Source organism: Perca fluviatilis, chromosome 11 (genome assembly GCF_010015445.1).
Source record: "Perca fluviatilis chromosome 11, GENO_Pfluv_1.0, whole genome shotgun sequence".
Taxonomy (NCBI): domain Eukaryota; kingdom Metazoa; phylum Chordata; class Actinopteri; order Perciformes; family Percidae; genus Perca; species Perca fluviatilis.
The window spans coordinates 26,772,670-26,833,617 of record NC_053122.1 but is presented as its reverse complement, the minus strand read 5'-3'; the positions used below and the strand labels follow the sequence as shown (position 1 = coordinate 26,833,617).

The following is a 60,948-nucleotide window of genomic DNA, read 5'->3' as shown; positions in this document are numbered from 1 at the left end:
AGTAGTCGTGCTGCGTCTGTTAAAGCCAGAGAGAGGAAGCGTTACGCTCGGTTGTGGTTAAACTGTTCTGTAATGTTATTTTTTTTTTTTTTCGTTCGAAGTTGCTTCACGCTGTCCACTGAGGAATGAGGAGCAAGACTAAAGAGGAAACATCTCGCCTTAATTCAGTCGAGCGATCGGAATCTGGTATACATTTGGACCTCCTACAGTAGCTAGCCTATTATAGATCAGCTGAATGGAGCAGCAGCGGGGCTTCTGTAGCTTCACCCCGGGCGAGTCTGCACGTTGCGGGGCTGGGGTCTCCACCATGCGTTTGTCCATCACCTCGACCACCGGCAGTCCGGTGGAGCTCACTGTCCCCCGAGGAGAGACTGTGGAGGGACTGAGGACACATATCTCCCACAAACTCCGGCTGCAAAAAAACAGAATCGCCCTCCTGTACAGAGACAAGTGAGTTGTGCTTCATGTAGAGTCAAACCTATTTCTTCATCACCACTCTTTGGTATTATTTAGTCAATTTATACTGATTAGGCTGTATCATGTGGCAGGCAGCTGACTGCAGGCAAACTGTTGGACCTGGGTGTAGCAGATGGAAGCAAACTGACCCTGGTCCCTGCCATTGAAGCTGGTTTAGTGGTGAGTAGTAAGCCGATGTACACCTTTCACTGAGGGGAAACCCATTTCCACTCCCTTCCATGCACACATTTAATCACATTATGTTGATGTCATGTTCTGTTTTACTGCCACAGTGCCCCACTGCCAGAGCTGAGAGAACTATGATGGACGTCTTGGAAAGTTTAACAGAAGACCAGGTAGGTTTAATGTCTTTCTAACTCTATGCTGCAAATATATGGACACTTGTTGAATGTATGAATGAGGACAGGGGGGAAAAAAACGTTTGTCTGTGAAGAATTTAAACTATGCAATGATGTGGATTTTCCACTTAGGCCCTATTTTGTGAAGTAGGATGTAACACACCATCTCACTTCTGTCCTGTGAAAACTACGAATTGCCAAAACCTCTTTTTGTTTTCAGATTTGTGACAATGCATTTTTTTTCAGATAATCTGGGCTTTAAATGTTAACTCAAGCTCAAGAAGTATAAGCATTTTCTAAACCCACAAAGCAACACTTGATCAGTTTTTCTGAAAAATGTGTATGTATAATTAGGTATGATTCAGCTGTCATGGGAAAATAAAACTCAAATTCTTGTGTTGATGCTTTAGGGAAACATGCATACACATGCAAACGTTATTGCATCGTGTTCTTCACAAAGGCAATGCACACATCATTTGTTTACTGACAGTCATACGACACACACACACACACACACACACACACACACACACACTAGGCCTACATACAGCTGCATGCTTCACTTGAAGAGGGAGGTTAAGCAGAGAGATGTGGCCTAAAGTTTATTTAAAGTTATAACCCTTTATTTATATTAATAAATGACTGTATCCTAGAGGTGTGAATCTTCACTGATCTCCCGATTCGATTATGATTATCATGTCAGCGATTCAATATGACTCAATATTTCGATGCATCACGATGCGTCAAATAAATTTTTCTATTAAAGCCATGTAGGATATTTAATTCATAGCTTTTCAAGCTTCAAAAACAAAACATTCTGCAGTGCTCTAATACTAAATACATTGGATACATAAAACTACAGCACTGAGCACATGGCACTTCCTGAATGTGCAAAACATAACAGAATATGTAAACAGAAATGTTGTTAGGCCTACATTAAATTGTAAACAGAAATAATCGATTGTTGAGGGTAGATGCGGAGAGTAGCCTTGAGCAGGTATTAACACTCAGGGTGAGGCAAAGGTGATGTGAAAGATGATGGGCTTTTATTATCAATGACCCAATTAAGGCCCATAGGCAAAAATGATAATAGAAAAAAATTAACATAATTAAGGAAAGCAACAACAAAAAAAAACACTTGCAAAAAGATAAATTAAAATTGACTTGAGAGTCAAAACAATCGGAAGTATAAGTACACAACTAATCACTAATAGACCTTAAATCAGGTTTGACGTTGCGATCCTCCAGCAGACTTACGTCTTAATACCTCCACGTACACTCCAGCTCTGTCCCCTGAGCGAATACTACAGCGACTCTATATAGGCTGACGCCGCCCCTCAAATTGGAACTTACCAACATGTAAAACTCAGGGGTGGCTCAGGTAAGTAGGCCGTAATGGCTTCCTACAGCAAACATAAATATACAACAATCTAGTTAGATACAACATATCATTTATACCATTGGTATTACCATTAACCACAGCCACAAGGTATCTTGTTGGCTGTAAAATATAATACACCCCAAGTCATGTTTGTGACAATCTATAGCTTTTAAACAATAAATGATAGATGCATATATGAATATACCTAGACATATAACAAATCTCCGCAGTGTTAGATGTTAAAAATGTGCACACAAAACTACGGGATTAATCTAGGGAATTTGATGAATGACAGACAATATAAAACCAGTCTAAATAACCGGACATATAGACAGTCAAACAAACATACAAGCAACTTCTTCACTCAGTCTTTCAGATTAAAACAGGTAGCGCATGGCTACCGTGACGGCAGCCATGCGCTCCGTCACATCGATTATGAGCCTGCCGATTATCAATGCAGCATCGTCCATGTCCACGATTCGATGCACCGATCATTTGAATAATTTTAACACCTCTACATGTAGTAGTTTTCATGGTTACTGGCTGTGTATGCTGCAGGAAAAACATTGCATGTATCCAATGCATCCATGATGACTTTCTTAAAACGTGAGTTTATGTGGCTGTGCTGTAAACGGATAAGCCAGTTGCTCTTCTCTTGTATTTCTAACATAGTAGCTGCTCAATGAATGTTTCCTAAAGTATTAAACCACACTTGCTTTTACCACGGTAACCATGCTTATGGATTGTAAATTTAACTCTGAAGTGTGTCTTTTCTGACTATCCTGCAGATCAGTGACTTCCTGTCTGGGCGCTTGCCTCTGACCATTAAACTGGGAATTGGCGCCCACGTGATGTATGTGCAGCTCCAACTGACTGCACAGAACGTGGCGGAGCTACAGCAGCACCGGGACATAAGAGCTGGGAGCAGCAGCGAGCTTCAAACCGGCCTGCCCGCTGCCGCCAGGATGAGCCATCCTGACTCCTCCACCAACGCCACAGGGTCCACCACCTTACCTGCTTCTCAAAGTTCTGCTGTAGCCCAGGACTCTCCTGACTCTACACCCTCGATCCAAATGAGCACTCAGAGACCCAGAACTTCGCACTCACTCACCACTGCCCCTCCACGTCAGTCCTGTCCTCCACGCTCTACGCTCACATCTTCTCCTCTTCTTTCAACCCCTTCTTTGCCTTCTGGTTGTCCGCATCCCAGCTGTCCACTACCAGCAGCCACACCAATCTGTTCACCTGCTCCCTCCAGCTCCATTCCAGGACCCCAGAGCCCAGCGCTAGCCTCAACCTTCAAAGAGGTTAGCCAGACATATTCTACAGCAAAAGTCAATCTAAATCACGATGCATTGTCATGGTTTCACCACTATGTATTATTGGCATGTATTAGTAACGTAACCTGCATAATAAGCCAGTTAAGAGTTCAAAATCTCCAGTTTTCAGCAGTTCTGCTCATTTTTGCTCCTCATAACGGATGGTAAAAAGATATGTTCCTTCTCATTTTGCAGAGTAATGCTCATGCATCATCCACTGCAGAGCCATGCAAGCCGCCAGGAGCAGTCATAGAAAGTTTAGTGAGCCACTCTCCAGGCGTCTTCTCAGGGACCTTTTCTGGTAAGTGTGTGAGCAGCAGCCGAGGCCTGAAGACGACATAACAACACAATGAGAATTCAATAGTTTTTGATTAGTTTAATTAGCAGCAGTAGTCCTGTCACAGAAGTCCTGAAAATACATAAATGAGGTAGGCAAAACATATACATTTATAATTAAAACTCCCACTGAATAGAATAAGGTAAAAAACAAAAAACAAATAGAGACTAAAGAGAGACCCTAATCTTGATTATAAAATATAGGCTATTGAATATACACTGTACAATGATAGTGCCATATTGTCATTAGTACAGCAAGTCTAGTAGATAAAGTGACATGCTGTGCTGGATTGTCCTTGGATATTAAACGATATAATAATAAAACTGCACAGATGGCTTGTTCTTTAAGTGTTAGCTTTCAACAGTTCATTTATGGTTTTTTGGGCTTATTGATTCATCTGCCAATCATTTTCTTGATTAGCTAATGAATCATTTAGTTTATAAGATGTAAGAAAATAGTAAAATGTCCATTATAATTTGGCATAGCCAAGGAGATGTATTTTTTTTGTATTAGTTTTATTCAACCACCAGTCCATCACCCACAGATATTCAGTTTATGATAAAGAAAAGCATTACATCATTACATCATTACATTTGAGCAGCTGGAAGCAGTGAACCGATGGGATTTTTGCTTGAAAAATGACTAAATGAAAGTAGTTGCTTTTAAAATAGATCTGATATGTTATCGCTGCAGCTCTACTGTCGACTGGGTTCATCTTTATCATCCACTGTTATCCTTCTCTCCCTCTCTCATTTCCCACACACTCTTCTTATCCCATCAGGCACTCTGGCCCCTTGCAGTCCGAGCAACGTCAGCCATCCTCCACGTGGCATCGCCATCATTCTCCAGATCCTCAACGACCTCCTCAGGGCTGCCTTCCACCACCAGGGGGCTCAACCTGCCCCTCCTCATCTCCCCTGTCCTGATGCGAACACCCCAGCCAGCCCCCCCCTCACAGCCGAGGAGCAAAGCAAAGCAAAAAGCAAAACACTGGCGACCCAGAAGACCGAGCACCTTAGCAAAACTCCAGGTGAACATATAATATTACACACTTGAACACTGGAGGAGTTACTGAAGATTGCATTGGTTATACAGTACGTTCCTTATGCAAACATGTATTTCTAGCTCACCCAGTAAGAGCGTGCACCCCATGTAGGCTGAGGCCATTGCAGCGGCCTGGGTTCGAATCCGGCCCTTTGCTGCGTGTCATCCCCCATCTCTCTCCCACCTTTCCTGTCTATCCACTGTCCCTCTGAAATAAAGGGAAAAAAGCCCCAAAAAATAATCTTAAAAGAAAACATGTATTTCAGGAAGGACAGGAAAAAGGGAATGTATATTTACAAAAAATTTAAAAAAAGACCATGGATGCCTTGACTAACAATAGAGGTACAGTTGGCTTAAATGACAGTGCTGTAATAAAAGGCCGTATTTATTTACATACACCACTGGTTGAGGAGTAGAGACTGTTACTATGCCTAAACTCATAAGTGTGCAACTATTTATTTAATTTGAAACATGTAAGAATTCAAAAACAAAACAATATAATGAACAGTAAACATATAACAAACTCTTAATATATAAATTAACAACATAAATAAATATCACATAGGAGTAGAAAGATGTTTTTACTTGGGCTATATGGTCCTACCACTTCTGCATGACTCAACAATTGGACATATTAAAACATATTTATGATATATACAACTCAAACAACTATACCAACTTATCAACAATCCTCTTATGCACAAACCAAATATCCACCCAGTGTCCGTAATAACAACAAAATAGTAATAATAACTTAAACAATAAACTCATGTTCATCCTACCAACCCCTTCCTCATCTCATATACCTCTTAAAAATGTTTTTTTTTTCTTTTCTTTTTTTCTTTTCTTTTCTCTCTTTTCTTCAAATCGAAATACACATACTTTTATCAATTTAGGAACATGTACAGAAAGAAAAAAAAAAAAACCATTTTTAAGAGGTATATGAGATGAGGAATGATTACCCCCCCCCCCTTCCTCAATCTGAGAACATTTATTCTATGTTACACAGGTGTAATTGATTCCTTGCTTTCTACATTATTTGTGCAGTCTTAAATTCTACCAGATCTGTGAACTTCACAGCCTGTGACTTTAAAAACAGTTTAGTGTGTTCTTGATATTCAACATTGTTTACTATCCTCATGGCTCTTTTTTTGTAGTATGCAAAATAATTGTAGGGTGCTTTTAGTAGTAGTAGTTAGCCCATACCTCCACATACTCTTTATATCTTTTTATATTTACATTATCAATCACAACTTGTAGGTTTGTTTTGCCATTTCCAATCCGCATAATCTTTTGTAATTCAAATTTTAATATTATATAGATAGATAGTTTTCTAATGTCAAAACACGTTTTAATTTATTTTTTTCCATTGTGATCTCTTCCAAAAAAATATTAGTGCCGTCCACATATAAAACAAATGTCAGTATTTTGATACTCTGCATATACAGTATCATTTATGTACAAAATTTTAGTTCAGTTTCCGGCCTAATACTGACCCCTGTGGGACTCCACAAGGTATTTCCAAACATCACCTATCCTTACAAATTGTTGCCGGTCTCTCGGATAGCTTCTCAACCAATTCAGCCCAATCTCTCAGATACCATAACTTTCCAATTTATTGAGTAATATATTGTGATCAATGGTATCAAAAGCTTTTTTTAGATCTATAAATACTCTCACTGCATACTTTTTTGTCTATACAATTAGTAATTTCTTGTATTAATTCAATTAGCGGCAAAGATGTGTATCTGTTTGTTCTAAACCATATTAACTATCAGACAGCAAATTGTGCCTCTTAATGAAATCATCTAACCTTTTAATAAAGGGCATTTCCAATATCTTATAGAATTGGGAAAGTAAAGGTACAGGCCTGTAATTTGTGAAGTGATGTCTATCCCCAGCTTTATACAAAGGGATAGGTTTTGCAATTTTTATTTTGTTTGAAAATTTACCAGTTTGGAAGTACGAGTTGCAAATCTGAGTGAGTGGTTTTGCAATACCATCAATGACGTGCTTGACTATTGTCATGACAATTTCATTCCAGTCGGTAGATGTTTTAATCTTACACCTTACTAATAATAATAACGATAATTTCCTTTTCTTTTACTGCTATAAGGAAAATAAAACTTGGATTTCTCTCTCCATAGTCATCAACAATTCCCTTTTCCCTTTACTCTTCTACCGCGCCCCAAAAAAATTCATGAATATATTGTGTATGATAAAGTAAATTATTCATGGCAGAACATATCAAACAATAACTTCATCATTGTGTAGCATGTCTAACAAGTTGTTATTCCTCCCATCTTCTAGGTGAGGAGAGTCATCCCATCTGCTCATCCACACAGGAAATTCAAACACTGCACTGTAAGCTGGAGCGCCTGCAGTTTTTGATGCATCAGAGGCGTCTTCGCAGGCGGACTCGCAGGATCTCACAAACGTCTCACCCATATCAGCATCGTCCCTAGTCTCTTGGACAGAAAAGATCCACTCACTGTGATAGCAATGGCAGCTTGGAAGCCACCATGGAAACCAAAGCTGACCTCTGAACTTGTGGAACAGGTGAAAGAGCATCAGGGTTTGTTGCTATGGTATATAGTTTTAGTATAGTATATAGTTTTGTTGCTTTGTTGCTATTTTTAAACTATGAGCGTTTTTGAAGAATGTAAGCCCAAAAAGTCCATGGAGTCTTATTCCTGTGGCTGTCACTGTGCTGAGCATGTTATTTCATCAGAGTCTGTCCTTTAGTGACAATGGCTCTCATTGTTATGTAGCATATGCCACAAAAGGTACACTATACATTTTCATCTTGGTGTTTTGTACAAAGACCTCTAACTGTATGTTTGTTTATGTATTCCAATGCCTTAAATGTACATGTCTTGAATGTAAACTGTATGTTTTGTTCTGTGCAGGGGATGTTCCTCTAAAATGTTTTACTTATGCAATATTAAAATGTAAACACAAGGAAGGAAAGAAAAAAAGAATAAATGAAAAAATGTAAAACCTGGAGATATTTTTGTCATGCTTTTTTTCCAGACACCGAACACCTGACATTGCTGCTTTCATGGGCGTCTTATATTTGAAATTCCTTACATACAGGCATGATGGGAAGCCAACCATTTACGGAAAGAGCCACAATGCTTATGTGATATTTGACTGTGAGGTGATGGACCAACAAGGAAAAGTTAAAGGCACAGGCCCGCTTTGAATGCACTAACTGGATTGTTTTTTAGGCTGCAGCTTGAACTCACAGGGCTGTCCCCGATAAAGAAATTCTTAGTCCACTAACACTCATACGATTTTGTAAACTAATCTATTAGTTGATCTAATCGACAGATCTTTAAAACTGAGTTTCTCGACAAAGAATCGTAGAAAAGCACCACTTTAAACCTTGTTTACCAGAGATGTGCCTTAACAAAATCGACTAAAGAAATCTAAGTAAACTAAGACCAAAATGACAGATTAGTCAACAAATAGACTATGAGGGGGAGCCCTAGTATCTTATCACAGCTTTTGTAAAAATGTTTGTCCCGACTACAAGCTTTTTGCAAATAAAACAACAACAAACCTTGGTTTACAGAAAATCTCAGGCAGCTTCATCAGGCTGAGTAGGACGCCTACAGAAGTGGGAAATCCTGTTCGACCAGACCAGAAACACACTGTGAAAGGAGATCTGTATAACAAAGAGAAGCTACACTTAAAAGCCTCAGCCAACGACCCTGAATGTATCTGATAAGCCTACTTCAGACCCCTCACCTGCTTACATTCAGACATCACACAACCAATTGCACCCCTGCCAAGGCCCTGCTTAAAGCACAAAACAACAGTTGACTGTTGCACATTGAAACCAATTGCAGACTGCAAAATGTCAGCTCACACCACAACACATTTTTTTCATCATTTTTTTTTTATTTATTATCATGTTGACATCAAGGTGCACCAACTACAGACTGGTTGCAAAGATTATTCCACTCGGAGAAATCCAAGACTGAAGCAGATGGTTGTGATGTTCAACAAAAATATGCAATACATCACAAAATATTACAAGATAACCAACACCTCTAAAGTCAGCCTGATGAATATATGACACTGAAGGCCATACCATCCGTTACAGTAGGTGGCGTTATGGAATATATGCAGTCCATGGTGTATGGGCCACCAATGAAACAACAGAAGAAGACGTCATCGCGCAGAGTGCTTAAAAGCGGAAGGCTCCTCCTTCGCTCCCGCATTCGATCTGCAGCCCCAATATCAGCTCCTGGGTTCCTGCCAGTTAAAGGTAATTGCTATTTAATTACGTTTTTTTTTTAACCGGTTTTCACGGTGGAGTCCGTGTGAATAAGACATGTTCGCATACCACTGCATTTACAAGGCACGATTGACATGTTCGCTATTTGCCTGGCTTTATTTATTTAATACTAGCTACGTTTAATTAAACAACGCGAGCATTAGCTCATTGAACCGTTATCAATACATTGAAGCCCGTGACAATGTGTAATAAACCGCGTTTAATTTTTTAATCGGCACAATTCCCGTTATGTAACCAAGACAATATGGCATCCAGCCGCAAAGTGAAGCTAACGTTACTCGCGATTTCGGTCAGCGAAACACAGTGAGGCGCATAAGCTCGGTGCTACAAAATGGCGCCGAAAGGAAAAACGCCAGCTATTTAATCCGCTAGCTAACTAACGGGACCACGTTTATGGGCCCGAGGCCTAACGCTGGCTCCATTTTGCGTGTATCATAAATCCTAAAAAAAAAATTTAAAAAGAAAAATTCATAAATAATAGAAGTCGAATGCATTGTTTACCAAGGGCAAAAAGCGCTTCGGTAAAATATAGCTGATGGTCGGTGACCTACTTTTGTTCTGCATGAGCGGACGGCCTTTGTCGACCTTTTTAATAAAGGAGCCGGTTGTTTATTTACATATTTATCTTGACATGAGCTTTTGTTTTCTAACGTTAGCTACACTACATTGAAGATGTCGGACGAGGGGAAATTGTTTATCGGAGGACTGAGCTTTGAGACCAATGAGGAGTCTCTGGCCGCGGCCTTTGGGAAATATGGAAACATCGAAAAAGGTAAATCCTTATTTAATTATTATTATTATTTTTTTTTTATAAAGGATTGACGTGCTCGTATAAAGTGTTTTTTTCAAATTCAATTTTTAATCATTTGCTCGTTTTGCCTTTTTATTCTCCCATTAGTTGATGTGATCAGAGACAAAGAGTCGGGGAAATCTCGCGGTTTTGGCTTTGTGAAATATGACAACTGTGAAGATGCTAAAGATGCACTGGAAGGCATGAACGGAAAGGTAAAAGGTCACTATATACAGGTTTTCATAATTTATTCTGAAATTGTAAGTCTTAATAAACAGTCGTCCAAACATCTGTTATGTATATACCCTTACATATTTATCATTCTCATCTTTCTCTATTTTTGTGGGGGGAAAGGTTTTAAAGCCACCAAATTTTAAATTGACAGTGATTGCCTTGTGTTTCAGACCCTAGATGGCCGGTCTATTCGCGTGGATGAAGCAGGGAAGGGTGGCCGCTCCAGAGGAGGTTTCAGCTCAGGCCCAAGAGGAGGACGAGGTGGATTCGGCGGGCGTGGGAGAGGTGGACGAGGTTACTCCAGAGGTGGACACTAGCTGTCTGCGACTGCATTATTGTCAGTTCTATTTTCTGCGCCGCGCTGCTCGCCCTGTTGGTCAATAATACCGTTGTTTCCTTAGGAGGTGGCGGATACAATGGAGACCGGGGCTATGGGGACAGGAGTTACAGTGACCGAAGCTTCAATAACGAGGGCAGGTTTGGCGGCGGCGGTGGTGGCGGTGGCAGCCAGTACAGGAGTAGTGGAGGCGGATACTCGAGCTACAGGGACAACAGGTAAGAATGTGTATTAAACCACAAGTGAGACACTCTGGACAGTGTTGCTTGTGCAAAAGTTAATGTAATTCAATCCCATTGGTTCTTGTTTTCTTCCCAGGGGTCAGGGTGGATATGGTGACCGCTCTGGATCCTACCGCGATCACTACGACAGCTACAGTAAGCATTAATGAGATTAATTTGTGCTGTGTATGTACTTATGTTGGGGCTGTCAATTTCAAATTTAAATTACCTATTAACCCGCATTTAGACTTATTCAATTATTACTCTACTTGAAAACCAGTATTTCAAACACTAGTTGTACATATTAACTTATTTTGTGTGGTAGGCTGATTTTTAATACACAATCTGTCATTAAATTTAATTAAAACTACTTCACAGCCCCAACATATGAAGACCTGTATAATGGATGTCCCTCAGTTTTGTACCTGAGCCCAACTTGATGCCTCTCAATGCGGTTGCCAAATTTTGCTAGCACCTTCCCACAGTCCCCGCTCTGATAAAGAGGCTGGCAAACGTTTTTGAAACTCTTAGCAAATGTTACTTGTTCAGAAATTCTCAGCCGATGGAGCCCCTTAAGCAAAAACTGAGGGATGGTTTATGGACTGTCTGGTGGGTTGAGGGGGATGTTGTGAAACTCCAGTGTTGGAACTTTCCGTGTCTTTACCTGTGTGCCCACTTCTTATCCTCAGCTGCACAAGAGTAAACATCTCCCTGATTCAAGATCATCACTTGGCTGGCTGTATTTCAAAGATGCGCTCCTCAAGAAAAATGTCCACGTGTTATTGCTGACCTTAGTTTTGTAGTTCTGTTGTAGTAGCTCAAGCATCTTAAAAAAAAAAAAAAAATGTAGCCATGAGTTTTGGTCATTCCATAACAAACCATGTTACAAATTACAGTTCAAGACTCATACCCTGCTTGATTGGGCATCTTAATTCCTCAAAGGTCGTTGGCTAAAAGGCATCTGTGTAATCTAATTAGTACGGTCCCATTTTTTTGGGGACTGAACGGCTCATTACATGGCTTTTTGTTGAAACTACCATCGCTGTAGACTTTTTGTCCAGCACTAAAGTGTTTCCTGATTTGATTCCATTTAGCTTTTATTTTATATTGAAATAGCCAATGGGGTTTTTTTATTTATATTTTTATTTCCCCTCTCAATCTCTGTTGCTGACCTACCTCTTGCCAGGTTATAAACTGAGTGAGGAAAGAAATCAAATTTCTCAAAGACGGACTTTTGGGGGATTTTATGCTAAATTCCTTTTACTATTAAAAACTTAGTATAGCTGAGGTTCCTGTGTGTTCAATTTCCCAAAATAGTGAATTCCTTTCAGACAGGTGAACAACACATCCGAAGTGGCTGGCTGTTCATGAAGTTGCGAATTGCAGCATGCTACAGTCTGTCCAAGGTATCTTCTGTGCTCTGCATTTTAAATGTGCTGTAAAATGGACTAATCTTGTTTAAGTGATCGAAAAATGTAACTACGTTTCCCCAAAGTAATATCTTAACCGGGAACAGTTTTGTACTTTATGTTCTTTGTATGATCAACATTTTTTTTCTTTGTCAGTTGGCTTCATGGAGCCTATTAAACAGACTGTGGAAAATAATCTTGATTCTTTTGCCTTAAACTACCGCATGGGGGAAATTTAGTTGAGAGCTGTAGCTAATGTTACAATGATGCTGCGTGAAGAGTCAACTGCTCAGAGCACTGAAATGTACATAGATTTCTTGGAGGGCGGTTATAAATTGGTAGATATCCTAAACGTTGGAGGGATGCGTGTAATTTTATTATTTATTTTCTTTTAGTAAATAGTCCACAAGCGTCGGGGTCTCCTAGATTTCAAAATTTAAAGATGGTTTTTGGCCTAGTACATGTCTAAAACATTGATTTGCCAAATGTGATGGCACATGGTAATGCTGAGAAATCAGCTGGTGTCTGGTCATGTTAATGCTTTATTACATTCAAGAGGTCAGCTACTACAAAAACCTACAAGTCCTTGGAGTTGCGCCTTCGAACAAGTGCTCATCAGAGATGAAAGCTGCTCTCTTGCCTAGGTCATATGTGGAGAAAGTAGGCCAATGCACGTGAGGTAAAAATCTCCTTTTGCTTTGCTCACATCCTTCAAACTCAGTTCTCATTGTTTCCATGAATACCCTCAAGTTAGCAGTTTTTAGTCCTCTGCTTCAGATGTCGCCTACCACATGCCATGGCCTCTTCCCCGATTGAAAGTTCATTTGAGAAAATGTTTCTAAGAAGCTCCTCTGGATTGTGGTGCTCCACCTCCCGAGTCCACCAAAAAGCATTTGCCTAAGTCGTGGGTAGTATTGTGCTCAGTCCACGCTGTTCACTGCACTAGTCCTCAAATTTGCTCCAGTAATGTCCCACAACAGTCCTAATTGACGTCTAAGGTGTCTTGACTGTACTCAGTTTTCTTTGTCCCCTTACATTTGAATGAGTTTCAGACTCCATAGGATTGCATGCATTTTATCGTGATTTGACTTGTGGCAAGTGTTGACCAGGCTATCTTTTTCTTTAGATTGAACGGGCTGTCGGAGGCTTCAGTGGATCTCAGCAGCGGAGTAAAGTATCCGGCTTTAAATGGCAGTGATTGATGCAGATCTCTATCAGGTAAATTCTTGTAATTAAGTCATGTTTTGTTACTGGTGCAGTCAAAAATTTGCTTTGGTAACACAAACCCTTACTGGCATGTTTCAGATCTAACCTGCAGCAGCGCTGGCGCAGCTGTAAGCAGTGGCTACGTTGGAGGAACCTGCCAACTGAAAGTGCGAGGAATTTGTGAATATCGAAACATTGGCTTGTCTTACACATTTCACATGTAATGCCTGCTACTCAAAGGTCCTAGACTAGAGGGGTGGCAGACGAGGCAAGATGGCAGAGCTATTACACCCTAGTGCCTGAACACTTTCAACAATGACTTCAACAATGACTTCACCTATCTGAATGTACAGGAATCCTTTATTTTATTTTTTTTTTAAAGTAATTTGCCTAGATTGAAGATTTAACTGTTATGGTCATTTTGTGACTATTCATATCACTTTACTATTCTGCTTTTTGTATTGCAATTTCAAAAATAAAATTGGCAATCAAACTGCTCATTTTTGTACAGTAACTTTTTTGAACAGCTGACATTTTACTTACTAATACTTGGATTCCATAAGTCAATGAGTTGATGACCAAGCACTTGACAGCTTGTTGGAGAGAGCAATAGGCCTTTTAATTTTTTTTACCTGCCAGTAGGAAAAGTACAGGTGACTGGCTGAATTCCATTTAGCTGCTTTGATTGCAGGTCTCCGTATGTTTATGCTGTCATCACTGGAACACTTGTGAATATAATGAAGCCATTGTATGCACTATCTGCAACTTGTGCTTTTCTTACGGACCAGTTTGTCTGCTGTGAGGGGCAATGCACCCCAAAACACTTAATATGAAGTTAAATAAAGTTAAAACACATACTAATACAATGAAAGTACTTGTTTAGTATTTTAAAAGTATTTCCTGCAAAATACTTATCAACTATTAATTTCAAATGGCCCTTTTGAGTGATCATTGCATAATTATTCCCGATGCATGTTTAAATGTAGCTTATAGTTTTTATGTACTTCATACTTTTAGGTAGTGTCTCTCTCTCTCACTCACTCACTCTCACTCACTCACATGCTTAAGATTGCATACCTGTAAAGTAACTAGCGACCATAAATGTAAGAACAATATTTGCTTCATATATGAAGCAGGGATAGAAATGTAAAATAGTCATAGAAACTTAAGCTGTGAAATTCAATCCATACTGAAACCAGGATGAGGTACAGAAAAAAAGATACTTTAATATTGAACATTTACAAGCTGAGTTGAGCGAGGGCTCAGGTCCACATGGTGCTGGCTGTGGAAGGTGGTGGAGCTCAGGACGCTGTGCGTCTTTGGTGGTGCTTACACGTACCACAAGAAACCGAAACGCTTGTGCAGAAGCTGTTCGCGGGGCCGGAGGTTAAACAGCTCCTCTGACAGAGGGGGGACCCAGCGGTCTGTGTGGAAGACCTTCTCACCAACCTGCACAAGTGGAAACGGGACACCATTTTTTATCAATACAAAGACGTTAACCTGGATCTGATAATTATCACTCCCAATTAATAAAAGAAAAGTAGGTTGACCAAAAAAATGAATATTTCAAAATAAATTGTTACCAAAGAGATATCACTTTACAGACTTGCATGCATTCTTTTTGGTGTCTGTCTTGTTTTTAAAACAGCTAAATCAGTTATACAAAATATATATGTACAAATATTCACTAGTAAATGAATTGCTGGAATGTGCTATTCCGATAAAGCTTACTGTTATTGTTATGATCCATTGGTCATTTAATGAACTGGATTAGAATCAGTGCGTTTTGCTCATACATGTAATATGTATGCTATCTTTATAATTTTGTTTAAAATAATTTCAATTCCACACAAAAATAAAGTGTAAACACTTAAAAAAAAAAGGCAAAAAGGAAGAACAATTATGAAGAAAACAACATTTTCAGTGTGTGTCCCTCATTGCATGCAACTATCTTAGCTACTTCTTTGTTATGCCAACAGTATGTACACAACTACAGTAATATTATTAAGCTGTTAGGGACAATGACAGCTATAGACATAGAGACAGATGTAGAAATATTTGTCTGGCAGTGCTAGGCAGATGTTAAAAGCAACAAAGAGAAATCAAAGCTTTTATTTACCTTCCAACCAGGAACGTCCTTCATCAGAATCGCCTCCTCTTCTAGATTTTCCCTCAGCATCCGTAAAGACCTGGCCAGAGGGGAATGTATCGGTTACACTCAGGCTAGCATAAGTGAGTTACTACCATATTTAAAAACTAAACATGTTTGTCAGTTTTTGTTGTTGTGTGCGTGTGTCACCTTCGGTCTTGCTCTGCCTGCAGCAGGGGCATCAGAGCTATCCTCGCTTCCATCTCCTCAATCTGCAAGCGCCTGCAATGCACAAACACATTACCAGTAGTTTTAACCTGATTGTGAAATATCAAACAGATTTTGACTTTAAAATGTAAACCCAAAGCACAATTGCGAGAATGATCCTACCTCCTCTCTCTGTTCCAGCTAAAAAGCCTCCAGTAGCCAAAGACCATGATGCCAATGCCAATGCCAAACATGCTATATCCTGTTGATTAAAGACGTGATTAGGGACAGTGTAAGGCAACATTTTATTTTACCACAGATGATCAATGTTGTGATTATAAGTTGAATCCCAACCACAAAAGAATAAATTATCAAAAATTATGTTGGAAAGATGGAATAAATTAATCTCTTGTTACCTGTCTTTAAGCATATTAATGGCTGCACAACTGTGTCTTCAACAGGGTTCCCACATATGTTCATGGACAAAATTACAAAACTTTCCCATGATTTTTCAAAGACCCATAATAAAAATTTCCATTCACAATGTATAAACCAAACAGAACTGTAGAATATACTTTACTCCAAATGTTAATTAGTGTATAAAAATAAACACCTTTATCAATCTCAAACAGTTGCTTATGTTCATGTCTTTAATGCAGTTGATTATAAGTCTAAAAAAAACAATGCAACATGTATGTAGCCTACATACTATAACATTTCACGGCTCTCTAATGACAATGCAAATTATATCGTCATTAGAGAGCCATGAAATATTAAATGTACACTTACCCAGAGCCGACTCAAACTCTATTTAATGACTGTGGGGACCCTGCTTTAAGAACTGTGGCTTACACTATCAGCATGCAGATACTAGCTGACCAAACCGGTTTAACACGCCTGATGTCTGTCAAACGGCAGATCTAGACATTGTGACTGATAATTTGAAACAGCAAATTCTGAATGTTTAACCCTTGTGTGGTCCTTCGGCTCCCAGTGACCCGAAGGACAACACAAGGATTATGTACTTCCCTTTACTTTGTTGAGAATTGCTCTCTAAACCCTGTTTCTTGTAAAGTAAGTAAGTAAAGTTTATTTCTAGAACACATTTAAACACAGTTTAAGCTGACCAAAATGCTGTACAAACAAGAACTAAGGTGCTGTATTAACCCTTGTTTAGAGAGCAATTCTCAACAAAGTAAACGGAAGTACATAATCCTTGTGTTGTCCTTCGGGTCACTGGGACCCGAAGGACAACACAAGGGTTAATAAATTGGTCTCAAGATTTTCACACAGCAGCTAAGCTGTATCAGAACCAGCTTTAATGGCCAAGTAAGTGTGAACACCTACAAGGAAGTTGAGTCCGGCTTTCTGTTGCTCTCAAAGTACATACACAGAAATAGACATACGGCTAAAAACAAGGACAACAAAGCTGGACAAGGGTAACATTTGACTACTATGTACAGATATAAGTATGTATATAAAAAGTGTGTGTATATACATATTACATGCACATGCATTCAGACATATAGCTACATGCATTTACATGTAGAATAACAGCTCTGAAGACTGTAAATAGTAACTAATACAATAGTGCAATGCAAAAGTGCAAATGGTGCTGGACTAAATAAAGAATTATTAATATAACAGGCTGCATATATATCTGAGATATGTGGATATGACATGCTTTACTAAAGCTGTGGAAGGAACTGCATTTCATCAAATATAAAGCTAATGTCGCATTGAGAACAAAGTAACATCATTTGACCGAACCTGCACTCACTTCAGTTAGCACGTAGCTACCATCAGTCAATAACAATTAGCACTAAAATGACGTTTAGCCTCTTAAACATTTTTACAGACGTTCATATTATACAGGTGTGGTTCCTCCTTATAACAGGCAACAACTGACGAGCCTCCGACAACTTTAACATTTACATTTTAACGTTAGTAGATTAGCTTCTATGTCAAACTGACGCTGAGCCGTTAGCATTAGCAGCAGTTCCGTGAGTAGAACACGCCATATGACCTGTGCATATTCCAGAACTAGAGTGTGAACCTGTATATTAATTGTGTATGTAATGTAAGTACCAGAGAGTCCTCTTTTCGGCAGATTTCTCTTATAATCAAACGGAGCATAGCCTCCCGGAGGAGGCATGTCCTGCTTCACCTTGGACCCCGCCATCTTCCTCCAGCCTTCTCCCAAAACACGCTGCACACGTCACGCTTCTTCTTTGGTCCGGAAAAGCTTTGGTTGCGCTCTACCGCCCCAAACTGTCTGGAGGCCAACTTCTTATTTTGTATACATTTTATGGCACTTGACCATAGAGTCTCGAGAAATAAAATCAATTTATTTAGTTTCTATGGTCTACGTACTTGGCACAAACAACTTATTTTGAAGAATGATAACTATGGGGCCATTATTAATTTGGGGAAAAAAATGCAATATTGTAGATTGTCGAGGAACGGTTATTTCAAACTACCTCATATCTTGTTTATTTTGTAAGTTTAATTTGTAACAAAATAAATCACATTTCCTTAGTTGATAGGTTTTGGTATGTGTATAGAGTAATACGTACTAATATTGTATTTGAGTAGAAGTATAAAGTAGCAGAAGACAGAAATATTAAAGTTTGTTTCTCAAAATTGTTCTTAGTATTATTAAGTAAATGCACTTGGTTGCATTCCACCACTGCTTCTAAGTTGTACATAATACATTCATTTTCTTACCTGAAGGTCTAGAGCAGGGGTCTTCAACGTTTTTTAAACCAAGGACCCCTTAACTGAAAGAGAGATGGATCAGGGACCCCCTACTACATATGTTGTATAGAATTAAGTTGCATACTAAACTGGGCCTACAATAACTTATAGGGTGGCCTTAAGTCTTTATACATACCCTTTTGCATAGAATACTAAGCTATTCAAATAGCCTAATAATTGTGGGCTTGGTTTTATAAATCATGTTTTAAAGGTGCCATAGGTAGGATTGTGAAGATCCAGGATTTAGCCAAAAAAATTGAACATTGACAACTTCTCAGTCCCTCCCCCCTTTCTGCTAAAGCCCAAAACGGTCTCCTAAGCCCCTCCCCCCACAAGGGAGAATTAATGCATGTGCATGAGCAGTGATTGACATGCAGTTAGACATCTGCATTGAATCTGAGGACCCCCTAAGGGTCTCGGACCCCCTGCTGAAGATCCCTGGTATAGAGGACTCGACTGGATGCCTGTCACATGGCAGATTGCCTTCTGGCAGTCTTGTACGATCATTTATATAGTGTTCTTTTCTAATTATCTGTGTTCTCACCAACTTGTCTTTCCTGTTTCTGTTTTTCCCTCACTTCCCAACTGATATCTGATCTGCCTTTATGATCAATATTTGCTCACAGAAGTTTCCATTTTCCTTATTGCTTGCTTTTCAATTTCATTTTCGACTTTGGAGGAGTCACTGGCTTTGGACAAACACTGATATAACTTCTCTGACATATCACTTCTATCACCACTAGTTCAAATGTGTCACAATGCAATAGTTAATGATTCAACAACCCATGCCTTGATGATATGAGAAAAAGCACTGAAAATGTCATCCCATAAGGTTTTTTTTGTATGTGGAATGTCAAACTAGTGACACATCATCCACATACAGTAAATGAAAACAAGTGTTTAAAATGTATAATTTTATTATTTCTTCAGGAGCTAGGAAAAAAGTAAACCAAATAAGTTTTAACATAAGTTTGTACAATGAAGTTAAAGCCGGGAAGCAGAGAAATGACACAATATTAGTGGTACAAGATAAAGATACCTTGTGTGTTCCAGGCTGTCGGTAGCTGGGAGATCAGGGCTACATGTATGTCGCGTATTGTGTGAATTATAGTTGAATAAATCTGAGGCAAAAACTCAGGCTCCAGTGTGGCAAACTCAGCTCCTTCAGAGTTCGCATTTTCTCAGCAATGACGAAACACTCAAAATAATCTTACAATGTTGACATTAATATAAAATAAGCAAATTACGGATGGTAATTACAGATGAATTAAGCAACAACACCATGCTTCTTCAGCTATGGTGCAAAATGAACAGAGGGGTTAAGGGCAGGCATGCTGTTAAAATGGGGAGAAAAAAAAAGCTTGAACAAACTCTTCATTTGGGAAAACCACAATATACTGAACATAATAATAATAATAATTAAAAAAAAAAAAATAACTTACTGTAAATACAAAATAAATTCAAACTTTTCACTACAGGGGTGATGTACTGAACATTTTACAACTCCGTTAATTTGTTTTTGCTTAAAATAAAATGTGTATTTTGTTGAACGTGAACTCTTGGGTATGACCATTCAAGTTTCAAAAGGTTGGGTCAGTTTGACCTACATCATGGCAGAAAAGGGCTAGTAAACCCAGAACACAGTACTTGTGTTTTTAATCAAAGTACTCAACGCACACATGACCTCTTGTCAAACCAACGTTTAACCAGCCAGTCTGGAGGACAGAAGTACCCGGAAGCCTTCAAGTATTAGTTTTTTCTTTGCCCCAATCAAATCAAAATTGTTTCTGCGCAATTACCAAAGAACAGCGAATCTCAAAATAAACAACAGAAAATAAGAAAATTAAAACAACAATCAATCATACAGAAGGAACGTTTCTCCACTTTGACAGATTGGATTTGCTGAACAGTCGTCCGGGGGGGGGGGTTGCTGCTGACCATATTATTGGAGCTGAGGAACTTGGAGAAAAGCAAAAATAGCACAAGAGTATTACTTGAATTATTTCCATGTGTTTGCAGTCTGCGAGATCGACGAGCGAGAGGGGATCATGTCCAGCAGGTACTCCCTCTGACGAGCGTCGGCGCTGGCTGACGACTTGTGACCTGTCAGGCTGGGGTTCACGTAGGCCATAGTGACTCCTGTGAACAGGCAACAAAGCAGCAGGTCAAGGTGTGGAGCAAGCTGCACGCTGGCAGTTTAATGCCTTTTGAGTTACACTTAACGGTTATTTTCGATTGCTAAAACGACAGCGGTCACAACTGAAGCCACATGTGCAAAACTCTAACCACAGTCTGCACCACCAACAGTCACCTGAGCTAAACAGTTGACATCACCTGCAAAACTCATTCACAGCAACACAACTCTTCACACACACACACGTCTCAAAACAGGCTCAGTGCAGCCAAACACTCAGAACAATCCTCACTGAGATAACACACACACACTGTCACTCAAAACACACTCAGAGTAAAAACACTAGCATCAAACACCAATACAAAAATAAAACACTTGGAATCTTTACGGTTTGAATAATTTGAGTGATTTCATACAAATCTATATTTTCTTTAAAGAAAAGAGCAATTCTTTCACATGAATTTATTTTATAACATAACCAGTGAACTAAATGAAGGAATGAAAATCAGCAGTTTGCTTCATTACAAATATCTTTTGTCTGTAGTAATTTATGTAATTATTGGAGAAAAAAAAAAAGTTACAGACTAAAAAGGTATGTAATGGTAACAAAGAATAATGGGACTAATCCTGCCTCTCTCCAGCATCAGGCCACACGTTTTCATCAACATCACATGGGATGTCCTCTCTTGCCATGTGCCTGCATCAGCTCTACATACAAATGAATGTGGTGTTTCCATTGCTTCCACCTCCATTACTTCCTAAGAGGGCACAGTTTTACTGTAGTAATGCTAGTTTTTTTAATAGCTGTGTATGTAACCTCAGACATCTTACCTGGACGTAGTGGTATCTTTGCTCTTTTAGCCATTCACTGTTTCTCTCAAATGGTACAATGTACGCAAGTGTTTTATTCTTACTTGCTGTTTATGAATATATATATATATATATATATATATATATATATATATATATATATATATATATATATATATATATATATATATATATATATATATATATATAAGCTTTAAAATGGCTTGTGTTTAAAATTCATCTGTCTGAAATCTATTCTGTTTTGAATGTGTGGTTAACAGTTTTGACAGCAGTGCGTTAGCATTTGAACAAAGTGCTGTAAATCCACAGTGTTGTGCACGTTGTGGTTAAAGTCATGGGATAAGTGTGTAGAGTTTTGAAAACTGTGTTCAAGCGACCAACTAGAGTTTAGTTCCCATGAACTGCTGCTGTGCAGACTGTGGTTAGAGTTTTGCGCATGTGACTCCAGTTGTGAACACTGTCGTTTAGCAATGGAAAAAAACTGTAAGAAAAGAAAGCAGCAGTATGATTTGACAAAGCACCTGAATACATAGCCACCCGTGTCCCCACAACACACAGACGTCTAGACACAAGGAAAAATGACAGAATTTCTTCCCTAAGGTTTTGGTAGTGACAACCAGAGAAACTAAACCACCAAACTGGGGGACTGAAGTAGGAAGGTTGAGATCACTGGCAGGGGGAGGAGTGGAGAGTGGGATTGCCTTGTCCGAAAACATTTCCTCTTTAACTGTATTTTATTTTGTATCTAGTGTATGAGATCATACTGGAAGGTAACTTTTGTTTAAGAATCCTTAACGTGAATTTTTTTTTTGGACGTAAGATGTTCAAGGATTGCTTTTGGACCAGACAGGAATTTGAAAGAGAGCCGATGTCAGCCGGCAGGCTGGTATTAATGTGAGTCTACCTGTGTTGCTGTTGCTCTGCTTCTTCCATGCAGTGGATGAGGCACTACCTCCGCTGATATTCCTGCCGCCGGCGGTTCCACTGCTGCTCACCTTTGAACTCTGGACAGAGCGCAGGGAAACGTGGGCATTCTTACCTGGCCGGCTGACCAAAGCTGCAGCCGCCACTGCACTCTGCAGCTGGGAGGAGGAGGAGAAGGAGTGGGGGACGCCCCTCACCCCCAATGATGAGGCACCATGGGACAGCTGGCCCTGGGAGCTCTGAGGGGAGTTCAGAAACAGAGAGGGGTCTTGAGTTACAGTTGCATCAAGTGCACAAATGCTTTTCTTTAAAATAAAAAAAGAAATGGATAGATGGCTTGGGTGGCGGCTTTTGAAAAAATGTCATACAAAACGGTTTGCCAGATTGGATGTATTTACTAGAAAATGGGGAAAGCATCTGAACTTTCTAAGAAGCTTTGTGCTGGGAAGAGACGTGTATGATGGTCTTAAAGGTCCCATGACATGGTGCTCTTTGCTTTTATATAGACCTTAGTGGTCCCCTAATACTGTATCTGACGTCTCTTTTATATAGACCTTAGTGGTCCCCTAATACTGTATCTGAAGTCTCTTTTATATAGACCTTAGTGGTCCCCTAATACTGTATCTGAAGTCTCTTTTATATAGACCTTAGTGGTCCCCTAATACTGTATCTGAAGTCGCTCTTATATAGACCTTAGTGGTCCCCTAATACTGTATCTGAAGTCTCTTTTATATAGACCTTAGTGGTCCCCTAATACTGTATCTGAAGTCTCTCTTATATAGACCTTAGTGGTCCCCTAATACTGTATCTGAAGTCTCTTTTATATAGACCTTAGTGGTCCCCTAATACTGTATCTGACGTCTCTTTTATATTTTTTTTTTTTTTTTTTTTTTTTTTTTTTTTTTTTTTTTTTTTTTTTTTTTTTTTTTTTTTGTTTTTTTTTTTTTTTTTTTTTTTTTTTTTTTTTATATTTTTTTTTTTTTTTATTATTTTTTTTGAAGTTTCTTTTATATAGACCTTAGTGGTCCCCTAATACTGTATCTGAAGTCTCTTATTATATAAGACCTTAGTGGTCCCCTAATACTGTATCTGAAGTCTCTTTTATATAGACCTTTGTAGTTTTTTAATAATTTTATAAAATAATTAAATAAAAATAAATAATATAAAAAATAAAAAATATTAAAAAAATTAAAAAAAAAAATAAAAATAAAAATAAAAAATTATAAATTTTTTTTTTTTTATATTTTTATTAATTTTTTTTTTTTAAAAATTTTTTTTTTCCCTTTTATTTTTTTTTTTTTTTTTTTTTTTTTAAAAATTTTTTTTCTTTTATTTTTTATAAAATTTTTTTTTCCAAATTCAGCCTTACAGCCACTAGAGCCAGTCCCACAATGAGCTTTCCCTAGTATGTGCCATTTCTATGTCTGTTCATGTTGCAAATTGTATGTGTTGTATGTTGTTAAAAAAAATAAAAATTGTTATTAACAGAAAAAATGAAAAGGGATTCCCACCTGCTTGACGGAGTGATGGTGAACCATGTTGGCTCCTCGGCTGGCCTGGTGGAGGTGCTGGGAGGATGCTCTGGCGTGAGCCTGCTTCAGCTGCTGGGACACCAGCTGCTCGGCTTTCATCGACGAAGAGGACGAGGAGCTACTGTGGGAGACCGGTGAGGACGTCTGCTGAAAAATACGCTGCTCGATTTCCTGCTCTTGTTGCAGGGCTTTGACAAACGCAGCTTTCAGCCTCTTGGTATGCTCAGCTTTCAAAACCTTTTTTTGATTGGAAGACATGCAGTGTTCACAGAGGACTGTCCCGCCTTTTGTCTTGTCGTGCCTCCAGCGGCAGGTGAAGTCGGTTTTGCACTGGGTGCAGGTGAAGGGGTCTCTGGTAATGGTCTTGGACAGTGCTACACCTGTCTTTCCTGAAGGGACAGAGATGGGAAAACAGACAGAGGTGCTTGTATCTTGTATATAGGAAGAAACAGACACAGATAGATAGATAGATATTTAAATCCTGGGTGAAAGTGGGGATGTCCTGACTACATATGGACAATATTTCAATTCCAGCCCAAGGAGATATGAGAAAATTGCTTGTTTTGTGCAACCAGCAGTCCAAGCTTTTTCTGTTAATCAACAGATTGATTGCCTACAACATGTAAATAAAAGCCATCAAATGAAGAAAAGTAACACACCTCTGTGGATGGTATCCAGCAGATTCTGTACCACTTCTTCCAGTCCCACCAGGTAGATGAACTCATTATTGGCAGCAGATGGCAGAAAGTTAAACTCTGGGGCAGGGGGCTTGGGTGGGGGAATCTCCAGTAGGGTCTTCTCCAGTTGTTTCCGCAGGGCGAGTTTGGCTGCAGCTTGGCGGCTGGCTGGAGAGTCATTCACGCTAACCACAGACACGCCGCTGCTTCCTGAGGAAGAGCCCTTCAAACTGGATGCCGAGGCCTTCGAAGACAAGCAAATACAGGACGAAACAAGACAGGTTTTATCATCCAGTTGACTTGTCTAAGCAATACATAAGTTACCAAAGGACTGTTGGTGTTGTTTTATTGCAAAGTGTTTAATGATCAAAGAACACTGATCAGACAGTTGGGAGCCCTATTCAAAGCTTCTGTGACCATATTAAAAAAGAAAATCCAAATATTAAAGAAAGCCTGATGAAGACCTACGTCGATCGCAACGCGTTGATCATTTTAAATACATATTGCCATGTAAAATATAGACATTTTCATTTTGTCACAAACCCTACAGTGTGCCTTGGATTGCGTTTGAAGGAGACTTGCATTTAAGAGCAGATGCAATGAGCCCTCCACAAGATGGAATAAACCCAGTGCACCTGAAGTATCCAAAGATCACCTGTATGTGAAGACCCAGCAGCGCTTCCTCTCCATTGTCTTCACATTAAAGACTGCCACTTCTAGATCAGAATTAAACTGCTATACACAAGTGTAAAATCCGGTGGTTAATATATGTAGTAATACATAGTAATATATAGTTTAGCTTATAACAGATTTAGCTATATCTATGGAGCAGTTTTGCTTCGTTTTCATACACAGGTTTGTATCCAATTCTAGTCGTGCATAATAACTAAAAGTCACTGTAAATTATAGCCCACAATGATTTCTACGGCAACAAAAAAGCATGCATTTAATCCGACAGGTAACGGATGATTTGATGCACAGACATGCCATCGCCAGCGCACATCAGCTGACACCTGCTCAGTCAACCAGTGTAAAGCTAGCAAGGTCACTGACGTTAGCTAGCTACTCAGTTTCACACGTTACCTTCACTTCAGTTCTCCGAAAATAGTTCGTTATGGGTAACTGGGCCATGTTTACCAAAAGGTAGGCTCATTAGTAGCGATGGATGCCATACTTTAAGTACCGTCACAAAAAAAAAAAGGTTATCGTTTCGTTTCCATGCTAACGGCAACATTCGGGTCTGAAATGTGAAGAAGTATGGCAAGCGCCATAAAGTAGTCCCCCAAACCTGCATGGCCAGCAGGGGGCGACTCCACTGGTTGGAAAAAGAAGTCCGATACTCCGATTGTGTAGAATTCTATGAAAAAATTACCCTATTTACCATATTTCTTGATTTATTACCTCAGTAAACAGTCAGCTGGAAAACTTGTGATCGAGTGGGGCAACCGACAAAATAAACTTTCTTCCAATTATATACACACAGTATATATATATATATATATATATATATATATATATATATATATATATATATATATATATATATATATATATATATATATATATAAATTGCCTTGTTAACTCATAGTAAAACACACTTCATTTAAAGTCAGGCTAATTATTTAGTATTTTTTACTACTGATAGGGCTGGGCAATATATCAATATATGAGGCTAGATATTGTCTTAAATTTTGGATATCGTAATATGACATAAATGTTGTCTTTTCCTGGTTTTAAAGGCTGTTTTACAGTAAAGTGATGTACTTTTTTTGAACTGACCAGACTGTCTATTATTTGCCTTTACCCAATTAGTCATTATATTCACTTTACTGATTATTTATCTAAAATCTCATTGTGTAAACATTTTGTGAGAGCACCAATAGTCAACCATACGATATCGCTACAATATCGATATAGATGTATTTGGTCAAAAATATTGGGATATTTGATTTTCTCCATATCGCCAAGCTCTATTATTTACACCCTGGATGTAAAACCTATATGTGCATACTGTCCTTTTTTATTTTTACTGGAAAGCACCTGTGAAATACTAACCAGTGTGTTGGCACTACTGCCAATCCTGATGAGGCCTGAGTGGGCCATGCCTCTCTGGCCGTGACTTGCAGGGGCTGAGGTCCTGGAGCCCAACAGCAGAGGGGGGGGTCCTGAGCCTCCAGAGGCAGCCAACTGCTGCTGCTGCTGCTGGCGCAGAGCCTGGATCTGCTGTGGAGATACAGAGATGGGCTAACCAGGACAATGAGAGGGATGACACAGAGGGACATCACAGACAAACGTAGTGGAGGACAAGGGAGGGGCATCAAAAGCACCAAGGCAAAGGGCACACACAGAGAGAGAAAGGGAGACCATAAGTCCTAAGTTTAAGTGTTAATTCTTTCCCTGCAGATAGTCCAAGAGTGGAAAGCAGCAGTGAGATGAGAGACCTCAGGCTATCATTGCCCTGACAAAGACAACATTTAAAAAACGACAATAAATATAACATTTAGAAAAAAAAACAACGTCATTTTCTTCCTTAGCGTGGTTATAATATCGTATTTCCCCATGACTCACCTGTGTCCCTCTGACCAGAGGCGGCATTATGATCTGGGAGCCATGTTTGGACGACACCTGCTGGCCTCCTCTCACCAGCGGCGGAGGGATCACTGTGCCTGAACTCCTGCCTGTCAAAATCTGGTCAGAGAAAAAAATAAAATAAAACACCATCAGAAACAGTATAAACTACAGTATGAAGATGCTGTCACACAGATATGCGGCTTGACTGCATGTGTCATAGTAGAGCATTGACCTGCGGAGAGCCTTTATTGCTTGTAATTGTTCCCCGAATGAGAGGAGGAGGAGCCGAGGAGCCGGAAAGACCTGAGGGCTGTGAAGGAAACGGAGAAAGATATTAAACAATGAACAGGATGCTTGAAGTGGAAGGCCGTGTTGTGGGGATGTGCGACTCTTTGGGTTTACCTTCTGGAGAGTATCCTTTTGTATCTGGCTCTGTCGAAGTTTCTTCAGCAGCACCAGCTTGGCCTCCTCCAGTCTCAGCTCCACCTTCAGCTGCTTAATGATGCGCTCCCTCTCCATTGGGCTGCTCTTCTGCACTCCACAGATAACAACATCACTTACACCACTCGCTTTACAAAAGACAAAAACCCTTTCCAGTGACTAAAGGTCTTTTCAGACAGGGAGCCATCGTCTCGCCTCGTAATTCTATTTCAGTGAGAGGTGTGCGGGCAGGTGGGGAGCGGCGCGGGAGATCTGACAAGTGACGCAATGCAATCCCTGTCACGTAACTGTCACGTTCGGGCTCGTCACACGCACGCCAAAAGAGTTGGATGGCCTTGAACTTTTCCCTACGCGAGCAACGCGCAGTGCAAATAAATGAACAAGAGACTGATCCTTGCTGTTTGTTTTCTAAACAGTTATCAGGACATAGACAGGACATAGACACTGTCTATGTCCTGATAACTGTTTAGAAAACAAACAGCAGACAGCACAAGACTGGATTTATCGGATAACCTCACGTTTGAAATGAAATGAAGCTAATGAATAATTTACGACTATGCTAAATTTAGCTACATTTGGCTATCAACTACAACAGTCTGTGGTTAGGAAAGTCTAGGATTACCACTATTTGTTATGAATCGACCTGTGATTAGGGATAAATGATTGACACCACAGTCAACTAATGTCATTCAGTTGATACGGTAGCGCACAGAATACCCATGGTTACCACGCATTGATTGCCCGGCGTTTCCTCGCGGAGCGTTGACTGCCTGTCTGTTCACATGAGGAGCGCAGTGAGACCCCGCAAAACCGCGAGGTAGTGCGCGGAGCAGAGAGACAAAGCGCAGCGCAGGAATGTTCTGGAATTGGGGGCGCCATGAAAGGTCAGCGGCAACAAGGTCAAAGTTGAAATAATTTGAACTTTGAGCGCAGCTTTACCATCTAAAACGACCTTAAAGCATTCACATTGGAGCCTAACCGGTCCACTAACAGTCACGCATCATGTGGGACATTGGACATCTGCATGGTCAGTTGCTCTGAGCATCAATGAAATGCCTAGAGTGCAATTTAAATCTTTGAGGGTAGAAAATAACTTGTTTACACCAAGGCCCAACTTAACCAACTTTCCGTGTCCACATTTAAAAAAAGCTTATAACCAATAACAAGCCTAGGTCATGATTTAAACATGTCTCAGGATCCATCTCTGTAGTATAGTAGAAGAATAATACGCATGACTTCTAGCTTTGTGTATGTGTGTCTCACCATGAGCAGGTCTGTGTCCAGCTCCTTAAAGTGGCTCAAGCCATTCATTGGTGGACTGGGAGAGTCATTATCGGACAAGATGATGACATCGTCATCTTCAGGGGACGGAGGGCGCTTCTCTCTTTTTATACTGCTGGACACAAGTAGGACAATGACATTCAAATTTAGATCTCCGGATTTTATACATCTAGCACGGATACTGACTACAGTGAACACAAGTAAGCAATATAGCAGTTATGTCAAAATTGTTACTCAAATTAAAATGTAAGGATGTAAAAGAATATAAATTATGAGGAAAAGTTATTTAATCCATTTTAACCTCTTCCACATTCCCCGTTTATTTCCTCTTAGGTAGATTTACAGCTGTCAAAATCCTCTTATTTTACACTATCTGACAAATATTCTGTTTCAGCTCGTTCCAGCTTTTAACTGAAGCTTTAGGATGTGAAATATTAAAATTCAAGACCCGTGTTTTTTTTTTATGGTTACACCAAGATATTCTAAATAAATGCCTTGTGCATCATTATGAGTTTGTACTGATGGATCCAGTGGGGGATGAGGTTAGGAACATTGTATGGCTATTTGGGGCAAGATGAAGACGCACACATCAACTGGCTTGAGTTCTAGCATCCATTAGTAATATCTGTATTCATGGAGGGTTGACTGCTCCAATATAACCTAGAAAGTCCAGATATCTCTCCACACAGCTTCTCTTCATGTTGTTGCTATTCCATCAACAGAACAGTCCTACAATCCAAGGAGGAGCAAGGTGGGACTTTAAGCTCCAGTAGAGGTCTTTTAGTCGCAATGCAACAGATGTTGGAGAACACGCATTTCCTGTTGAAACAGGATATTGTGGCAGCGCACTATAGAGTACTGTAGGCGTCATTCTACATACCTCATTCAAATCATGCTAAAGGAAATTAAAGCATGTGGCAATTTTGAGGGCAGTCTGGATTAAGCCACACATATTACACATACCCCCTCAAAACACATACGTATAGCTTCTCGTGCAAAGTGACAAGACGGAATTTAATGAACAGAGAGTGCAGAGGTCCCTTTGTGCTCAGTTAACAGAACTGGTACCTGACCAATGGCAACTGAGGGAGGTACTGGGCTGGTATTAAAAGGTATTCCTGAAGAGCAGCGTCTATGTGTTTTTTTGTCTTGGTGTTGTTGAGGATGAATTTCATTTTGTGGTCTGTTGCCCCATGTACAGTGACAGAGACAGAGAAATCAGTCATTTGAAGAAAAAAAAAAATCAGTCGCAGAGCCCAGATTTGTTTAGGTTGTCTGAAGGTTAAATGTTGGGTTGGCTCTTTAATGAAGACATTTATAGAAAACGCATGAAAGCTAAGACCGAGAACACTGTATCCAACATAATAAGACCTTTTTCTTTTGGAATGTTTTGACAGGATTTCTTTTGGAATTTGTGGAACTGTAGGTCATGACTGGTCATGTGGCCATCCTGGTTGTTGTTGCTGTCCGGTGTCTTGTAGGCCCATATGGGCTCGGTAGCATACTGTGCTCAAATAAACAAAATCAATCAATCAATCTGGTTTTGGGATTACACAGATAAAGATGATGTATTTCTATGAAGTCGTTTAGATCTACACATGACAACGCTCTGAGGCCTGTCTCTCCTCTCCGTCCTCCTTGTGTGTGTGCGTGTGTGTGCGTTAGTCTCTCCCATAGAGGTCTCTCCTCAGGGCTTAGCGCCATCATCACTTCCTGTGGATTAATCACTACTCTTCCAAAGAAGTCACATGACCTCAAAGTCATCATCACGTGACACACTCATTTTTTTTTTCTCCTCCCCCCCCTGCCCTCACTGTTCCTTCTACTGTGGAAACCATGGCAACAACCGGCTGGAACCGGTTTGTGACACACGGCTTCATTTTGTGTGAGGGGAGTTTTTAGGGTTCAGGTGGTGAGTGGGGGGAAAATGGAGGTAGACTAAAAGATAAAGTTAAACATCACCTCTGAGGACAACTACACACCACCAACCCCCAACCCCCCACCCCCACCCCAACCCCAACCCTACGCAGTCATAAACAACATCAGGATCATAAAAGTAACTTTAAACATTTTCAGCCCTTTAAGATTCAAATAAAGCGCTGTTAATCCTTTTGTATACTCTCATAAGTGAGGTTCCCCCCCCCCCCAATAAAAAACAAGAAGCCTGCAGTCGTTCTGCTGTCTACATGAAGTTTCCTGCACATTTGCATCGTGGCTTTTTTGACGGATACTTCATGTGGTTGTCACAGCTGAAGAGCGTTGACTATGAACTGTTTCTCACCCTCTGGAGGTGCTCATGTCCACAGGCTGCTCTCCCGTCTGAACTTCCACTTTAATGGTGGCCTTCACCTCGCCCGCAGCCAGCATGCCACCGGGCGCCTTTGGCTCCGTCGGTCGGACCTGGCTCCTTGTATCCACAGCTGGCTCAGTCTTCACCTTGCTGGCTCTGTCGTTGCAGTCAGTCCGATTGTCTGAGCGGGGTTCAACCATCGTCTGTCGGGCCCGCTCCTGATCCTGCTTCACCGGCTGAGAGGCCAAAGGTAACGCTAAAGATAATGGCGACCGGCTCTTCTCCTGCTCTTGCTCGTGCTCGGATCCAACCATAGTCCGGCTCGGATCGTCATGTGCCAGAACAGGGTCGGGTTCAAGTTCAGTTTGTTCCTGTGTTGTGGCTTCAGATGTGTCCAATTTAGGCTTTTTGCTTTCACTGTCAGCGTCAGAGAGTTCTATAGACTGCGGAGCAGCATCCTTCTCCAGCGCCCTCTTCTGGCTGCGTGTCTGGCGGACAGCCTCCTCAGACATCCCCTGCAGATAAAGGAAGAAATAACTTTTTTTATCTGTATTGAATATACATTTAATTAATAAATTAAATTTCTTATTATCATTTATCTGGAGAAACATTTTAAGTATGCACGCTTAGGCTGCGTTCAGACAGAGAAACGGCAATCTGGCGATTTTACGTCGGATCGCTGTTGTCTTCCGTTGTCCTGTTGTGTTCTTTAACCCCCCAATTAGCACATGTAAACTTTATATTTCACAACTACTGTTTTTCGTCAGATCGTTTATAGATCTCAACGTTTCCGACCGCACTTGAAGGCAGCTTCATTTCACGGAGAAAGAGAGAAAGAAAAGAGACAAGCAAGACAGATTGACTGTGCTTTGTTGTTTGGAAACATTCAGCTGTTACACAAACTCCTGGACAGTTCAACGCTTGCGTTTCGTGTTTTAAAACTTTCTTGTGGCAGCGATAGAGGCAGTGATGTTTCCTGTTTCCTGTACGGGACTCTCACACAAGGGGTGTCACTGCCCGATGTGAGTCGAGCGCAGATTTGAGTCGCGCATTCGTCACTTTGCGACGAGTGCAGATGTGAGTTGCGCATGCGTCACTTTGCGACAAGTAGCCTCCAAGATGCTAACGGCTTTTTGAGCTAACGCACAGTCTATGAGCTAACGTTACCAATCAAACAATCATAGCTAAAACGTTTTTGAAATGACTGCTGCTGCTGGCTACAAGTTAGCACTCAAACACAAAGGCTGTCACTTGAATGGCATTTTGAGCTAACCGTAAGACGCAGGCTGCATGAATGCCCACTTATGCTGAAAATAGCAGATGAGATAAAATGGTTGGTCAATTGTTTTGAAGTAGTTGAACCTGCCTAGCCACTGCAGATGTAAACAAGTTAAAAGGGAATAAAAAAAATACATCTTTGCTTGTGAAATACTGTATGGGAGTTACAGTTAAGGTCAAACACTTAAAAGAAGTTGGAGCATCAGTTTGAGTTTAAACATAACTTTTGTTGTTTAGAAGAAAGCTCCACAGGTCCCCTTTAAGATGTCAGTTCAAGTGAAAATAGATGAGCTGAAAGCAGCTAAAAACACTGGAAGTGGAATTAATGAAAATATTTGATTTCCGTTTAAACCTTAAAAAGTAGTTACATTATCATTTTCTATGCAAGTCCTGAAAGACGTCAAAACACAATTTAAAGTGTAAGAGATGAAAGCAGCTGAAATGTCTGTCGAGTTATCAGTCATTTATAAACAAGTGTAGTTCTGGGGACGGACAGGTACAAAGATTGATGATTGAGGTTTGTTCTCATAATGATGTCAAATCAGACGAGAGCCAGATGGGTAAATAGTGAGAAATATTGTCAATGCGTCACCAAAGGTCTATTCATTTAGCTCTCAGCAACCAATGAACCTCCAGCAATGTATAGATAATTAATGACAAACGTTAGAAACAACAGAAGTGCACTAGTGCACAATGCTTAAAAAGACAATGTTAAGCTCTGATTAGATGTCACATTTTATTCCTGTTATGTTGACATTCTCTGACAAAACAGTACCGAGCCATTATAATAATATTCATTTTACTGAAAGTGTTGTTGGGATCGTGGGCCTGTCATTCCGAATTTAGACCAAACTGACCTTGAATCAGCTGTAGGAGACACGTGGTGACTAAAATGGCCCCCAGACAAAACATGTGGGATTAGGAAGGTCACATGACCAAGATGTTGACTTGCGTATAATTCCAAAATGTCCAATTATCCAAAACCAAAAACCAAAGGAAGGGAAAACTGAAAAAAAGATGGGAGAGTATTCAGTAAGTACTCAAGTTCAGTGAAAAAAAAAAAAAAATCTGAGGATCACGTGAGTTTTGTAAGAGGGGTAGCAGCAAAGAAAACAGCAGTGAGACATTAAACCGCTGGAAAAACATGACAACATCGTAATCAGATCAGAGTTAAAGGGGACTTGGGAATATCCAAAATTAACTGGAGCATGAATTCTGTTAAAATATTCATAATGACCTGTGAATCCAAGTATTTAAGTAATTTATGTGTGTTAAGTGAAATTATTTATTTTATTCATTTCAAAGAGCTTGTGCATAACCTTCCCTTCCTTGAGTCAGACACCAGAGAGCACCAGATCCATTACCGTCTCTGATATCCCCCTGTACAACTAATTCCATCCCACCAGTAGTGGAGACGTAACGATGCAGCAGCTCCTTCTGACAGTTGGTTGAGCGGTTACAGAGTGCACACACTCACAGATGTGTGCACCAGTACAAGGGAACATACTGGGCAATATGTCGATATTATATCGATATACGAGGCTAGATATCGTCTAAAATTTTGGATACAATATGACACGTGTTGTCTTTTTCTGGTTTTAAAGGCTGCATTAGAGTAAAGTGATGCGATTTTCTGAACTAACAAGTCTGATCTAGCTATTCTGTTATTTGCCTTTACCCACGTAATCATCATATCCACATTTCTGATGATTATTTATAAAAAATCTCATTGTGGGGGCGGCCTCTAGCTCACCCAGTAAGAGCGTTCGCCCCATGTTGGCTGAATCCTGCAGCGGCGCGAGTTCAAATCCAACCTGCTGCCCTTTGCTACGTGTCATCCCCCATCATACCTTTCATGTCTATCCACTGTCAATGTATAAATAAAGGGAAAAGCCCCCCCCCCCCAAAAAAAAAATCTCATTGTGAAAGCACCAATTGTCAATAATCCGCAATAATGACATCTAGGTATTCGGTGAAAAATATCATGATATTTGGTTTTCTCCATATTGCCCAGCTCTACATATAGACAGCCATTACCCCTACAGTGGCTGCTCTGAATCCCTCAGTGTCAGGTCAGAAATAAGAGGAGACACAGGGAGATGCTAGACCACATGGGTCAATACACATTTTTTTGTTTACCTTTATGGTTCTGATAATGGCCGATCTTACATTGTTCTGTGTGTATAAACAACCATTTATGTAGAACAGACACCATGCCTCTACACTCTTATACAGCGTCTCTTATCCACACATGATAAAGTATTCTGCTTACACCTGTACAGTTATTAATATACACCATTTCAATGTCAAAATTGAAGGAATTCTGTACGACAATCTGATAAGCGAACACACTTCAAGCAGCATTAGGATAGGTGTGCGGAGGTGAGAAAGTAACAAGGCTTTGAACTTCTCTCTCAAACTCTCTTTTTTTCATTCTTTACACAGCTATTTCTGTCACAACAATACTATCAACGCCTTTCAGGAGAGACTGTCTTAACGCGTGCACAGTTATCCCCATATTTAAACGTTTACCACTTCTTGTCCCTGACTTTTCACACAACTTGCGAGCGTGGCCGTGGATCACGTATAAACACTTCTTTCTTCAAGTTCTGACATGGTCATACTAGTTCTTTTCGAACATAGCTGGGCCCTGAAACATGTACGGAAAAGAAAGTGACTTGCAGTCCAACGATGAGTGCGTTTCCTTGTGCACTACTATCTCAGTTATCATTAGGTTTTTGGGAGCAGCCTCGTTTAAGTGCTGCTCATGTTCATGTCCCATTCTATCGACATCAAGAAACTGCAATACTGCGACATGCGAGAACACTTTATAGGTTTCCTGGTACCTTGTAGTTAGTCAGAAAAACATAATGGAAAATGATTTGAACTCAGCTACTAAGGTTAACTCTCAGTCAGCACAGAAATGAGCCAAAGTGGTTCAGCACGCAGATGCTCAAAAACCTAAAAGACTGTTATGACCATGCAAACGGGTATGCGAATAACCAGGTTTTAATGTTCCATGTAAACCATATCCAGAATAAGAGTGCTTGCTGCGACACAAATTGCCCTCTGGGACAAATAATAATAAATTGACTGGTTGATTGATTGATTGATTGATTGACCGACCAGGATACGACTCAAAAATCGACACGCTATCATGCATGTACACGCACTCCTTTAAATGACTTTGGCCATTATCAAATGGGTTCAAGCTACATGTGCAGGAGACGACCTGTGCTCAAAGTTCAGAATCTCAAACAGAAAGCACAAGTGACATTCAAAAGACTGACTCAGACCGTTGTCTTGACACAGCAGAGGTATGCTCTGAATCATATTCATGCATGTATGTTACAGAATCGAGGCCCTGTCCTGCCAAGTCTGCGGAGGCCCTCGGTCTGCCCAGCGACGCACTACAGGAAGCTAGGTTTTTTTAGACTAAAAAAGGACTACAATTAACCCTTACAACCTACTACTTCTCAGTAACACACACTGTACACGCTCCTACCCCTCCCCTTCCTGTTCTAAGAATGGTTACGGTGGCGAGCATAAAGCACACTCAGTGTGTCCATGATGTACCTATACACAATCTGATACGTACAGTCACAATGCAGCATGTAGAGCATTCATCTAATAACACAGAGCTGACTACGTTGTTTTTTTGTTTTTTTTGATTCTCTGAAATCGACAGACATGACATGACCCTTCCCAGGATTCAGTGGGACACAAAGCACTTTTCCTGAGAACCGGTTTAAACTGGTTGGCTAGTGTGTGTGTGTGTGTGTGTGTGACTGAGAGAGAAGCTGAAGCTGGGTTTAACCCTTCAGATGCTGGAGCAGACGCCATGCCTCCACAGTGACGGCCATTACACGGTATGTGAGTGCATGTGTGTGTGCTGGGGAAGAGTTGTGATGGCATTATTAATTCTGATGTGTATAGCTGTGAAATGATGCTGGGGGAAGAAGTTAGACATGCTACCACCCACACAGCACCCCCCCACACACACACACACACACACACACACACACACACACACATGGACACTGACCCTATCTTTGTAACAGGGGATCTGAATGGCTGACAGGTTTCACATTTCATCTCCATGGCAGTTTACACACATTTCCATCAAGCCCACCCACACACACACACACACACACATATGGTGGATCAAACACCCACCCAAGAACTTGACATCACATGCAACCAGTGCAAGGGCTCTGAAAGCAACTAAAGCGGAAAGGCAAACTCAACTCTACACTATAAATTAATTCTATGTACACAAAGTTAATATACAAGTCACACACACACACACGCACACACACACACACACACACACACACACACACACACACACACACACACACACACACACACACACACACACACACACACACACACACACACACACAGATAAAGAGCTACAATGTCCATTTCAATATTATACTGTTTTGAACAGACAGCACGTGTGGTTATGAAAGGTTCATGGTACGATTATCAGAATTATCTATGTTAAATATTCAAATAAGATGGAAATCCTTGAACAGCATTACGACGCTGTAAAGACGTCATTGTACGATGTGTGGTGGTGGTGGTCATGGGGATGTGTCCTTAAGTTTGTTGGGCTCCTGCCTTTGGCTGTCACTCTTTTAATACATTTTTATCATAGCCTAAGCATAATAGTTTTCCACGAGTAAATCTTTCTGGCAAAACACATTATTTCTACGTCTTTTCCCAGCATGCTGTTGGGTCTTCCATTGTAGGAGGGGGCAATATTTCTGTTGAACGGGTATAAAACGGCACACTAGTGGAGATATGTGCCATGATATGAACTTTGAATGCTTTGTAAAGTATCTGCAGTGAAATAAAGTTCATGTTAGGCTGCAAATGTGCAAGGCTTTAATACTACATATAAGTAAATAAAATTACATTACATCATTTTAGCAATCATCTTGCAGTCTGCTGTGTGTGTGTGTGTGTGTGTGTGTGTGTGTGTGTGTGCACGTGCACGTATGCATGTGTGTGTGTGTGTGTGTGTATGTGAATGTAATCAGTCCGCATTGACAAAATGACCACAAGGCTGGTCCTGTAACAAACACAATTTGTGTAATCTTATCTTTAAAATATGACTAATAACAAATAGAGTTTGTATGGCTCTTACATACTTGTAAGATTTAACCAACAGCATGTCAACTGTACATACTGCTGAAAAGTCAGACCTAAGTTATTACTTTATATCTTATTATTGCTCTATTTGGTTAACTGCTTCACAGGGGGAATGAATATTAAACAGTCTGTGTTTGAAGACTTTTAAAAAGATTAATCTGATTGAACTCAATGCTCACGTTAACATTTGCAGTGTAATTACATCACAATAATCACTACCACATTAGCCTATTGCACTGTGCAGGCACTTGACTCTTGGCGCCTCCAGTGTGGCTTTCACCAAGGCAGAATAGTACTTTTATCTGGTATCAGGTTGCCACTATCAGGACGCCGCTCATCCAAATCCACAGTTAATCGACAGCTGTCTTGTTTTCTGCTGAGTGTATTTTCTTCCTGCCCTGAGATGGCTATTTATCTAGTCAGTCGTGGATCATGTCAAGCATCAGTCACTTAAAAAGTCTTCAGAATAACTCTCAACTATCATCGATGTCTGGCTGCACATACAGTATGTGTTCAGCCTTTTATTTACCCACTGACAGACTTAACATGTGAAAACATATTTCTACACTGCACCGAGTTTTCAGAAAACACCTGCACCCACGCAGTCGCGCCATCTTGTAGAACTGCTGCACCAGCAACACATTCTAATCATTTATCTGGTTACATCTGTCAGAATAACAAATGCTAGCGACGACGGTCTCCAAGCATCTACTACCAGTAGTAACAAAACCTTTACGACAAAAACAATTAAATCTGTGCTGGCATAATTGAATAAATTTAGATTTGGAACTGATCAAGGTTTGCTCAATGACATAACTGATACTCTGAAACTGAAACAAGCCAGTGCTTTATGCAGCAACTAACAGCACCGTCTACACACAACAGGCAGAAAAAGGCAATTAGAGAGCAAATTGCTGCATATATATTTGATGAAATCATGGAGGCTTGACTAAACAGTTGCCCTGTGACCCTTGCAGTCATGTGCAGCAGCTTAAAATGTGGCCAGCAGACGACCCTTTTCCAGAACAGTGGCTGATTACACAACTGCTCTGGGCCAGTCTTGTGTGTGATCACTGGAACAGTGCTTTCCGGAATACCACAAAGCTGAAACTTCTGAACACTTTCTAATCACTCGGCCTTGTAATTGTAATACTATGAATGCCGTCACTCTGGGGTAGATAGGACTACCAGTGGATGAACAACTTCAGCCCAAAGCATTCGCCTCTCTTCTGAACAGTGTTAGTCCACCCCTTCTCTAAAAGGAAACCAGTATTTTGTTCGCAGCGACAGGTCATAAACAATGCAACCATGCAACAGATTGTTTACATGCAAATACCACTTCACAGGGCCTTTGTTCACACGAACAACTGAGATCTCCACAAAGAGGCAATAAAGTCTTCTAACGGCAGACCACTTCATTACTAAACCATCCTCAGTCTACATGGCATGCACAGTACTTGGTTTTAAGTGGCTTTGTTGTGCACAGGTCCTATTTAACCAATGATTACTAATAAGGATGTTATATATTACAAAATGTAGAGCTGTAACAGTTAGTTGATTGACAGAAAATTAATTTAGCAGCAACTTTGATAATCAATTGTTTCAGGCATAAATGGAAAAAATTCACAAATATTTTCTAGTTTTCTATACACTTAATTGGATTGTGGACTGTTTTGGCTGGAAAAAACCTTGGAATCTGGTCAACTGGGAAGGCTCACAATTTGCTATCATTCTATAAACCAAGCGATTCATCAAGAAAGTAATCAGAAGATTTAGCGAAATATTGAAAGAAATGGTCAGTTGCAACCCTAACAACAGCAATTACCTCTACCTAAATCTGTAAAAACAACCAGAAATACCAAAACCAAAATAAATTTGAAAAAAAAAATAATTTTTATTAGTCTGATTATGTGCATACTTCAGTTCACAGTTGTAGACTAGATTATTATTATTATTATTGTCACTGAGAATGCAGTAGATTTAAGTCTTGAATAAGGTTGTCAAAAGTAGCCTATCGATACTACTTTGATACTTTTTCTATACCAGGTGTTTAAAGATACATCACCGTTAATAATACATTTGATAGTATGGAAAGTAACAAAACTATAAATTTTTAAATCCAACAGTCACATTATTACAATGTGTTGGTATGTGTTCAGTGACTTTTTCTGTACCAGCACTGTGCAGGTTGTTAATAAAAAAAAGACAAAAAGTATTCTATTTAGTGTAGGGGAACTGAATTTAAGTCTTGATTTAAGTAGGCCTACATATGTTATAAGTCCTTAGTAGCCTACATCTAAATCAAAACCAGCATTTCATCAAAAGTGCAATTAAGCTTGATTGTCTTTTAAACTAGCACAAATAAAGTTAACGCCAGTAGCCATAGTGTCTTTAGAACACGATGTCAAATGCCGCATGTGATTTTCTGTCAACACATCGGCTTCCGTCTTTCATTGAATATTAGGGCTAAAAGCTTTTAAATGCTTCCAAGTGCGTACAAATTCAAACAGACATTAGACAAATTAGTATAAACTAGTTTGATGGCAGAAATCCGGAGCCTTATAGCTTTGTCCCGAAGCGCTGCACACTGGTATGGCTATGGTGGCTGGAAATGTTAGTGTGTGTGTGTGTGCGTGTGTGCCAGTCTGAGTGAGACAGAGAGGGAGTGTGTGCGGTGTGTGTCAGAGTGTGTGTGTGTGTGTGTGTTCAGCTTTAAGAGGAGGAAGACTACGGTTGTCACAGAGAGAAGTAGGAAGATTAGCTACCAGATAGCAGAACCAACACTGGTGCCCGGGGGCTTAAAGCGAGCGGCAGCGTCCACCATTAACCTTCCACCACCCAGTACACCTTCCAAACCAAACTCAGCCCTTTAAAAAACTAAACCCAGCCCACACTACATGTGCAACCAGCCGGCTTTTTTTATTATTATTATTGACACCACCTCAGAGGAGGTGAGCGTGTTATTAGTGAGCTAGCTAACATTAGCTAACACAAACAAAAACACGAAGCCAATTTGGCTCGGATAGTAAGCAGTTAACGTCTGAACATAACGGCTGTTGAAGACTTTTAAGTCAAAGTAGGCTAGTTACGTTAAAACTCCTCCAGCCGGGCTCCGTCAACATGATCCACACAACCAGAACCGAGCCCGAATCGTTGAACTGGCTGCACCCCGATGCGGGACAACCATCAGCTCAAAAAGCGGGCACAAACTTTTATCCCACAGCCCTAAAAGTGAGACTGTACGGGACTCGCCGGGACTGGTTACCTGGGTGTCCCTCCAGAAGAAGAAAAAACCGAATCGGAACTCGTACGTTTCATCAACCGGCCCAAGGACTGTGAGCGTGCCGCCGGAGAGCCGCTGGCGATGTCACGTTAACGTTATAATCCTTACCTCATTTAACCACTTCTAGCGCACAAAATCAAGTCCAGGGATCATAGTTACAAGCTGGCACGCGTAAGAAAACGTAAAATAAAAGAATCTTTGGCTGAGCAAGCCCCCTCTCCTCCCCAGTGCTCAACCTTTGGCTCTGCGGAGAAGTGTTACTTTTCAACAGCCCATCAGCTTCTTTATCGTCACAGATAGGTGGAGGAAAACCTGGCTCCTCTCGACGACTCCGAATAAAAGGCTCCTCTCAAACCACTTACTAAAAACTTCGGCTTCGTCTCAGTCAACTTACTCGGTCGCTTTGTCGCCCGTTCTTCACCGATGGTCGACCAAGGAATGTTTAATCTGCAGTTAACCTCGATAAATCGTTGCTTTTTTTAAATCCAGGGGATATCCTCTTTTTTCGGCCCTCCCCACTGCCGCGTCTGTTGCCAAATAATGCGCCTCAACACACATGGAGCCGCTGCGTCCTCTTAGTGGGCATGCGCACCAGGGCGACCAGATCGCATCATGCCACTGACCACCAAGGGCCAAAGCAGGACGACCCTATCAGGGGCCCCGGGCTCCTCGGGTTGACCCATGACTGTACCAGCAAGTACAAAGATCCCCTCCAACACTTCCTCTCTCTCACACACACACACACACACACACACACACACACACACACACACACACACACACACACACACACCCCATATAACAATGAGAACCTATACAATTTGAAGGCATCACACATTTCCACAAAGACACTCACCAGCATCCCAACTGCCTCCTAACGTTCAATGAAGACCTAAACCAGCAACCTCAGGTCAGGACTCAAAATCACTTTATCGCCAGTACGAGCACAATGGATCTGCATATAGGCTACCAAAATATAAACATATGACAATAAAAAAATAAATAAAAAAACTTGCAACATGTATAGAATCAAAATCAATTTACACAGTGGGCAAACAGTTTCAACAGCATGTAGCGCTAGTGCATAAGTGAAATAGCTACTGTGCAAGGCAGCCACAAACCAAGACTGGTTTGCCAATTGTGGACAGGTGGCAAACCAATTGCCCCAGAGCCCTAGACCCCCAGGGGGCCCTCAAAAGTCCCAGGTTTACTTTGTTATTTTTTGGTAATCTGAATAACTGCAATTTCTTTTAGACAAATTGCACCACCAAAGTACAAGATAATATGTGTCCTTTATTATTCTATAATCTTTTAGAGGGTCCTTGTGTTTAAATCTAGCTTTAAAATGAAATTATTTCAGTTTATATTGTGCTTCCATACCACATGTTCCTTGAAAAAGTTGTGTTTAATCAAAGTGCCACCAATAACTGACACACATAAACCTAAGGCCATGTGCTGAGTGCACTATACTAAATGGAAACCTTGTTAATACTGAGTGTGAGGTGGGGAGTTAATAAATGTTTGCCCAGGAGCCCCTAATAGGTCAGTCAGGCCATGTTGGGAAGTCTAGTAACTACACAACATGCATTCACATTATATAAACATGTAATATGGTGCATGTTTCTCCTTATAAAGTCTGGCAACTCCAGCATCATATTATCCCCCAAACTCAAACTCTGGTCTAACACCAGCAACCTCAGCTTCATGTTTCTCAACAGGAACCTGCATCAGCATCACCTTTGGATCCTTATCCCAACCTCAGCACCACATACATAATTACCTCATGTCTCTTAAGGACCTACGCTAGCATCGCATATGACTCCCTGACCCCACATAAAAATCCAAACCATCAACCCCAACACGCAGTATTTACATCCTACTTTATCATAGTGATTTAAAGGATGGTTGCATTATTAACCAGTTCAACCAGGCTTGCAGTTACAGTCAGATCCATACATGCAAGTCCAGAGCATACATGGCAGGATTACTATGTCAGAAGTGGCAGAATCGTCTCCATAAAGGATCCAGCTGGCTGCCTCTTTCATGGCATCCCTTTAAAGCGTCCCTGCAACTGAACAAATCCTCATCCACAAACACCCATAGAAATGCACATACATGTACACACACATGTGCGTTTGTAATACTGTGATCTAAGTGAGAAGTAGACTGAAGTGGGTAGGGGGCTGCTGTTCTCTAACAGGTGGGGGTTGGGGGTTGGGGGTTGAGTGATTTGTCAGCGTTTTTTGTTGCTGTTCTTTAAATGACAAAAAAAAGCTCTCTCTAGATGCTGCTGTGTCATCAGGTCTGATTGTTGACTGTCCTCTCATCCTACCATTCCATCTCCTGAGGCTACAGATTCTCACGTACAAATGCAATCAAATCTGTACTGAAGGGGCCATCTTCTCATAATCCCCGCCCTAAAAAAAAAGGAAACAACACTCAGTATGTCGAATAAAAAGATAATACAGTGCCTTGCGAAAGTATTCGGCCCCCTTGAACTTTTCGACCTTTTGCCACATTTCAGGCCTCAAACATAAAGATATAAAACTGTAATTTTTTGTGAAGAATCAACAACAAGTGGGACACAATCATGAAGTGGAACGAAATTTATTGGATATTTCAAACCTTTTAAACAAATAAAAAACTGAAATATTGGGCGTGCAAAATTATTCAGCCCCCTTAAGTTAATACTTTGTAGCGCCACCTTTTGCTGCGATTACAGCTGTAAGTGGCTTGGGGTATGTCTCTATCAGTTTTGCACATCGAGAGACTGACATTTTTGCCCATTCCTCCTTGCAAAACAGCTCGAGCTCAGTGAGGTTGGATGGAGAGCGTTTGTGAACAGCAGTTTTCAGTTCTTTCCATAGATTCTCGATTGGATTCAGGTCTGGACTTTGACTTGGCCATTCTAACACCTGGATATGTTTATTTGTGAACCATTCCATTGTAGATTTTGCTTTATGTTTTGGATCATTGTCTTGTTGGAAGACAAATCTCCGTCCCAGTCTCAGGTCTTTTGCAGACTCCATCAGGTTTTCTTCCAGAATGGTCCTGTATTTGGCTCCATCCATCTTCCCATCAATTTTAACCATCTTCCCTGTCCCTGCTGAAGAAAAGCAGGCCCAAACCATGATGCTGCCACCACCATGTTTGACAGTGGGGATGGTGTGTTCAGAGGTGATGAGCTGTGTTGCTTTTACGCCAAACATAACGTTTTGCATTGTTGCCAAAAAGTTCGATTTTGGTTTCATCTGACCACAGCACCTTCTTCCACATGTTTGGTGTGTCTCCCAGGTGGCTTTTGGCAAACTTTAAACGACCACTTTTATGAATATCTTTAAGAACTGGCTTTCTTCTTGCCACTCTTCCATAAAGGCCAGATTTGTGCAGTATACGATGGATTGTTGTCCTATGGACAGAGTCTCCCACCTCAGCTGTAGATCTCTGCATTTCATCCAGAGTGATCATGGGCCTCTTGGCTGCATCTCTGATCAGTCTTCTCATTGTATGAGCTGAAAGTTTAGAGGGACGGCCGGGTCTTCGTAGATTTGTAGTGGTCTGATACTCCTTCCATTTCAATATTATCGCTTGCACAGTGCTCCTTGGGATGTTTAAAGCTTGGGAAATCTTTTTGTATCCAAATCCGGCTTTAAACTTCTCCCACAACAGTATCTCGGACCTGCCTGGTGTGTTCCTTGTTCTTCATGATGCTCTCTGCGCTTTACGGACCTCTGACACTATCACAGAGCAGGTGCATTTATACGGAGACTTGATTACACACAGCTGGATTCTATTTATCATCATTAGTCATTTAGGTCAACATTGGATCATTCAGAGATCCTCACTGAACTTCTGGAGAGAGTTTGCTGCACTGAAAGTAAAGGGGCTGAATAATTTTTTATTTGTTAAAAAAGTTTGAAATAGCCAATGAATTTCGTTCCACTTCATAATTGGGACCCACTTGTTGTTGATTCTTCACAAAAAATTACAGTTTTATATCTTTATGTTTGAGGCCTGAAATGTGGCAAAAGGTCGAAACGTTCAAGGGGGCCGAATACTTTCGCAAGGCACTGTATGTCAGTCACTGACTTAAGTTCACAAAGACAGTAAATGGCTGCACCAAATTGCATGGCAATCCGTCCAACAGTTGTCCAGACATTTCACAAAACTGTCAAATCAGTGTTGGTGCTAGAGGAAAAGTCAGGGCATCACCAAAGTCATCAGGATACCTCCTCTGAGGAACAGAAATCTCAGTGCCAAAATGTGTGCCAATCTGTGTTGTGTAGACCACCTGCTGGTGGCATTAGATAAAAAGCCATTAGGGTCTCCAAAATATTATGGCGATCCATCCAGTGGCCGTCAAGACATTTCACTCAAAAACAAAAATGTCAATCTTGTGGTGGCGTTTAGAGGACAAGTCAGGGGATCACCAAAGTTATTGTGATTCATCCTCTGGGGACCTAGCCTGACGTGGTCATACTCAGAACTTCCCGACCTCGAATTTTGTGGGCGGGGCTAAGTTCGGCTGGCATCCAGGCTACTGGGGACCATGAATGTCTGTACAAAGTCTGTGCCAATGTCCAATAACTATTTCTCCACTAGAATATGATTCATGGCTTTATAGAGAACAGAAAATGTATTGTTGAGAAATATTTACAGAAATAATAGGCAAACAGCTAAGCATCATACTTTTTTTTTAGAGAGATCCCTTCTGGTGTCTGGTCAGATTTTTTCAGGGGGTATATGGGAGATGAATGGGGAGACTTAAACTCACAACCACAGTATTTCTAAAATCCAGGCTACAGCCATGGATGTATAATTAGAACTGGATACAGCGTTCAAGGCGGAGCCAGGTTTATTCATTTGAAATTTCTCGTGTATAAAATTACCAGGATGATCAACGCTGCTTCTGCACTGCGCGGCCCATAGAGCAGGCGCGCTATAGACTTTCGCTGGCCGAGCCGGCTACTTCCGGTTTAGCGCTCCGCTAACATAAATGGTGATTAAATGATTTAACCTTAGACTTTCCAAATGTCATCGGACCGAATGGATCAAATTCTGATGGTTAAAACAAGTCATTTTGCGGTGTTTGTGACGCTCAAAAAACTTTATCCACTCATTTACAAACGTCTCTTTCGCTATGTAAGTCTTTAGGAAAATAGTTTTTGGGCCAGAGGGCATCACGTGACGGACCGGGAGTTGTAATTCTAGTGTTTGGCCATTATGTTTGATGTGCTTCAAAGCCCAGCGCACTTCCAAGGGGCCTGCTATATGGCACTTCAAATATTAGTAAATGAGAGGTTAATTTGTCTTTTAATATATTTAAAGAGGTGGAAAACAATACAGAAACATCTAGAAATATAATACAGTGAAACATCCCTACACTGCAGTAATTACAACCTAGAGCATCTTAAGCTTATAAAATAAGGCCATAGTCTTAGTAGTTTTTTTCTGAGGCTTTGTGATGTTGTATTGCATATTGTCATTTGGTCTTTTTTCTTTGTCCACCCCATCTATTTATAAATAGTCTGTGTACTCATTGTTAATAACTTTACATAACAATGATGATGTGATGCCTTTTTTTATTTTATTTTTTTATAAATTGCTATAGGAAATCAAATCAAATTAATTCATGTAGGAATGTGAAAGAGTTGATGATTTGACTACAATGTGACAGGACAGAGTCAGTCAGCAGGTCCTGACCAGGTGAAGGGATCAGCTGTGAAATCAAACAGGGGTAAGATCATTGTTATATATATATATATATATATATATATATATATATATATATCATATTAGATTATATACTGTCTATGGGTAAGATCAGCATCCAGCCTATCTCCTCTTTCCGCGTGGAGTAATGGCCGCCAGTTGCAACATGACAGCTTCAACTTAATCCTCATTAAGTACTGTAACAATGCAGGAAGTGGCTGCTGCAGTCACGATTAGACGGGCTCACTATTTGGCAGGAAATGGCTCTTTTCAGCTGCGTCCAAGACACTTAGAGCGTCCCAAAACTTTTCACTTCTCACTTCTCACTAACCCTCCTCCTTTGGTGAAGATGGTTTCCCGGCAGCAGCGGACACGAAGACATAAGAGAGACGAGAAGAAATATCATAACTTGATGATGTTATTATTGTTGAAAACATTGATTTTTAAATGATAAAAATCGGAGATCTCCATTAAATACCGATGGGCTGCAGAACCTCATGCTCAATCTTGAAAAATATTGACGATTAGGCTATGTGTTAAGTTAATAATTCTGACGTGATAGGCTACTTTTTATATTACAGCAATAATATTGTCAAAATCGGTGGGTATTTTCAGTTGATCAATATATATTCATGTTTTCGGAACCTGGCCATCTAATTAACAGCTAAAAAATAGAAGACTCCTACATATTAAGGCAACATAAAAGACTACTCAGATTTGGCAAACTAGCACTGTAGGCTAATCTTGATTGATTTTTTTGTAGGCTATGGATCACTATTGTATATATATTGTATTATATATGGGTGTTTGAGAATAGAATATATTGTTATACACACCAAACCATCCCCCTTTTCACCATGTGCTGCTTTTCTCTGTATGTCTTCCACTCACTGTGAACTCACATTTTTAAAACTTTAAAAAATCTCTAGACAGTTCGAGGCCAGTGGTTATGATCTGAAACATAGGCCTGTTGGTGACCTTTTTCTAAACAGGTGACCTGATCCTCGTCTTCCTCACAGCCCTGATGGCCTTTGCGTTGGACACAAACATAATGTCCTTCACAGTTTACTCAAGTTATTCCTCAGAAGTCAGGCCCCTTATTTGAGGGCAACAATGTCCACATCACTCTCAGAGTGCTTTCAGTGACATATTTCTGTTATTAAATTGGTTTTATACTCGAGTACTTTTCATATGAAATGAAACAGTAACAATTAATATAAGACTTATCACCCTGCTGGTTTTATTGAACAGTAGCTTAACTACACTGTGTATTCTGTATTTTTCTAATATAATTGTGGCCAATTCATGGATGTTAAATATCAGCAGATGATTATGTTTCTGGTTATTTTTCTAGTCGACTAAAGCTTTTAAAGAGGAAAGGCTAATTCATATCTGATTTCATGGTTAAAAATTGCACTTTTTGGGCACCTGGGTAGCTCACCTGGTAGTTTGCGCCCATATACAGAAGCTTAGTCCTTGATGCAGCGGTCGTGGGCTCAATTCTGACCTGCGGCCCTTTGCTGCATGTTGTTCCCCCTCTCTCTCCCTTTTCATGTCTAAAGCTGTCCTATCTAATAAAGGCCTAAAATGCCACTACAAAAATCAATAAAAAATTGCACTCTTTCAAATTAGGATATTTGTCTAATGGTGATTTTACACTTTAAATAAATTTGATTGAATTCTATTGATATCGATATAAACTCCTAAATTTGGCCTTATAGGACCATTCCGGTATGTTTGCAAGTTGTAGTTCTTATATGTTATGTACACATTATATTTTTGGTGATTTTAAGATGTTTCTTCTATTGATCCAAGCATCCTTTAAGTTCTGTATGCCATAAAAATGAATATGCACACACTTTAAACTTCACCGAGTTGTGCAATCCATCGCTGTGTAAGTGCTGAATGAGCCATGAGGTCTACACTGCATTATTCTAAGATAATAGAGCAACTTTGACATACATTCATGCAGACTTCACATTGGCAACTTAAACAAATATCAAAAGTCTGCTTACAGGTTTTCATAATGTACGAAATAAATGGAAATGTCAAAAACACAACACAGCCTGCAAAATGGTTGGCATAAAGTGTACCGTGTGTGTTTTGTACTTAGTGGGCTAAAACATGAAAAAACCCTGTTGTGGTTCTTTCAGTCAGCACTTAGATTTTAGTCATTGTTAGGGCATAATCAATGCATTCTACTTTTGTATTTTTATTTATAAAAAGTCATAGATGTGTTGAAGTTGAACACAGTTAAAATGACAATGGAGAAAACACAAATAAAACAGTCCTCTTTATAACATACTGTTAAATGCTAATACAATAAATGGTATCCATAACATAGGTTTTATTGCAGTAATTACTTTGCAAAATACCAAACTCAGCAGTTTATTTTGAAACTACCAGCGCACAAATCTGTAAAATAAATGTCTTCATAGAGAAAACTAAAAATACACCATTCCTACATTAGTGGGACTGAATCGACAGTCCTACCAGTTATTTGATAATAAATCAAACGGTAATCAGCAAACAACAACAACTGCATCTGGTATAGTGAAAAGTAACATTAAATAAATAAGGTATTTAAATACAGATTTATACCGCCATCATCTGGAAGACATGAGTAAAACAATGAGAAAAAAAATGATTCCAAAAAGATTAAAAAAATATATGTTTCATCATAAAACACATATATCATACATCTAATTATTACTGGTTTCTTGACTCCACACAAAATGTGCACAGCATATAAACATACACCACCCCAGTGAGAGTGAAAGGGCAAAAATCCAAAGGTCAGGCAGCAAGTCAACTGAATTGCAGTGTCCAAAAATTATCCAAATACTTTTTTGATGCATCAACGTCTCAAAACACATTTAAAGTACACTTTCAATGCCTTCAAAACATTAATAAATGCTTAAATGCCTGACTATTAAATGGTCAACTGGTTCCAGGGTCTAGCAAAATCTAATATAATCTTAAATTGTCTTTAATCTCATGAATGCTCATATTTGTTCCTCTTCAGTTAATAAACTACATGCAGCTGCCAAGTACATACCGAACATACCACTATGCTACATTAAGATCATTACAGATATATAGTATACTGTATATCCAAATGTATCCTAACTAATACTGTGTGTCAGAATATAGCCAAACAGTGACAGATATTGAGTTCATGTGCAAGAATACACTGAGTCACATTTGACATTTGGCCAATGGATGGTTTAAATTCAACAGTAATTTAAGATTATTTAATCTTTAATGTTCTCTGAACATTTCTATTTCATGTCATCCAAAATAACAGTACCTCCATGATGGTCGAGAAAGAAAGAGTGAACACATAAGCTAAATGAGTGGGACAAATCAGCTGAACTTAAAGGTTCCCTGTGGAGTCCCTGTTTCCAGTCTTTGTGCCAAGTAAGCTAAGCTAGTTTTATACTTACAATACATACACGTATGAAAGTTGTATTCATCTTCTTTAAGAACTTGTTTTTGGTCTAGTAGAACAAACTATTAGAACCAATTCAAAGTGTTTCAGTTCAATAAATTATGCTTTTGCTTTCCAAAACAAACTTAGATTTCTTACATTCCAGTCATGGCCCAGTGCCCCAAATAGGTGAAGGAATGCCCTGAATGAAAGCCTGCCAAATGACACAATTTCATTATAATGCCCCATCTTCTTCTCACCCTTTTATCAGCTGCTTCACCTGTTTTCAGTTCATCTTTTTTATGTCATTTTCCCAGCAATTGCTCTTCTGTGTCTCCTTTTCCCAGACAGGGTGGGGTTTTGATCTCAGAGCAGGCTGGCCAGGCTGGTAGCAGGGCCATTCTGAGGCGGAAACCGTCTGTCCACTGGAACACAACACATGACACTTTCTTTTAAAAATCCAGGCAGGGTGATTGACTCAGTGTTTATAGATTTAATGACTGACGTTGTACTTACACGGATGAGGTGGTGTTCAGGGAGGCTGCAGGCTGCGATGTGGTCCTGCAGTTCATCAAAGTTATACTATTTTTTTTAAATTCAGAAAAAAGCATGGAACAAACTTACATGATGTTATTTATCATGAGGTATAGTTTACCTGACAGGAAAGTTGTGATCAGGATTAATCCTCTCTAGAAGGCTGTACAGCTGTTGATTCAAAAATAAAATTTTGTTAAAGAAAAAAACATAAATATAGAATGTAGGGTTGGACGATTAATTTAAAAATGTATCGACATTGAAATTCTGAAGCCATTATCGACGTATTTTTCCCATGACGATAATTTCGATAATTTATTCCACAAATAATATGTAAAGTGCCTTTAATTAACAGAAAATGATTCATGCTTACCATTCCTTTACTTAGTAAAAACAGAGCTCTGCAGGAAAAGAAAAGAACAGACTTAATGTGAGGTCATGAGCATTAAACCACACATCAATGTACAATCTCTCGATGTGTTCAACATAAATCTAATCGGTTTACCTTGTCTACTCTAAGCACATGACTCTTGCATACTCTGCTCCGACTCAGAGGAGATCACAGGCAGATATCAAGTCCTTCTCCAGTGCATGTAGTTGCTGAGAAAGAGAAAAGCATGCCACACATAATGAAACATGCTTCAAATCAACTGAACAAATATGAATAGGTTTAGAATACATATCTTCTTACTGCCAGCTGAAAAAGCAGTCTGCAGAAATCTGGATGACCTTCCGCAGCACTGGTTTAGCAGAGTCCACCAAGTTCTTGAAAATAGAAGCCAATAGGTGAAATAAGACAGATCAAAACAACTAAGCAATATCTGAAACAGAAATTACATTATTTTACTCATTTAAGTTACTGCATAATTATGAATTTTAACATGCACTGGATGAAGAGATGCATGCACCTACCGGTTGACAGCAGAACTCTGATAGAATACTTGCTTCTTCAAACTTCTCATCTTCAAATTGGGAGATCGGATATAAATCAGGAAGGGATTTAATTGTCCAGACAGTGTATTTCCCAGTTTAACTGACAGATAAATTAGTGCCAAGTCAAATCTCTTTATTAAACATGTATATATGATTTTGAGGAGCCACACCTTGTGTTAGTTTCTGTGTTATTTCATTATACGCAAAAAAGGATAGGCCTACTTCTTATATTGACAATAAGAAAGCCAAAGATGAGTGTCAGCATCACACTGGGCATGGGTTTTGACAGTGAGCTGGTGACATTGATAGAAAAGCATCACATATTGGTGGACATGTTTTGCATCATAAACTATATCAGTAGTTCATTGTACCACAGCCTGGCGTCAGACACTCCGCACCGCTTTCTCCAGGTGAGTTTTGGGCCAGCTCGCTGTTCTTTGTGTGTTGTCGATATAGCACCGAGCGTAGCTGGAGCTGTGTCCCGGGCCTTGACCCTAGGAGGCGGCTTGTACTGAAACACTGCCTGCACACAGTGGACACACAGACCGATCTTCGTTCTGCAAAGCCCAGCAGGGCTACGCACCAGGGCTCAGCGGAAGACAAAACAACGACAAAATGTACCAAATTTACTTTGGACCAACGTCTGCCGAATTTGTCCCTACAGTTGGTCTCTCACGTTGTCAATGTCTAGCCATAGACTTTAAAAAGGGTTTCTACCTCAATCCGTTCTTATTACACATCCACGCCCCCACGGTAGCGCCAAGCTAGCAAGAGGAATAACAACTTCCGGTCTTTATCTTCAAAATAAAACCACACGCGTAACAGTAAGACAAACTTTTCGAGTAATTCAAGTTATTGCAGTTATTGCAATACATTGCCTCGAAATAGGTATTTCACGATATATATCAGTAAGACATGGGAATTTACCAAGATGTTATAAATGACAAAAATGTCACCTTTATTTTGAAGGGACAATCAAAATAAAACTTAAATCATCCGTTTGTGTCCCATTCATCCACGGTCCCCTTATATAACAGATAATCACGTCGAGTTTACCCATAGATATGGAGCTTCCCTCTTCTTGATATTAAACATTCTAGCTAACGTTACTCCATTTGTAATGTTTTCCCTTTTCGTGACCCCGGTGATAAACTAACGGTTAAATCGTTGTCTTCAGGAGAAACGGAATTACTGGAACTAATGTTTTGCAGTCTGAGTCCTAACCGAGAATATGTATGAGTGGGACCTTTTGCGGAATTTACTATTCACTTAAAAATTTCCGTCCAATTCCCGCCCCGCGCTCATGGCTGAGAGCTGAAGTAGCGTGCACAACGACTACGGAAAGTGCGTAATCAGCGAGCGGTTGTCGGTTCAATTAACTTGTCTGTCACTGGGCGGTGGCGGCGGTGGTAATATGTGTTATATTAACAACAGTGTAACAGTTAAGTAATCTGACTTATTTATTGTATGACGATATTTTTTTTTTAAGTGGAAGAACGTCGTGATATCGCGAGAATCCAGCTGCCGTGCAAGGTAATGAAAGCATGAACGTTACATTACAACCAGACAGTTAAAGAAATTATTAGATTACAACCTATTCAAAGATTCTCTATTACTAGGTTCTAGTTACCGTCTCTGCCCTATTATACATAAATTATTACAACAGCTTTTTGTAACGGTAGCTTTGTCAATTCCATCAGCTGTTGTCTGCAACAAGCGTAGAAACGCATATATTAGCTAACTAGCTAGCTAGCTATCTTGGATAAGACTGAATTAACGCATCTTCTGACATTATCGGGTATTCCACTTATTTTTCACAGTGGAGATTAACTGGCGAAAATGGCGAAGCGGAGGATCACACAGGAAACCTTTGATGCTGTTGTCAGGGAAAACATGGAGGAGTTTGAGATGGGTCCTGATGAGGCTTTGAATGAGGCTGTGGAGCAGTTTGAGTCTCAAGGTAACGTAGCTAGAAAGCACAAGGACTGGTAGTTGATTAATGTACAGCTTTGTTGTTCATTGTTGATATACAGTAAGTTGTATATTGACTCTATGAATGAGGCCAAGCCTGTTATGATCTATATAAACGTCAGAATGACATCGGTGAAACATATCAAATGCAAAATATCACAATGTCTATCTTTGCACTTCAAAAGAAGTCAAATCATTGATGACAGATGCTCCGGTCAGTTAAACCTGAGACAAGTATTTATCATGGTAGAGGAATGGTTTCTTGATACACATCTCACTGGAGCCATGAGGCCTCATGATCAATATCCATATTGGAATAATGCTCAGGAAATATGTAGCCATTTCATTTTGGCAATGTTATCATTTTTCATTTCCCTTGTATTCCAAAATGACAATAGCTGTCTCATGAACACTTGGATCAATTAAAACCCTCTCAGTGGTCTTATAGACTGCCATATATACATCTACCTTTATGGGTAGTTTAAGAAAATAATGTCTTAAATAATAACTTTCCTTTAGTCCCTTAATTAAATGGAGGCTTCTGTCTTGAATAATGGTCCACCAACCCACACACAAAGTTAGGCTGCAGTGTAACTGAAACTCTTTTAAAGATCCTCCTCAGTTATTTGATATTCTTACATCCTAAATTTTTGGCATCCCCCCCACAAAATTTGCAGCTTTGAATAAGAGAACACAGTCACACACACACACCTGCCCTGCTGCCTCCGAACTTAGTTCTGCATGCTTACTAAATTATGCTTATTATTTATCTTTTCTATTTTTGTACTTGCTATTTTGTCGTGTGTCAAAGCATTAACCCTAATCTCATGTGTGGATGCAGGTGTGGACCTCAGCTATATAGTAAAAGCTGTAGCAGCTGTATCATCTGATGACAAACAAGAAGAGCAATCACACAAGGTCTTACAGGTAAGTCCTGCTGTTGCGAAAAAGGGATCGCTGACTGCAAAAGTGTCAACATCTCTTCATCATCTTTTTTTCTCTGGCAGGCTTTGGATTCCCTCCGCATTGGAAAAGACTCTGCCAGTGTTAAGGAAGTGACTGCAGACATAAAACGCTTCACTGAGCATTGCTCACTTGAATTCGCCCAGAGGTACCTGGCTGCCCAAAAAGACGCCTACCCCGTCATCCTCTCTTACTGCCAAAAGAGTGTAGAGGAGCAGGAAGCTGTGTTAACCGCCCTGGCCGCTCTGGCTGCGCTGACCGATGGACAGCCGGACTTGTTGGATGCAGAGGGCCAGCGGTTCCTTTTGAATGTCCTTAAGAAGTACGAGGCAGATTCCTCTGTGTTGCGTGTAGCCATTTGCACTGTGCGTCACTGCTGTTTGAAACATGAACAAAACAGGCAGGATTTGGTAAAAGGTGGCGTCCTGCCTCTGCTGACCGGTGCCACCGCACAACACAGTGGATGTGCTGAGCTGGTCAAGGAGGCCTCTGCTGCTCTCAGGATCATGACCTTTGACGATGATATCCGAGTTCCGTTTGGGCAAGCTCATGAACACGCCAAGATGATTGTTCTTCAACACAATGGACTGAAGGTTTTGATTGAGTCTGCAAAAGGTAAGGCCAGTTGATGGCTAGTTTATGTAGGTGTTTAGCATAATAGCTTCAACTACTTTATTTTTTTTCATATCATATTATTTATATATATATATATATATATATATATATTATATTATATTATATTATATAATTTGGTTATCTCCTGTGCTCCTCCCTCCTAGCTCACCTCGGTAATACTTCTGTTCTGAGAGAGCTGTGTGCGACTTTGTCCCATTTGGCTGTAAGGAATGAGTTCTGTCAAGACATCTGTGATCTGGGAGGACTGAAACTCATCATGACGCTGCTTGCGGAGAGCTATGAGACACCAGTAGGCTACTAAAAACAAAGGATTGTGATACAAACTGATTCAACTTCTGTGTTCCGCTCACTGAAACTGGGTTTCTCCTTATAGGAGTTGGTTCGGCAGGTCCTTAGTGCAATACGAGCCATAGCAGGAAATGATGACGTGAAAGATGCAGTTGTTAATGCTGGTGGAGTCGAGCTCATTGTCATTGCCATGAACAAACACATGAACATCTCTGCTGTGAGTTAAATGTTAATTGACTATGGATAGGTTTGATCTAGCATTTAGTATACACATTTTAATATACATCATTTTTTGTTGAATGAAAATGTATTTGAGTTCTAAATAAATAATGCAAATGTCCTAAGATTATGTTGCCGTTCTTCTGTAGGTGTGTGAGCAGGGCTGTGCATGCCTCTCTGTCCTTGCTTTGCGTAAACCAAACAACTGCAAAGTCATCATGGAAAATGGAGGTGCCTTGGCTGCTCTGCAGGCTATGAAGACTCATACTGATAAGGTCAATGTGCAGGTAATATGAGGTCATTAATAATAATTAATATGCTTACTTAGAAAAACAAGGTCTGGGACAGTCTGTAAAATCTCAATGTCCCTGTTTTCTCTTTTTTTTTCTAAACAGAAACAGGCATGTATGCTGTTGAGAAATCTGGTTTCACATATGAGTAACTTAAGCCAACCAATCCTGGAGATGGGAGCAGAGGCCCTGATAACCCAGGCCCTGCAGACCCATGAAGACTGTGGTGACGTGGGTAAAGCAGCCCTCAGAGATCTGGGATGCCACGTGGAGCTCCGAGAGCTGTGGACCGGCAAAAAGGGCAGCCTTACCTACTGAAAGTAGAGGAGAGCATCGCTGTACACCCTTACCATAAGTTTGCCTGAAAAGCAATTTAAGGCAAGATGAAATGTTATCTTGGTATACATTGCCAAGAGTTTAAGCAGATACACCTACCCAACTAGACATATTTGTTTAAAGTAGTTGATGTAGAAAAGGCTTGTGAGTAAGTCACCAGTCCCACACAACGCCTTTTGAGAGATTGAATGTTTTCCAGTCCTTTTTCTGTTTTTGACATGTAGCCTACAAAGAGGTCCTTGTAGTGCTGTAGTACATGTTTTGTTTGATATTAAATTTTTTTTTTTACAAATTTTCTGATTCGCAATTTCATATCTGTTCCGCATTTATGTTAATAAGATGTCAATATGTGTGTTTTGTGGCATGGGTAAATATAAATAAATCTATTTGCTGTCATGCAAATAGTTTAACAGTATAGTTGTGCAGATTTCTTTACCATGTTGGCAGAGCCAAATTTTAAACAAGTACTGAATGCCGTTCACTTTTACTAGATCTAAACATTTTCCTTTTAATGCATTATTACAATGTAAAACTGAAATATGTTATAAATATGTTACCGACCTATTATTTACAGTGTATATTTACCATGATTATGATGAACACTCACTTTTGCTACTTCACCTTTAGGTGGCTGTGTGCAGATGTCAATGATCAAATTAATTAAAATAGTTTTACAATCTATGGTAGATCTCCACACTGTATCTGTTAAGACTGGAAAAAAACCAGCTCGTTGCGAAGTGTGTCTCTGGCTCACGCCCCTCTAACTGACCTATCCAAACATGCCCCTCCCGTGGATGTATGGGCCCGTCCTCGTTCAGACTACATTTCCCAGAATGCCACTAAGCTCGTCCTTGTCAAACCTCAACTGTGGTCAGTCAGGTCGCTGACGGGTGTAGTAACGGCAGAAATAACACAGCATGGACGCTACCAGTCACTTATAAAGTCACTGCAGAGCTAATGGATATGAGAAATGTGTTGAAGACAGTGCCTTCGTTACCAGGAGGCTTTTTATAAAGACACAAGCGCACTATTAATATTTCCACAACGCTGTCGACGAGAGTAACATTAACGTTAACGTAGCAGTAAGCTAACAGCTGGCTAACATTACTTAACCTGCTATTTGGCTAACTTGGAAAAAGATTTCCGAAGAACCTGCTAGCGACTCGAAACAACGCATTAAGTGAGCGATAGCCAAACATCAGAAATCTACCTGCTGGTGTCAAATTTGTAAGGTAAGAAACGTTGTGTTTGTAACTACTGACAGCTAACTGGCTGCTGGAAAGGGTGGCTGTGTTAAGTGGACAAGTTTCGACAGGACTGGTGAGTGCACCAGCCGGGGAAACATGAAAAGCATGGTGATTATTTAATGACTGAAGATCTAATTCTAGACCAATACTTATGATTTGTAACCACACCCTTTTTGTATGTATGCAGTGTTGGTATTAGCACAAATAATTTTAAAAATATTACATTTCAAGGTGCCACATGGGATGACAAATGCTGTTACAAAACTATTGCCTAACGTAACAAAGTGGTAAAAATGCCAGGAAGTAGACAAAATAACACCTAATATTATGCAGTCCCCTACAGAAACACCACAAACCCAGGATTCCTTCAAAAATGCCAAATGTGAGGATTAGCTACCTTTCTCTGTGCTATATCATACCTGTATGTTATGTTATGTGTGTGTTAACTGCTGTCTTTTATTATCTGCTGGCTGTAAAATGAATCCCCCCCAACAGGGATCATAAAGTTAACTTATCAGTGTAAGAGAACATTTTTGGGTTTTGAGCGGTCACTTAACAAACCATATGAAGATGTCACCCTTAGCTCTGGCAAAACTGCAAACACTATTTTCCCACATTTTGTAAACCTAACACTGATACATTGATATTTTACTGATGCCCACTCAACTGAAAGGACCGGTTGTTCTCAGACGTTTCTAGCAACAACTTGATCTCATACTGAGTTTAAGACTATTAATCCACAGGGACAGCTCCACTTCTCCATTGCTTTGTAGCATGGGTGTTGTGTATTGGATCATAGATGAATAAGTAGGGCATCGATATAATATGAGACTAGATATCGTCTTACATTTTGGATATCGTGATAGAAAGTGTTGTCTTTTCCTGATTTTAAAGGCTGCATTACGGTAGAGTGATGTCATTTTCTGACCTTACCAGGCTTACTAGCTGTTTTATTATTTGCTTTTACCCACTTAGTCATTATATCCACATTATTGGTGATTATTTATCAAAACTCTCATTGTCTTAATATTTTGCGAAAGCACCAATAGTCAACCCTACAATGTTGCCACAATATCGGCATTGATGTATTTGGTCAAAAAAAAGGTGATGTTTGATTATCTCCATATCGCCCAGCTCTAATGACATGTGGGAACAAGTCCTTCAGCCAAGCCTGCGGCACACCAATCAGGCATAGCTAGCAGTCAGGAACAAGGACCTGTAAAATGATATGCATGGGGCTGGGGGCTGCTGGGAGGAGTGAGGGACAGGCCCTGAGTAAGGACAGTGGGTAAGGTGAAAGGGGAGGTATTACCGTATGCCTGTGCTTATTTGAGGATCTGGCTTGGAGCCCTGCTGTGGAATTCCCCCCACCCAATAATGTTAACAATTATTCAGTATAATAATATAGTAATAAAAGTTCTGGTCCTGGATAAACTTTATATTTAGTGAAGCATTAGTGATGCATTAAAATTAAAGGTGCCATCTAAGAAAATTAGAATAGGATAATCATTTATTTATATATTAGATATAACAAAATATTGTCTCTAGAGCAGAAACTGCAATGCTGACAACAGCAAATTTACTGGAAACAAATGAAAACCCTAAATAACATTAAAAAATATTCCTGGCACTAAAAAGTAAAGGATGTAAAAAGTAGAAATCAATCTCCATTTTTGCTGTTGTGTGTAATATATGTATGTTACAAAGTGATTTATTAAAGAAGTAAACAATAGGGTTCATCCAGCCATTCCCAAAGTGGGGTCTGGGTACCCTGAGGGGTCCTTTAGGGGGTTCCAGGGTGTCCCCAGCATTTTATTTTCACTATAATTCCAGCCATTAGTAACACAATGACAGAATGTATGACTATGTTGGTCATGGTTTTCATACACTTTCTGTGATAAAACATCTAAAAGCAAAAATCCAATCATATAGGCATATATCTGGGACAAAATCTTATCAATTGTTGGTCCTTGGTCTAATATGTGTAAGTTTAGGGGTCGTTGACGTGAAAAGGTTTGGGAACCACTGGCCTAATCCATCAATATAGCAGTCAAATAGTGATTGCAGCCCTACAAAAATACCCACACGCAAACTTTAAACACATTCTTATTTTTTTTTTTTTTTTTTTTTTTTTTTAAACACATTCTACTTCTATTTGCACTTCAGGTTTACATATTTGACAACTTTTGAATTGTGACTGTGATATAAAGTGAAGTTTGTTTGAGCAATGCTTGGCTGCCCCACTTGTGTGGTATGTAACAATGGACCAGTGAGCCTGTGGGGGTCGAGGGTCGCATGGACCGGTGAGTTGTTCAGTAAAATGATTAGCTCATTGAAAAACATGCAGCCGTCTTTGAGGTTGCCCCAGATAGTGTTCTTCCTTAGAAGTTCATCTCATGCAAGTCTTTATTGACTACATAGGCAACAGTGTCCTGGTTGTACAAATATGTGCTAAGACTGGTTTGTTAACAAGGAAGTGGCTTCAATTGTATTCTTGTTTGTTGGTTTTTCAAGTTTTGCTCAGACAGACACCTTTCACCTACAGTACAGTACAAGTCCTCGACTCTGTCCTTCAAGAGATATTTTGGGTGTACCTTACTGTGGTTCTACTTTGCTTAGTGTCTTTATATAGCTGTAAGGTGTGTCAGTTGTTTAAAGTTAACTGGATTATTCTCCAGGGAAGTATTCACTCGAGGGGGGTGTTGTTTACAGTTTCTTGTTTAAAGATAACCCTTATCTGTCAGTTTTTCACATGCTGACATGACACTTTTTTTTACTCAGCAGGGGGAGTGCAAAGAAATTACTAAACTAGACTACATTTCTGTTGCCTACAGGTTTACACAGGGCCAGACTTGGATACTTTGCTACTCATTGCCACATGATGAAGCCAATGTAGCTATACTCCTGCACTGGCAGGCATTTGTACTGTAGACAGTGTTGGCGTGACTTGCTTGTCACTTGTTTAGGGTCCAAAATTAGCAGCATTTACCAGCCAAATGCTGGTAGATTTGCTTCACTCACCAGCCCCAAAACAATGGTGATCTATTGAGTGGCTGGTAAAATTTGAACATTCACTAGCTATTTGGCTGGTGGACAAAAAAGTTAATTTTGGACCCTGCACTTGATCCCCACACAGAAGCTTAGCCCCCGAAATATCTTGTCAATTGTTTTATATTTAGGCTAACCAAAAACCTCTGTTTCTCTCTCTGACCTCTCCATCTCCCCTGTTGCTCTCTCAGTGCCTGGTGTTGTTCCCCGCCAGCAGTGGCAGCAGTGGCAGCAGTGCGTAGGCCTCGGGGATGGGGAGTGGAGTCCAGGAACAACGGGCATCACTCACGCAGGGAGAAGTGCTGCCGCTGGCTTCCTCCAGTCAGTCAGAAGTAAGCAATGAGGTGACATTTTATAGACATGATCCTTCCTTCAACGCTTAAACTGGGAAATCATCCACCCTTAGCTCATGACAGGTTTTTTTTTTTGCAGTTAAGTTTTAATTTGTGAATTTAATTCATTTGTCTAATTTATAGAAAAATAATAA

At 40.0% G+C, this 60,948-nt stretch overlaps 6 protein-coding genes and 1 long non-coding RNA gene across 24 annotated transcripts in view; 4 read left to right on the top strand and 3 right to left on the bottom strand.

Moving 5' to 3' along the window:
* Positions 1–235: 235 nt before the first annotated feature.
* Positions 236–7,902, top strand: LOC120568902 (midnolin-like). Its single transcript, XM_039816645.1, has 7 exons — positions 236–450; positions 549–636; positions 750–812; positions 2,985–3,503; positions 3,711–3,816; positions 4,634–4,882; positions 7,207–7,902. The coding sequence occupies exons 1-7, from the start codon at positions 236–238 to the stop codon at positions 7,359–7,361; spliced, it is 1,395 nt and encodes a 464-aa protein (XP_039672579.1). The 3' UTR covers positions 7,362–7,902.
* Positions 7,903–9,047: 1,145 nt separating this feature from the next.
* On the top strand, positions 9,048–13,780 carry cirbpa (cold inducible RNA binding protein a). Of its 5 annotated transcripts, XR_005640672.1 has the most exons (8): positions 9,048–9,172; positions 9,859–9,974; positions 10,101–10,207; positions 10,397–10,532; positions 10,628–10,781; positions 10,882–10,940; positions 13,320–13,411; positions 13,499–13,780. XR_005640672.1 is itself a non-coding variant. In XM_039815550.1 (7 exons), exons 2-7 carry the CDS (start codon positions 9,875–9,877, stop codon positions 11,485–11,487), a joined length of 549 nt encoding a protein of 182 aa, XP_039671484.1. In that variant the 5' UTR covers positions 9,048–9,172; positions 9,859–9,874; the 3' UTR covers positions 11,488–12,389. The 5 variants fall into 5 exon arrangements, 4 of the variants coding, with proteins under 4 accessions (XP_039671484.1, XP_039671483.1, XP_039671482.1 ...); XM_039815550.1 differs by lacking the exons at positions 13,320–13,411; positions 13,499–13,780 and adding an exon at positions 11,474–12,389 and having other exon boundaries at positions 10,397–10,511; XM_039815549.1 differs by lacking the exons at positions 13,320–13,411; positions 13,499–13,780 and adding an exon at positions 11,474–12,389 and having other exon boundaries at positions 10,397–10,520.
* Positions 13,781–14,600: 820 nt separating this feature from the next.
* On the bottom strand, positions 14,601–17,934 carry ndufa13 (NADH:ubiquinone oxidoreductase subunit A13). Its single transcript, XM_039815551.1, has 5 exons — positions 17,784–17,934; positions 15,879–15,957; positions 15,699–15,770; positions 15,519–15,588; positions 14,601–14,848 (listed from the first exon to the last, which is right to left on the bottom strand). Exons 1-5 carry the CDS (start codon positions 17,875–17,877, stop codon positions 14,729–14,731), a joined length of 435 nt encoding a protein of 144 aa, XP_039671485.1. The 5' UTR covers positions 17,878–17,934; the 3' UTR covers positions 14,601–14,728.
* A 2,258-nt stretch (positions 17,935–20,192) lies between these two features.
* LOC120569005 (transcriptional repressor p66 alpha-like) lies at positions 20,193–41,416 on the bottom strand. Of its 10 annotated transcripts, none has more exons than XM_039816801.1 (11): positions 41,217–41,416; positions 31,125–31,648; positions 28,826–28,958; positions 27,524–27,652; positions 27,354–27,431; positions 27,119–27,238; positions 26,606–26,794; positions 24,533–24,794; positions 23,853–24,262; positions 22,322–22,580; positions 20,193–20,591 (listed from the first exon to the last, which is right to left on the bottom strand). In XM_039816801.1, exons 2-11 carry the CDS (start codon positions 31,643–31,645, stop codon positions 20,452–20,454), a joined length of 2,241 nt encoding a protein of 746 aa, XP_039672735.1. In that variant the 5' UTR covers positions 31,646–31,648; positions 41,217–41,416; the 3' UTR covers positions 20,193–20,451. The 10 variants fall into 10 exon arrangements, with proteins under 10 accessions (XP_039672735.1, XP_039672732.1, XP_039672736.1 ...); XM_039816798.1 differs by having other exon boundaries at positions 41,249–41,416; XM_039816802.1 differs by lacking the exon at positions 41,217–41,416 and adding an exon at positions 41,091–41,158.
* Positions 41,417–48,893: 7,477 nt separating this feature from the next.
* Positions 48,894–52,251, bottom strand: LOC120569008. 4 transcript variants are annotated; one of them, XR_005640821.1, is made up of 8 exons: positions 51,634–52,251; positions 51,443–51,492; positions 51,222–51,295; positions 51,036–51,130; positions 50,904–50,931; positions 50,652–50,701; positions 50,513–50,557; positions 48,894–50,421 (listed from the first exon to the last, which is right to left on the bottom strand). It is a non-coding gene; the product is annotated as an uncharacterized LOC120569008 (long non-coding RNA). The 4 variants fall into 4 exon arrangements; XR_005640822.1 differs by having other exon boundaries at positions 51,835–52,251; XR_005640823.1 differs by having other exon boundaries at positions 52,181–52,199.
* A 268-nt stretch (positions 52,252–52,519) lies between these two features.
* armc6 (armadillo repeat containing 6) lies at positions 52,520–56,581 on the top strand. The gene is made up of 9 exons (XM_039816804.1): positions 52,520–52,807; positions 52,953–52,996; positions 53,284–53,423; positions 54,276–54,361; positions 54,442–55,012; positions 55,177–55,322; positions 55,407–55,538; positions 55,690–55,827; positions 55,936–56,581. Exons 3-9 carry the CDS (start codon positions 53,303–53,305, stop codon positions 56,146–56,148), a joined length of 1,407 nt encoding a protein of 468 aa, XP_039672738.1. The 5' UTR covers positions 52,520–52,807; positions 52,953–52,996; positions 53,284–53,302; the 3' UTR covers positions 56,149–56,581.
* A 4,091-nt stretch (positions 56,582–60,672) lies between these two features.
* The window catches only part of LOC120569007 (mitochondrial coenzyme A transporter SLC25A42-like), a 7,465-nt gene continuing 7,189 nt past the window's right edge, over positions 60,673–60,948 (top strand). The window contains exon 1 of one of the 2 annotated variants that reach the window (XM_039816806.1): positions 60,673–60,793. In XM_039816806.1, coding sequence (XP_039672740.1) covers positions 60,713–60,793 — 81 coding nt within the window. In that variant the 5' untranslated portion in view covers positions 60,673–60,712. Of the gene's footprint in view, positions 60,806–60,948 lie in introns of both variants that reach the window. The other variant, XM_039816805.1, reaches the window with a different exon arrangement.

Bases quoted from the DNA above. Each gene is read 5' to 3' on its own strand.
- cirbpa (XM_039815547.1), top strand. From the start codon at position 9,875: ATGTCGGACGAGGGGAAATTGTTTATCGGAGGACTGAGCTTTGAGACC. The intron at 9,975-10,100 runs GTAAATCCTTAT...TTCTCCCATTAG, and splicing joins ATATGGAAACATCGAAAAAG to TTGATGTGATCAGAGACAAA. The intron at 10,533-10,627 runs GTGGACACTAGC...TTGTTTCCTTAG, and splicing joins TGGACGAGGTTACTCCAGAG to GAGGTGGCGGATACAATGGA.
- armc6 (XM_039816804.1), top strand. From the start codon at position 53,303: ATGGCGAAGCGGAGGATCACACAGGAAACCTTTGATGCTGTTGTCAGG. The intron at 53,424-54,275 runs GTAACGTAGCTA...GTGTGGATGCAG, and splicing joins GGAGCAGTTTGAGTCTCAAG to GTGTGGACCTCAGCTATATA. The intron at 55,323-55,406 runs GTAGGCTACTAA...TTCTCCTTATAG, and splicing joins CGGAGAGCTATGAGACACCA to GAGTTGGTTCGGCAGGTCCT.
- LOC120569005 (XM_039816793.1), bottom strand. From the start codon at position 40,693: ATGTTGACGGAGCCCGGCTGGAGGAGTTTTAAC. The intron at 27,653-28,825 runs GTGAGACACACA...TGTGGAGTGCAG, and splicing joins TGGACACAGACCTGCTCATG to AAGAGCAGCCCAATGGAGAG. The intron at 20,592-22,321 runs GTAGACTCACAT...GCCTGTTCACAG, and splicing joins GCAGAGCAACAGCAACACAG to GAGTCACTATGGCCTACGTG.
- ndufa13 (XM_039815551.1), bottom strand. From the start codon at position 17,877: ATGGCGGGGTCCAAGGTGAAGCAGGACATGCCTCCTCCGGGAGGCTAT. The intron at 15,958-17,783 runs GTACTTACATTA...TTTAATCAACAG, and splicing joins GCCGAAAAGAGGACTCTCTG to GATATAGCATGTTTGGCATT. The intron at 15,771-15,878 runs GTAGGATCATTC...TGTGCATTGCAG, and splicing joins AGCTGGAACAGAGAGAGGAG to GCGCTTGCAGATTGAGGAGA.
- LOC120568902 (XM_039816645.1), top strand. From the start codon at position 236: ATGGAGCAGCAGCGGGGCTTCTGTAGCTTCACCCCGGGCGAGTCTGCA. The intron at 3,504-3,710 runs GTTAGCCAGACA...CTCATTTTGCAG, and splicing joins TAGCCTCAACCTTCAAAGAG to AGTAATGCTCATGCATCATC. The intron at 4,883-7,206 runs GTGAACATATAA...CCCATCTTCTAG, and splicing joins GCACCTTAGCAAAACTCCAG to GTGAGGAGAGTCATCCCATC.